The sequence below is a fragment of the Seriola dumerili genome, unplaced genomic scaffold, assembly GCF_002260705.1.
Source record: "Seriola dumerili isolate Sdu_G_001 unplaced genomic scaffold, Sdu_1.0 BDQW01000002.1, whole genome shotgun sequence".
NCBI classification, from domain to species: Eukaryota; Metazoa; Chordata; class Actinopteri; order Carangiformes; family Carangidae; genus Seriola; species Seriola dumerili.
The window spans coordinates 8,856,675-8,918,615 of NW_019174257.1; the positions used below are offsets into that span (position 1 = coordinate 8,856,675).

Genomic DNA, 61,941 nt, shown 5'->3' on the forward strand with positions numbered 1-61,941 from the left:
CACTGTTTTATTTTCTCTAGAAATCATTAACATATGGAAGAATCATTTCACAACAACCCACATTTCGATGCTTTTACACTGTTATGCAGACAACACCCAGATTTATTTTCTGCTGACTGGTGGCTGCTGACAAGTTATGGCTTGTCTCTCTGACATCAAATACGGAATGTCACGACACTTCTTCCAGCTCAAAGAGTCTGAATCTGTTATTCAAGAGCTTTGTTTTGGCATCCAAATCACAAAGGTAGTGCAATGACACTTCCTCCAACTTAGAAATATTACAAAAAAATAAACACTCTTTTATCTCAAGAGGCACTTCGAACAATCATCCATGCTTTTATTTTGTCACTTTTGGACATTTTCTGCCATAAAAGTCGAGTAATTTTGTTTTCTTAAATATTTCCGCTCTTATTAAGACAATTCCTGCTTTATTTTGATTGTCGCTGGCCTTCATTATAAAGCTTTCTGCTGCTTGTTTTGGTGCCAAGCAAGAGCAGCAAAGGAATAAATTAATACAGTGACCACATCTATTAATTCATTGATATTCTAGACCAAGACAAACAAACACACGCACTGGACACAGTGAAAAACAGAGCCACAGACCAACTGAAGTGTGTCTGTGTGTTTGTGTCAGGAACTGTGTGTTCAGTGTGCGCGTGTAATAAGTGGATCATTTGCAAATCAATCTGTGAATGTGTACTAAAACTTGTCAATGTGTAGAAGAATCTGTCAACGTGAACAATGTGTTTGTATCTTACAAATGATCCACTGGACACAATAACAGACTGGCACAGAAGTATGTTGTATGATCAAACAAATAAAGTAAAATGAATGAATGAATGAATGAATGAGTTAATTAATAATTAATCATCATCAACACGAAGAGGCTGCAGAACAAGACAACATATAACACATCTGTTCCCACATCTGTCTTCACCTACAGGTGGGCAAAACAAAGCCTGCCGACTAGTTCCTGAGAGAAGTAATGACCTGTCATGCAGTGCTTTGTGTTTTCACTTATCTATGAATCCTGTAAGAGAGAATTTCAGTTTCCATATTAACAGGAACAGAAACCTGAACTACCCAAAACTGCAAGGTTCTGACTTTTTCTTTTTCTTCTTCTTTTTTCACATAATGTTAATCTTTAAATATTCTGAGGTTTGTTGTGTTGTTTCAAATATAGAACATTTCATGGTGGACAATTAAAACAGATGAAACACTTTCTTCAGAGACCTCATTTGTTTTTGTAGTTCTGTTGAAAACGACAGACATACTTGGATCTCATTTGCCAGTTGCTCTGTTCTAGAGACTGATTACACATAAATGATGTTTATACAAGTGTACACGTTTTGGTTTTTGCTGTTTCAATAAATGATCAGGAGTAAACCACCATAGGCACAAATGTCAATATTAGCCTCAGGTTGTGATGAAAGGTTTTCCACCCAGTTTCATTTGCAGTGTCTTACAATAACCTTTCACTCTCTGTCCAATCCAAACCTATGCTTTAGCCCATGCCTATGGATAAAATCCCCTATCACTGTATGTGTGATTTCATATCATGATATCAACATATATTATAATATAAAGAATCTATCTAGAAACTGTTCATACATAAATTAACCTGATAGGAATGTCTGTTTTGGGCTTATCCATAAATAATACTTGACAGATCAAAGCACTTTTTCACATTGATGAAAAACATAAAAATCCAATATTGCCACGCAGTAAATCCACAGCACTGATTTGCAACGCTGCCTACAAAGGTCTGATTTAATCAGAGATATTAATAGGATCACTGTCACAGTGTAAACAGTATCACATGATCCCTGCCAAATTCATATCATGCTATATATCATCACATTACTGAAGCCTTGTGAGGATCAATCAGAATCTGACAGCCTATAGAGAGAAGTAAGATTCATGTTACTGTCACTCTCTTACCACAACACTGGAGTTTGGTGAAGTTTTACGGTAAAGCGTAACCACAGTCAGCTGCTGGTTTACCAGCTCCTTTGTTATGTTGGTGATGTATAACCACATAACTCATTTCACATCAGGCTATTCATGTGGTTATACGCTGATGCTCGTTGGTGTCTAGAGCTGCAACGATTGGTTGGATAATCGACTGGCCGACTGACGACTATTTTAATGACTGATTAGTTATTTTAACATTACCTTGTTCCAGATCTTCATCTGTGAGAATCTGCTGCTTGTTTTTGTCTTTTGTGAAAGTAAACTGAATATCTTTGGGTTTTGGACAATCGATTAATGAATCTGAAGACTTGATTTGAGCTTTAAGCAGTTGTGATGCTGATGTTTCACTATTTTCAGACATTTGTTTAGAAGAATTGATTAAGTAAGTAAAGTTTATTTATATACAACAAACATAAGAAACAGTAAAAAAAACTGACCTGCAGGTTACCCAAAAGCCTGTTTAAACAGAAAAGCAAACCGATCAATCTAGAAAGTAACCAACTACTCCACTAGTGCTTGGATATCGCCCACTACCACTTAATTCAACTAAACTGTCATGAGTCAGCCAACTGGATGTTCCAGGCTCCAACCAGGTTGTGAGACCAACCATCAAGGTGTGACCAAACAACAGAGTCAAGAACTGAATAAACTGAGACAAGGATCAAGAAGAGGATGTGCACCACATGCTCAAAATATCCAGCAGGTGGATTACTACAAGTGTGTGTTCAGATAGTCACAAAACATTCAATGACATGCAGGTGAGTCACCTGTATCCCAGACTGAAAAAAAAGTGTTTTAAAGCATCTTACAGCCTGTGTTGTGTTGTAAAACCAGACATCACTAACAGATCTGACAGCTGAGATGTTGGAAACTACACTACAACAGGGGAAACTGTGTAACCTCAATAACTCATTTAAGGATCAGCAGTGATGGTTCATCCACATTCAGCTGCCTAGCTGGCTTCGGCTTCCTCGTCTCCTTTGGAAACAATTGTGCTTGATCAAGACAACCATCAGAAACTATTTTCCACATGCAAGGGAAGCTCTGCCCCTCTGCTCCATCTCGCCAGCTATTCATCCTGATCTGACTCACTGCCTGCCAGTCTGGAGCTGCTGTGCACAGAGGCGCGCTGGGGCTTGTCCCCCTACCCTCCACCACAACCATCATCATTATCATCATTATTATCATCATGCAGGAGCAGCAGCAACATATTTCTAACAAGTTCCCTTTTCTGACTTTAGATAATTGATAAACAACACATAACACGTAATAAAGTATAGGCTGGCTATATCCTCAAAAAAATAAATAAATAAAATAACACAACGAATAGTTAGTTAAGTTCACGTTAAGTTCAGCATGAGAAAAGCTTTTAAAAGGTTGATGTAAACTCACCATCAGACATATTACGATATAATAATTGACAGACAGGAAATAGTCTATTATAGCACATCTGCACAGAAGTATCATTAACTAAGGCTGAATGTCAGAATGACAGGAGAGAGAAAACAAGTGCCTGACACTTCTGTGTGGAAAAAGAGACTCTGAAAGGTCACAAGAGCGACTGAAAGCCCGACACTCATCCGTGGTGATTAGAGAATAATAATAATAATTAGAGTGTAATAAGGAGACTTTGTTCTTACATCGCTCCTTAAGGTCTCCGCTGCTTCTGTGTCCACGTTCCCCTTTGGCCCAAGTCACAGTTCATTTAGGTTTAAGTTTAAATCCTCACCGAAGACCTGCGCGCCCCCGTCAGAGCGACCTGTTCATAGCTGAGCTGAGACTGAGAGCAGCTACACTGGTGAGGATTTCCCACAGAAAATCGTTTTCCCTCTCTCTCTCTTTCTCTCTCTCTCTCTCTCTCTCTCTCTCTCTCTCTCTCTCTCTCTCTCTCTCTCTCTCTCTCTCTCTCTCTCTCTATCTATCTATCTCTCTCTCTCTCTCTCTCTCTCTCTCTCTCTATCTATCTATCTCTCTCTCTCTCTCTCTCTCTCTCTCACATACACACACACACACACACACACACACACACACACACACACACACACACACACACACACACACGCCACTGTTGCCGTTTCCCTGACGTAAAGCTCAGCCGAGAGCTGAGACTCAGGGCTGGGGAAGAGGAAAGAGGAAGAGGCGGCTCTGCAACGGCCAGCCCCTTGTGATGCGTTCAGATACACCTCCGGAAATCCTACCACTAATGATGGCGATCATAGAACAATGTTCACCAAAACAAAAGTGGTGGTGGAAAGTAACTAAGTATATTTACTCAATGACTGTATTTGAGCACAGTATTATTATCTATGTATTCTTTTATTTATTATATATGATTGATTCTTCATGAATCCACTTCACTACATTTGAGATGGAAACATACTTTTTACTCCAATTTATTTATCAACCAGGGATATTTGACAATGCAGATTCAGATTTGATATAGCCTACATGCAGTAAAACATGAATTTATCTTTTTTACTTATGTTTACTTATTCATTGTTATGTATTTATTTATTTTTATGTACTTATTAGCATTTTTTTGTCCACTCATCAGACAGCAGTTACAAAAATCCAGTCGTCACAAAGTTAGCCATTTATTTTAGGTTTAGACTTCATTTTAAGGTTAAGGGTAGAATATATCATTCCATCCATCCATTTAAAGGTGCAAAAATGTTTATGTCTTTGTGAATTGTGAGTTAGTCTGCAAAGTTTGAAATGCCAACCCCATGCCACCTTTTTCTATCTACTAAAATAGGCTGTAGAGCATTATAAAGGGCAGTAACAGAGACAACTGCTCAAGAGCTTTTACATGGTGAATAAACTGTGAACCAGGATACACACAGACTGACACTGTTTTCTACGATTTGACAACAGTTAAAGAAACAAAACATACTTCTTACACACAAGTTCCATTTTAAAAATGGATTAAAGGAAATGTGCAGCAAACTTATCTTTCCTTTCACAATAGTTTTGGGGATTGCCACTCCCATTTATCAAAAGCTGCAAGTGGTGATAAGTACACTGCAGGCAACATGATGCTACATGCTTCAAAGTCGCTAACATCTCCGTCTTCTTGTGAATTTCGCTTCTTGGGGAAAAAAAACATCTGACTTCTAGAGAACTGCAGAAATGCAACTGTTAAAAGAAAAAGGGTCAGCCTAACAGTTATGTTCCAAATGTCTAACAGGCACCTGCTGTATTCAGGAGTCAACAGATCTCAGTGGTGTGCAGGACAAACAGAGGAACAAACACTTGAGTGATGCAGACTTCTGCTGACATTCAACTTCTTTCTTTCTTTTTAAAAATTTAGCTAAAAAGCTGTCTGTTTTAGTCCCGGAAAAGAAAGTGCCCATCCAGATGTGGATCCTTGGCCACATCACTTAGTCAACCTACTTTTCCAAATGCAAACAGACAGTCCAGTGAATAATCTGTTATTTGAATGGAAATTTTGTCAGTCAGGAATTCTTCATAAAGGCCTGTACTGCACAGTGAATAGTGAATGATTTTGCTGTCCTGGGTAATGTGGCCTGAAATGAGTGTTATATTTAAATGTCAGACTAATGTTTTTAATTTCCATGTTGCACCAGTTGAAAATACAGAACATTCTTTATTGCTACACTACCGCCTGGTGTCCATACGTCCCTTCACTACAGTCCTCTGTATTATTATACCCTTATATTGCAGATGGTGAACATAGAGCCAAACAGAAGTGGAGGTGAGAGAATGTGACTGTATCCATGGAGGAAAAGCAGGGTTACTGGAAAGCACAGTTGTTGTTGTTGTTGTTGTTAGTGTGTCCAGAGTGAAGGTGGACATTTACAGAATTGAGGATGAATAGGACAATATTCATGTGTGCCCGAAGCTTATCAGCGTTTCCCACAAGCTTAACATGTATTCGTGGTGTTAACAACAAACACCACTGAATGCGTCATTCTGGCAGAATTTAATTTGTTTCTACTTTCAATTGCATTTCCGAGAAAACAATAAATCCTAAAATTTAAAAAATCTATGACGGTGTGCTGTACAGATCAACTCTAAACATGGGATTCTATATATTCACAGTTGTGACTAACTCTACAAATGAACCGAAACACATCTATTAATTCCTTTTAGAGAGAAATAATCATTACATTTACAAATTGTTGTTGGTGTTTTCAGGGTCTACTCACTGTCTTTCTTCTCGCTATATCATTTTACTGTAATGATATACTGTATGGTTACCGTCACATCTGGCAAGCAGTTCATGTCAACAGCAAATGATTACATGTGAGACACATAATTAGATAAAGTGTAATATAATGACAACAGTAAATCACTGACTGTCAGAGGAAACAGAGGATGATTGCTGTGTGGCATTATGGGAGTTGATATATACAGGTGTTGGTGGGTGTGGTTGTTAGAATAAGTGAATATGAAGCTGACAAGATAATGGCTGGTTTGTGTGAATCCTAATTAAGTTCATGTGTCAGTTTACAATACCACACCTTTCATTATACGTTCTCAGTATGCTGTCATTTGACAATCCATACTACAGGAGTTTTACTTGATGGTTTTCGGAGAGGGCACAGTGTGTGTTTGTGTGTGTGTTTCTTCTGTATTCTGTACTCATTATGTTGTGGGGACCAAAATCTGCATGCACACTGGGACCCACCTCTGACTCCTTCAGGGTAAAACAATGGTTTAACTTCTGTTTTAGGGTTAGCTTTAAAAGGATGATGAGGCTAAGGTGAGCTTAGGTTTACAGTGGGCCGACAGGAAATTAATGTAGTGAGTACAAAATCCTGACATGTACAGTCATGTATAGCCATTTGTTTTATGACTGGACTCCAGTTTTGTCCTAAACCCATACTACCTGGTCATTCTAGTAGCCTATGCTCAAAACAGTCAGTTTTTTGTACCAAAAACCCTTGATTTTGGAGTATGCTATTTATGGGAATCATTCCTCCACTGAAACAAAATAAAAAACTATTAAATGAAAAATAAAAAATGTAGCTTTCTCTTTCCTGAGTTTAATGGTCAGTGGCATTTTACAGTCACAGTTTGATTGCCCTTCATTGTGATTGTACACAACTTGCATCGTTTCCTGTTAAAGTAAAACAGTAATGTTAAACTTTGTATATAGAGGCGGAAAAAAAACTGAGCTATAAAGATTACTATATGGTACTGTATGTAGTATGGAATAAAGACACAGCATTTAATTTAGGGTCAAGTTTGGAAGTATCCAGTCCATAAAAGGTACTAACATATGAAGACAGACAATGACATTCACTCTCACATTCCTGCCTATGGGTAGTTTAGAGTTTCCAGTTCATCTAACCTGCATGCCTTTGGACTATATGAGAGGAAACTGGAGCATCTGGAAGAAACCCAGGCAGACATGGGGAAAACCTGCAAAGTCCACTACAGACACAGCTGGATGGCACATTTGGATCCGGGATCCTCTAGCCTTGTGGCAACAGTGCTAACCACAAAGCCTTCTGCTGCCCAGGTTGGAATTACAACCAGGCTGTGGTTATGTTAAGATTAGGCACGGGGCAGTTATGGTTAAGGTTAGCCTCCGGGGAAATGATGCAATACAATGCCCTCACAAGTATAGTTGTACAGGTTTTCGTGAGTGCGGCCGTTAGAATGAGTTAGTGCCTGCAGCCATTAACAAACTTTATGACGTAGAAATGATGCGTCATTGTGTGCATGCATACATTTGCCCACGTAAAGGGGAGGAGATTAATTTGCAAATGGATTTCCTCGTTCTGCGTCATTATGGAGGCGCAGCACTTCACTTTCACAGCCCACTGATCTTTATAGACGTGAATTCGGCTCATTACTGCCAGCAGCCTGGCATCACTCCGTCACTGTATGCTGCAGGGAATGCTGGGGATCAGCAGCATCTTGTTTCACACACATCCTAAATCGCTTCACAGCAGCAGACAGTGGTAGTAAAGAAGACAGAAGACAAAAGTTACAAGGTTGTGGATGAGTCTTAAGAGTCTTTTTCTTGCTGCCACGTTATCTTATTTGTTATTTTTGCCAAGTGCAGTTACAGGACGTCATTGTCAGATGATTTGTTACAGCAAATATGCGGCAGTGCCAGCTGCTTTCTCTCATACCTGCAAACTGGATGAATACGTAGAAACTGATGAATGAATCGCTACTGATTTATGTTTGTTTTGTGTTTTTTTTTTTATCAAAAAGATACATTTGATAAAATGTCCATGCTCTGACAAAGGCCTTTCTGTAAACTTAGATGATAAATCTAGTGCAAAGTGAACAAATGTTTGGATCTTTTTGCTGTTTTTTTGTTTGTTTGTTGTTGTTTTTTTGCAATTTGAGGTAGTTTGTGGAAGTTTTAAAAAATCATCTTAACAAATAACAAAACACATGATGTTCTTAATGTACTTACTTTGGAACCTGATGAAAAATGACTGCAAAATACTTTTTGTTGGGAGTTATTTTTAATAGTGGAAAAACATCCAGACAGACGCTCTTACTCATACTTACAGTCGACATGACTCATAAAGACAACATGCTTTGAATTCTTGAAAAAAGACTTAAGAAAACACTAACATGCTGCCATGGTTTAAAAACCATGATCTCCGAAGTTCCTCCATGAGCCCTTATTTCCTGCCTCTCGAAATATTTCCCATTCTTCCACAGCACAGTATTAAAGTGAGACAGACATATATATTTTTTAAACTACTTCTATGTATAATACATATAAGGGGTCAGCACAAAAACACTGCCGCAGCAGCCCCACCACGGTACGCATTCAAAATGAGGGGATGACCTCATTCTATCCAATGACATCATCCCAACCTGTGTGCAACAATGACATCATCCTCTTGGTATATGCCTTATGTGAAGATGTTTTTTTGTTTTTTTTGGTCCAAATGAATAAATAAAAAAATGTAATCGGACTATTGTTATCAGCATGGAAGCCAGGAACCTCCTCTGATGTTGATCTTCCTTGTTTTTGTTTGTTGTGCTCTTTCTTGTACCATAATGATCCGATCTAATGTAATCATCTTCGATGTTCAACCTTTGAGGTAATCTTGTTTTTTTGTTCTGAGTATTTCCTTGAAATTTCCATGATATAACTTTAAATGTTCAGATGTAAAGGGAGACTTGAGCCGGAGAAGGAAGAAGACAACTGCTGCTGCTACATGTACCTGATTACAGTGAATCAGTCACAGATGTACTGTAGGCTTCAGCAACATGCTTTCAGTGTTGGTTTTAAATATCATAACCATATCACTGAATATTTGTTTGTTCAGCTGGATAGATTTATTTAAAATGTTAAAGCTAATTGTTTTAACAACATTTATTTATTTATTAAATTACTCTACTCTATTACCATCATTATCAATATCATTATTATTTCTTATGATTTCAGTTCTTACACCATCTACAACTGTCATTATTCCTGTGTCAGCCATGTTTATTTTTGCCAATCTACCCCTGTCTCCTCTTCATCCCTTCACGTTCCCCCCCCCGTCTCAGTCACCTGACTGCCCTGCACCCACCTGAGCTCACCTGTCTCTCATTCCCTAATCACCCGGTGCTCACTCCTTCGCCCACCTCACCTGTTTCTCATTTCCTATCCAGCTCACAGTGTATATACCAGCTGAATTTTTCGAGCCATTTGTCAGATCGCCTCATCATTAATTGTCTGTGTGTTGTTGTGTTCCTGCCATTCTGTAACTTGTTTTGTTCCTGTGACTATAAGCCTTAATTATCAACATATCTTAATGAAACTGCTCAACTATTCTGACCTGCCTGGTCTGTGTCTGCATTTGGGTCATCCTTCCTGTTGCCTCATAAAATGTGACAACAACAGATAAAACATGGTGAATTGGGGGTTACAAACCCACTATGGATAATTCATGAACTGAAATGATGACAATAAAGTAAAGGATTCTTTTTTCTTTTTTCTTTTAGATTCAATTAAAAAAATGTAATCTCAATTTTTATATTTTTTTACTTGTTTGTTGTTTTGTGCTTGTTTTTCTTGATGCCAAGTGATCTCAGGTTATGTGAAAGGTTCTTAAAATTAAATGTTTGTTTGTTTCTTTATTTATTTGTTTCCTTTATTTAACCAGGTAAAGCACTACTGACCTGACCAAGCAGGAATTCAAGTATTACAAAAGTGTAAGAATGCATAATATGAACCAAAACCAGATAGCACAGCCTTTATAGTCTAAACTAACTTGCAATTGCCGTCCCGAGATACATAACATCCAACAATAAAATGCTTGAAACAAAAGGACAAGACACAAACAATTTAGAAAAAAATTATAAAGTACCATAAAACAACAAGCATCAGATCATTCATGACTACATGATTCTCCCAGTCATGATCCCTTTAGTTCTTTACTTTATTTACTGTCTAGTAGAAAGATTACAATTGATAGATAACACCCATTTGGCTCTTCTAATCCACCATCCATCCACCAAGAAATAGTCCCAGGTTAAATAGTCCTGTCTGTGTACGAGCAGCAAAGTGCTGCACCTACAATGACATCAGTTCATCATTACTCCCGTATCATCACTGCTTTGGGACAGGATTTGACAGCAGAGCTACAGTGTCATCACTGCATTAGATGAGTCAAGTGTTTTACACTGTATCAACATTATAAGATGAATCTGTCTCACAAACAGGCCCCTGTGCCCTGCAGTATGAAACAGCTGCCCGCCTCACACAGTGAAGCTGCTCATGAATAATTAATCAGATTTTTCACCTCTAGAAAAAAGAAAAAAGAAAATCCCCAAGGAGGGGTTGCATACCAAGGAGATGATGTCATGCTTGCACATTGGTGGGGATGATGTCACTGAAGGGAATGATATCATCTTTTTATTTCAAATTCATGTATGGTTTTGGTTTGATGTGATTCCTCTGCAGGCTCCACATGCAGATCCAATTCCTATGATCACTGAAGGATGCAGCGTAACCTGATTTTACATCAAATTTCTATCACTTGCTAATGCTTTTCTATGAAAGAGAGGAAATGAGGTGGGAAGTAAGGGCAGATGAAGGGCCATTGTTCGAGAGGAATGAGCTATTGGCACTGGTTTCAGTTTGTCTCTTAAAGGAGCAGTTCAGAGATTTAGTATTGCACTTAACGTTTGGACATGAGATATCCTGTCTTTTAGTTCCTAGTACAGGTCAACTTCCACAAACACTAGCTCCTACACTTCCTATAATGCAACTCACTAGTGTCTTATAGTTATAGTAAACACCTATGTCATTCAACATCCACACCACCAGTTTGTAAAACAGGATTCCTGTTACAAATTTCGAGCTGCCAAGAACCATAAGCTTGAAGACACCATCAGGCTTATATTTTGAGACTCTCTAACAGAAGACGTTGTACAAGGCTCTCACAGGCTGATTAGTCCTACTGTGGCAAGTAAAGTAAGTTATGTGTAAAGTTAATGGACTGCCCCTTTAAGACTTCTCTCTAGATTTCACAGTATGTTGACTTGGCTGATAGTGTGGTTACGGATGTCCTTCTTAGTTGAAGATAAAACAAGTCCATCCCCCTATGATTTACTACCTAACAGAGCAGATATGCTACACGGTAGAATAAACCATTGAAAGTAGCTCTGTGATACAAAATGATCTCATTCATCAGGGCCAAGATGTCCACTGTCCACACTGGCTCACTGCTGTCTGAAAAGAAGGTCATCCTGTAAGTCATTGACCTTTGGGAATATTGCATGGACGAGGCCAGTGAGGAATTTAAAAAGAAAAAAAAACTGAATCTATTTTCATATTTCCTGGAATTAATTTCCCTGTCTGCCCCTGCCTGGAATTTTCTTATTGTGAGCATGCAAAATAATCTTGTGTCTACTAACTTGCCATTTAATGCATTTGGTTCTTTAATTGTGTTTTCCCGATCATGGCGAGAATTTTTGTGTCACAAAGCTTGTTGTTTTCATGTTTGTGGAAGGTCCGTGGAATGGACATCCTTATTTCCATTGGCATTATGCCCAGGGTCGCACTATGAATATCCTTGTTACTGAGAAATACAGCTCTTACAGCCACACTGAAAGACGTGTTCAGACTGAGGTGTAGAGGAAAACAGACTAACTATACCTCTTCCTTTTCCCAAAAACCTTCATGTCTCACCCTTTGTTTTTTGAATCACTGAGAATCAGCTGCTGCCTGAGTTTACATGCTTGTTTATGTCATGAATTAAGGTCGTCATCATCATATAAGCAGTAGTGTGTGCTGACAAAGTGTAAGTGTGATGTCTTTTCCAGAGCACAGCTGTATCACATGTCCCCTCGAAAGCCACAGCTGCTGAAATACAAGCAGACCCTGCATTTGTCACGAGTTCTGCTTAATGCAGCCAATATCTATAAAATAAAACAGACCAATAGTTTGTAGCCAGAGAACGATAAAACCTGCTGATGTCTGCCACTCTGACAACTGACAGAAGCTAATGATCCAAGATCAAAACAGGGTTTCGTAAGATTTTGTGAAATGATCACAAACAAAATTTTTGTGTGATGACAGCACAAACTGGTCCAACTACTGGTTTGAGAGGGAAAGCTTGTTTGAAGCTTATGTGGTAAAACCACAGCCAACACAACTGAGTGAGACTGCTCATTTTAAAATTTTGGGTAAAAATTTTATTGGCTTTTTTCCTGGACTCTTTGTCATCAATGTGAGGATGCCAAGTAAGATTCCAGGAAGTCATTGCGCTTGGCCAAGAAATAGTTACAGCAGTAGAATAGGGGTGCTGATAGGCAGATTTTTGGGTGGATTTTGTATCTTTCACACAGAGTCAGGCTAGCTGTTTCCCCCTGTTCGTTATGCTGAGATGAGCCAATTGTCTCCTAGCTCTAGCTAAACACATTTTGGACAGATTTGAGATAAGGATCCACAGACTTAGTTGTGAACAATTTTTGGACTGGACCCAGACAAAAAAACCTGATTTTGTATTTCAAGACAGAAAACGGAGGTTATCCCAGTAACATCTGTGCTATCAGAGTGCACACAGCAGCAGCATCTCTTTCCCAAGGGTGTGCAAGTGAGCCATGAAGTTTTTGCTTGAATTATATTGTACCATTTGGGCAATCATCTTGAAGAAGAAAGGATAAATACCAAAGGAAATGCCAAAAGCCAAGCTCAGATTGTGCAGTAAAGAGCCACAGCCATCATCTATGGAGTGCCTGCTTTAGGCACATAACAAAAGCTAGTTGACATTTTGCTATCAATTATCAGAGGGTAAATGTTTCTTCCAGAGTTCCAGCCAAATCAACACATTTTTCCACTGGACTATTTCAGTGTCAAATCTATGTCTATTTGAAGGTGGGAAAATCTGTATCTCTTCCTGGGAACACATCTGCGCATTTCAAGACATTTCGCTAAATTTCACATATTTTCATGAGGGGACACAGTATTTTTCCACTGTTCAGTAGCTGTCTACTGAGTTACTGGAAAACAGTGGTCCACATGAGACACAGCACCTGCCAAACACCAACTCCTGTGAGAGACGAAACAGATGAAGAAAATGTCAGGGAAGCAGAGAGAAAAAAAAAGAGTTAGGTCAAGGTGACGTGTGCAAATCGCCATTATGGCAAAACAACATTTATACTGTGCAAGCAACATTTTGCACACATTTACATTTAGGAGGGATTTTTTACAATATATTTTACTGTATTTGCAACAAAACTCAAACCCTTTCATACATATTGGCATCTCACACTTTGCTCTCTTATTTGTCAACTCAGAATTGCCCAAATTATCAGAATCACCAAGTCAAACATAACCCAGGGCCTTGACAGTACACACCCCAGAAGACCTTGTGTGTGTGGGTGTGTGTTGGTGTGTGTGTGAGCAAAAGCAGCCTAAGTGTGCGACCCCTCGGGTTAACGAGAAAACCACAGCTAATAGACTTAATGGGTTTTATTAACGGTACTCGTCAGCTGGCGCAAACAACAGCCTGGAAAACACAGAGTGCGCTGTGTTGTAGAGGTTTGTGTGTGCACAACATGTGAACAACTCACATTACCGCCAGATGTGAGTGGATACCATCTGGTAGTGACACCAGCAAGGCTTAGAGACATGTCTGAACGGTTTGTGGGTTACTTCTTAGTATCAGAGGCCAAAGCAAAGGGCCTGAGGGGTGAGATGAGCATGTCTTCATCTTATGGTCTTTGCTTTGTTTTTTTCTTGCTTCTTCATTCTCTCTCTTCTCTGTGCCTAACACACACACTGACATAAACGCACATTAGCACGCAGTCTGCAGCAGTGTGAGCACGATGATGTGATGAAATAACAGCACTGTATTGACTGTGCGCTTGTTCCCTGCTCTGCCATAACTGCATCATCAAAACATGATGGAGTCACTCATAAAACCACAATCACTGCCTCTCCCTGGGACACAATCTCTACCTTGTTTCTGCACAGACACACACACACACACACACACACACAGACACACGCACACACTCATACATTCAACTGTTCTGTCACTTATTCCACAGCAAGCAGATGATTTGCACTCGCACAGCATCACACAGCTGCCCTCTCACTTTCTCCTCCGAGAGACTAGTAAGATTATAGGGGAGTACTTCTTCCCAGGCAGAAAACAAACATGGAAAGAATTAGAGAGAAAGGCAGAGAGAGAAAAAGTGCTGAGGTGTCCCAATGCCGAGCTTGTGCGTCATCAAATTTTATTATCTACAACCAAGTGAGCCATCCCCTCCAAGCCAGCACAGTAAAGTCAGAGTGAGGGCAGTGAGTAGGGGTCTGTCATCTGCTGACAGATCGAGGCTGTGTTAGCACTGCTGTCACCTTGATTTCATTTTGTGACTTCTTTAAAAACAAATTGGGGATTTAGAAGAAATAGAGCCATTTTAACAAATTGTTCCGTCCTGCTGTTGCTTTTGATGAACCAATCCGCCAGTCAGTATTTTTTATTTTTTGTAGTATTTTGATTGAATTTTCAAATAGATCCAAAAGCTTTTGTTTCTTTGTTTTTAGATTATCATCAAAGGAACAGAAAATACGCTCTTTTTTTTTTTTTTAGCCTTCCAGTAAGGATCAATATCGCATACAGTGGCTTCATACATTCACTAAAAACACACGAGTCAGGGGCCTTCAGATACAGCTAACTATTTTTCAAATTAGCTGAGAGGGCAACGAACTGCGCCTCAAGACTTCCTTCAAGGCTCCTGATGTGAGGTTGTTACTATAGGCTACTTGCTTCAAACAAACTATCTTTCAAAATGTCGACTGAAAACGTCTGAGGGGAAAAAGTTTTTGTAGATGTTTCCACTTGTCACACTTGAATGTGGGGTGAAAAACCTGACGCCACAGAGACGGGTGAGACCTAATAATTGTTAAAATAACAGTGCTCACTTTCACGCAGTCTCTCGTCACAGGCGTATGTGCTGTTGCACTCTGTGGTACGCACACAATGTAAAGAGAGAGGTTCAATCCTCTCTTCTTTCTCACCTCAACACATTTTTTGGCCATTCGCTGCATGAAATGTTCTCGCTGGATTGTTGGTTTTCGGAAGTTTACAAAAACTATCAAACACAGGCCGCTCATTTCTGATGTTGCACGGGTGGGGGGTGGGGGGGTGGTGGTTGGGGGCTACAGACGCTGTTTGATGATCCGACAAGCACTTCATTTGAAGCAAATTGACACCTTTTGTGTGTACACAGATAAAAAGCGTATCCACTAAGGGGCAGATCAAGGCTGAATCATCCCTGGCTGATGTGTAAATCTGCCAAGAGAACTTCCTGTATTTCCAGTGTGAACATAACTGAACATGGTACCAGTCGTTGAGGTTATTGAAATGTCATCGAGATCATGGCAGAAAAAAAATCTAACAACCTCTATTAGTTTATCTGATTTGTTGTTGTCTGCTCAGAGTCACATAAAAGGAAGTAGTATTAGCGGGATGGGCGCGCCCTGTGATTGACACATTTGGAATAATGATAATAATAGTAATAATGATCAAATAGAATCTTGTTTTGATGAATAAAGGAATTAAGTTTGATGCTGAAATCAAAATGTTTCTTCTAGACTGATGAATGCTAATGTTGGCTGTGTAGCGACAGCAATACTTATATATAATATTTAAGCACAAATTCACCATTAAATTATATTAATCATCATGCATGGACTGTTAAAAAGTGGCTGGGGAATACAAACATGGGAATCTTTTTGTTTCTAAAAATGATTGCCTCTGAATCAGCCTTTCAAAAACACTGGTCCAAACCTAGTGCACTACAGAGGGCAGGACCTCTACTACAGTGAATGATTTTAGGCTCGTTTCTTAAATGTCTTGGATGAATTATGATTGATGGGGAAGTAAATGGAAGAGTTCAGAAGGTGTAGAAATGCAGCACTTTGGTGTCATATTAACACAGGAACAACATGTGGGGTTTCCAAACCACTGTGAGTCTCACATTTCTACGTAATGCGCACAAATGCCACAACCACCCACTTGTGTCTGTGCATGATATGATTTTTTTATTCAGCACCCACTCATGCTAAAGCAGCCTGCATCAGTCAAGCAGCAGGCAATAACATCCAGGCGGCTCTCACGCCTCGAGTTATCCCCCTGCTCTCTGCCTTAATGTTTCACAGCGTCCTCTGAGACGTCGGAGTGTGCGTCAGTTTGCAACCTTGAGCCATTCAAATGATTTTATTTTTCTCAATGAAAGCTCTGAGGTCATAAAGCCTGGTGGGGAAGAGTCAATTGTGTAGATTAAGGCAACGTTTCTGCTGAATGAAAGCGCTCCATCTGCTCTTTCTGTGTCAACCTCCCCTCACTGGAGCCAAAGAATCAATGATATTATTTGGTTTATTTTTCCACTGTGATGCTTTCAGAGGAAACATAGTTTGAGTTGTTTATTTCCAGCCTGAAGCCATAAATTATTGGCCTTTTATTTTTTCTTTCTAATCAAGCTGCTCATTCGTTACAGCTGCCATGGGACTAGGAGGTATAATTTCACCTTTGTGAATGAAAATCTTTGGTACTGAAAAGTGCAACAAGTCCTCCAACCTAAACAACCTGGTTAGGTGAAGGGAAAGATCTTGATATGGTTGATATAAGTTCTTTGTTAAGGTTATAGGACCTTTGTCATGATTGTTAGAATAATAAACATGTGATTAAAGCAGAACCTCGAGTCCAAGTCACTAAACCTCGAGTCTGAGTCGAGTCTCAAGTCCTCAGTGTTCGAGTCTAAGTCCAAGTCAGAGTCATCACGGTTGATTGGGAGCATCTCTTTAGGCATCAGAACTTACTGATACTGAAAGTATATACGTGAATCCACATGTAGGCAGGTGGACACACACGTCCGCCCATGTATGAAATTGAATAATGTTACAATGTTGATAAAGATGCTAATATCTTTTGGCAAATTATGACAGCCAAGTCTGAATGCAGTCAATGCTCGAGTTTGAATACAAGTCAGAGACATCAGTGCTCAAGTCCAAGTGGAGTCATGAGTCCTGAAAATCAGGACTTGAGTCCTGGACTCAAGTCAAGTACTGTAACACTGGGTTGAGGTAATCAAATTATAGTGGTAATGGTTAAAAGAAACACTTGAAACAGGAAACAAACAGCGGTCTCCCATGTTAAAGTCCAATATTTTGTCAATACATCCATCTAACCAGACTTCCTCCCTATGTAGACTTTGTCACTATGTAACAACATCACCTGACCTCCTCCTTTGCTCCCATCATAATTACAACAGCCACTATGGAAGAACCGTCTCCAAAAGTGGGATTTAAAAAGCAAAATGACAAACAGTTTATCTCATGTTTCTGAAACTTGTTTTGAAACTTGTGAAACTTGTCTTGCTTGTCCAGCCTTGTGTTTATTCCCGCCACATTAATGCAGGTTGACCTTTACAGATCCAGCATTCAGTCACAAACCTGTGTCTGCAAATGGATGTCCATGCGTTCATTTGTGTGTTTTTGTGTTCCTTAATAAAACAACGTCACAAAAAAAAGAAAACACGGCACATCACAAATCAACCTAAACAGACAGTGAGGGTGAATTAGTGTAGGGGTAAACAGGAACAGAGAGAGAGTGCTTGTTTGTGGATTGTAAATAAAGAGATAAACAATAAAGATTACGACGATAATGTCAGAAAATGGAAAAAGTGGAGAGTAAGCAACATACAAAACCAACCAGAGTGGAGAATTTCATTTCACTGGAAGTCCGTGATGTAGATATATTTCCAATAAGCAAGTCTTCCAGGAATATTCTTACTGCAACTGAAAGCATCATTATCACTAACTACAAAACAACAAGTGAAGCAAAGCAGTTTGTTGACAGACCCACAGCCCTGCAACATTTTGGTCATGATGTGCTGCTCTGCCCTGTGGATGGTTGCATGGATTCAAGCTGGTGATTCACAGGAGAGCAGACAGACTGACACACAGCGAGTGGGTTGAAATCACAAGCACAAAATGCTCATGCACAGATATCTAACTCACATGTGAGACCTGTGGAGGCTCGTGCGATGTTAGAATTCGACAAAGTCTCTTTAAGCTAAAACCTTGAACCCTGCATCACTGTGGCATTAGAGGAGATCTGCTGATTGGGGGAAAGTGCAGTCAGTCCAAGGACATGAAACGTGTTTATGTTCATCTGTGTGTTTAGCCCGGTGCATGCTGGGATAGGCTCCAGCTATGAATAGCAATAAGCAAAATGGATGGATGGAGCCACTTATTGCCAAATCCATTCTGGATTACCAGTGAAACTGACAGAACAAAGACCAGCTCCCAACTCAGTATCTGATTTCTGCAGACAGGATCGTATAAGTCAAAATCCACCTCAACACCCCACTTTCAGACACTAAAAGTAAAGTTGCTGAATATTCTGAATCATTTTCTTTCTTTCCTATACGAGATTACATATTTTCATATTCCAGAATATTTTAAGGAAATAAGGCAGTGAAATACAGCATTATTGTTTTCTTTCCCTGTATAGGTAAGATTCTGGTGGAGAACGAAGGAAGAAAATGAGAAACTTTTCTGTTAAATATATTAACAAATAAAATTAATTAAGAATTAATATCTGTCAAATAATACACAGTATGAATAAAGTTTCTGATGCCGAATGTAAAGCGCCCCTGAGGATTAGACCTCAGTGTCTTTACAGGTAACTACAGCACTGCCTCAAGTATGCACATGAATATCGACTGGAATAGCACAAGGTTAAAAAAACATTAACACTTTTAGCTCCTGTGTAAATTCAGGCCTTTGGGTTCAACAGAGCAAACAGCACAGAAGCCCCTCATCACCATGGAGACCTCTGTGGCCATAATCTCACCTTTTACCCTCCTAGTTTAAATAAACCAAATGGTCAAACAGGCAGCTAAATGCCTCCTGCTAAACGACCATGGCTGTTAGTTCTGACACAGATTGAAAAACAGGAGTCTCAACCTCTGAGAATCTAGTGCTGGACTGGTCGGTTTTTGCCTGAGGCTCGTCTGAAATGTGTCTGTGGCCACCTGATCTCTGCTCTCTGTGTTTCACTGAAGCTGCTGACACCAGTCTGAACATAAGGGCTGTGTTCACTCTCTTAAGAAGAGTTAATGCATAGAAAAATATATAGTACCCAAATTTACCATAAGAAGAGCAAGAGCAAGAGTTTTGAGACAGAAAGATATATTTGTACTATATTATATTTTGACAGATATTCGATAAAAACTGCAAACTGTGAGGGTTTAAAGGGATAGATTCATATTTTGTTTTTTGTTGAGAGTGAAATGAGAAGATGGTTCGACATTCTGGGAAATGTGCCTATGATGAGTAGATCAATCCCACAGTCACACCTGTCCATTAAATATGAAGAGCCAGCAGACAGTTAGCGTAGCTAGTTCACTGCTCCCAGCCAAAAAATGGTCAAGCACATAACCCCAAGGTGCATATATGGTGTATATATAGTGAACTTTAGAGGCAACATGTCTTCCAAATGACATGACAAAATACTGTTTCTCCATGCTCGCTAGATCGACACAGAGGAGCATTTTCTGATCTGATGCCCCAATTGGCAAAGTGACATCTTTTGTCTGTGCAAGAAAAACTGTTAGAAATCACTGTTTTTGATGCGGCAGCTCGGTGGATAAGATTTCGTTAAGTTTAGGCACAAAAACAGTTTGTTAAGGTTTAGGGAAAGATCATATTTTGGGTTCAGATGAGTACATTATTATGGTTATGTGAACCTCTTTGTTTGCAATCGTTGGTGGCCTCCGGTATTTAAGTCCCACGTTTTGATCCATCCCGTCATATTTACTACAGCCACTAAAGGGCTTTGTCACTTGAATTTGACATGTTGTTTTGGGGTTTTTGCTTGTTGAAACACCTGATGCTGTTTTTCTCTGTCATATCTCTTTGGAGGTGTTTGAAGACCTATTTTTGAACTTTGCAGAGAGCCGAGCTGCTCATTTCTCCCTGTTTCCAGTCTTATACTAAGCTAAGCTAAATGTATCCCGACTCTAGCTTCATACTTAGCATACAAACATGACAGACCTTCTCATCCCACTCTCGGAAAGACAGTGAACATCCCAAAATGTAAAACCATGTTCCTATACATGTGGATTTTTATGTGCTTCTAAGTAAGACATGCGGAAAGCCATCAAAAATGCAACCTTCACTTTTGATCTCTGACTACCGGAAAAAACAACACATCAGTGTTATGATCTCTGCTGCACTGCTTCATCAAAAGTTTATAGGAAAAAATATGGAGGTGGAGGAATAATGTAGAGAAAAGAAAAGCAGCAGAGACTTGAAATTTTATCATAACAAAGAGTTTGTGATTATTAATTACAGGAAGGGAGGCAGAAAGAAAGACAGAGAGACTGAGGGCGGGGAAACTGCTGTTTCAACATGACAGAAAAAATAGACTATAGAAAAAAACAAGGTCGAGCCTGCAGTGTTTGCCAGTCATTTCTCCTAGAAAGACAACTCCAGTGACTCAGGATTAAAACAATCAGAAAACTAACAACTCTTTAGGTGTCAGTTTAGGTGTGTGTCATTGTGTGCAGCTTGTGGCATGTCATTCATCTCACAGCTTTCATTCAGCGCCTTATGAAATGTTGTAATATTGAGAATACTTACTCAGCAGCTGTCCCACGCCCGCAGCTCTTCACAAGTATGACATGAAAAGTGAAAGTTCCAGCTCATGTCCTGAACATAGTAACAGTCTGAGAAGTGATATTTTGAAGTCCCACGGACGGACTGCTTTTTTAGCAGTGTGTCTCTAGGCATGAGTGGCTATTTCTGATACACGGTGTCAGAATACACACCAATCACCCAGGCCAGGATGTGCATGCATGTGTTTGCACCAATCTGTGTATCTACAGGTGTGTGGGCACCGCAAGCACAGATAGCATGGGGATTAGATTTTTCTGGATAAAAACCATCTCTATTTTTGGATGCATATACATGGACTGGAGGTGTATATTTGGAAGTGTGGACTTAGAGAAAATAAGAGCTTAGTAACAAGCCTGCCCTCTGTCAGTGGTCGCCTCAAACTTTCCCCTCTAGTTGAGGTACAAAGGGGTTTTCTGTGTGTGTCTGTGCGTGTGCACAAATGATATGTGATCCCATAATTCCTCTGACGCACTCTAGCCAAGAACTGCCTTTGGGTTGGGATGTTACACCATTTACAGTAGCGCCCTCCCTGACCCACACTGATCCTGACCAGGTCCAAACAAACTCTGGGATACAATCCCACTTTATCAGTGAGATGTTGAAACAACAACAACAACAAAAAAAACACTCTATAACAGGATACCATGCTGTTCCAAATACAAAAATAAACACTGTTGTTTAGGGCAGAGAGTACACTTTATTACAGAGAAAGACACAAAACATAAAGCTGCTATAATCCATATTTTCATATGAACACTGGATCAAATGATTGTGTATAATGTGAAAGCAGTCGCTCATATAATGATGAACCTACAGAGAACTATAGGTTGTAATTCACCGTCTGAGCAGCTGTCAATGCTAACGCTGGCTAGCAAAACGTACAAATACCTCATTTAATGCAAGATTATGAGTACAAAAGAAAATTAAACTTACATCACGCCATCCAGGAAGTCAACCAACTCTGCCTGCGCCTGCCGCAAAAGGTTATTATTATATTGTGCTATTGTTGATTTCCATCACAGCTGCAGTTACATGTAATCCATGATTGTAAAGTGGCAGGCCCAAAGGGGAGGTTGCTATTTTTAAACTGCCAGTAAGATAGCAAAAGTTTTCTGACAACAGCAGAGTCAGAAAGTTGACCTGCGTGACACCTGAGGTGGTTTGCAAACACCAGGCAGTCTTAAATCTTGACTGCTGTAGTATTAGAACTTCCTAGGTATAATCTTGTATTTGTATGCAAAACCTAAAATAAATGCAGATTTGAGCATATGTCTTTATTGCCACTTTTAATAAGTTTAATAACCGCAAGAAATGGCATTTTGTATCTTTAGCATTTTTCTTTGAAAGCAAAAAAGATCAGATAATCAAGATCCTGTACGGTAAACATCAGGCTTCTGTTGCCATACAGTAAGATAAAGCTCATTGTCTTGTTCTCCTCTGTAAATGAACAACAGAGCAGGGAGTGCATAAAAAATAGTAATATCAAAACTAAATGAAATGTTCCTTTTTGGCTTCCTGTGTGAAATCTGCACACCCACACAGCAAATCTTCAATGTCTTGGCATGCAAAATTCCTATTCTTGCACATACACACACACATGCACACACATACACACACATACCACAACAGTAATCTCATGCATTCCGATTGCATCACATGGGACATATAACAAAATGTTTCCCTCCATCAAGTCAGTGCATGTAGTGAAGATAGTTCAGATTGGGAAATCAGAGACTTTACTGTCTGAGGTATGTTTAACTGGACTGAAACGATGGCAAAGGAAGTGCATATTGTGTGGAAATGTATACTAAGTGGATTATCTCATTACGAAACCCATCATCTTCAGGAGTATTAGAAACATAGAAGCCTTCAGTTTATGAAAATCTAAATGCAAACCAGCTCCCTATAATGCGATTTGTTTTGGTGGTCAACAACCCAAATTGACCCTCTGTGTCTCTACCAAGATATCAGCTGCTCCCTGTGTGCCCTCTTACATCATTAGAAACCCACTAAGGAAGAGCCTTGAGAATGAAATGAGTGTATCTGCATTGGCGTTTCTGAGTCTGTAATGGCCGCATTTCAATCACTAGACAATGGCGCTGTACTTGAGTTGTCATTAGTACAGCAGAGAGCGCAGGTCATGGACAACAAAAACTCACCGGCACTTTAAAAAATACATGTTATGGACACAACTCGCCTTTTCTCGTGATAACCATAATTATATTTGGCAGCAATTAAAACAGAAGCAATGGATTTTAAATCAGGCTGCTGTCCTGCGTTTCAGTGTTGGTTCATTGTGTCTTATTTTGACCTTTGGCATTGCGGATGCTAAGGTTCTTCTTTCATTGGATCAGCTAGACCAATACTTCAGTCCGGACTGAAATGTCTCAACAAACATTGGATGGTTTGCTGTGAAATGTTAATACAGATATCTATGGCTGAATCCTATTGACTTTGGTGATCCACTGACTTTACATCTAGCACCACCAGCAAGTTAAAAGTGTCACTTATCGTTGTATTACACTGCATTAGTTTTAAACAGGTGTTGCTACTATACTTTCCGTTGTGTTCTCCGTTCTGTCAGTCACACGCAAACTCATGCACAAATCCTGGCATACAATACAAAATGGAAGAGCAGTAACACACAAAAATATTAACCATCGACAAATTGAAGTGAGCAGTATTTCTTTTAATGGCGAATCACTGGAAAAGCCATGTAAAAAAAATGTTACTTTTTATGTGCCTAATGAGTTCCCAGCCTGGAGGAGTTGCATCCTCTGGAGACATGAACATTTCCCAGGCAGTCAGCTGATTTTAAGATAACAGCAGTACATAATGTGCTTGTACAACAACTCTAAAGTTAGCTTTTTTAAAACAACATTTTTAATTATGTTGACTTGAAGTAGCAAAGCGAAGAAGAAGATATACTGACTTCTAAACATATCCAGTTTCAGAGGAACTCAGTTACACTTACAGCAGCAGGAGGTTTCAGCAGGAGGCCTTTTATCAGGTCACCACTGGAGCACTTAGGGGTTAAGTGCTTTCGTGGGTAAATTGACGGTAGTGTTTGGCAGAGTGAGTGAGTGAGTGAGTGAGTGAGTGAGAGGCATTATTCATTCAGTTTCCACCGTCACAACTTTACAGCTTCTCTAAGGCAACAGTCCTCATGCATAAAAACAATGTTCTCTTGGTTAAATACCGTCTGTCATTTTGTGAGAGCAAGGCGCGCCATTTCCAGGTGAAGCTTGAATTTATTCAAAACATGCTTCAATTTGCTTCTTCGAGAACAGCATGTCAGTCTGTAGGTTGGCTGGAAAAAAAAATCTATCTATTCGAGGAAATCAGAAAGGAAGCTAACATGCTTCTATTGCTCTCCTCCTGCGTCCTTACCAGGTCATTTATGTGCACATCGAATTTGCCAGTGCCATCAAAGATCATCAAAGTAGAATCAGGTGCTAAGAATCAAAACACATCAAATGTGCCATAGAAATAGGGAACATACAGTAGGTTTCAAAACAAAAGGTGCTTATAAAAACAGCTTCATGTGTGGTCAGAAACACTCATATAGCCTCTCCAAATGTAACATACTGAAACAATTTGATTTACTATTTCATGTATTTCCACCATTGTTATGTTCTGATACATTAAATCCACAGTTACCAGAAGTGATGACCTTGATCTTTTGTGGTAACTTCCCTCCATATGCTTGTCCACATTTAATTTACCCCAAAGGACATCTGTGGTCCCTCTGGCATCAAGATGTTTATTTGAAACTGTGTGTGCATGTAGAAGCTTGTCATGTAGATGAGACTTGTGCATAATGGTGTAGGATATCATAAAAAAAAAAATAAAAAAAATCAAACATCAGACTGTGCTAATGGTCTATATCCATCAGCCCTGAATGTCTCTCAGGAAGTACGTAAGCAGTGTCAGCAGAGCCAGTTAGAGGAGGGAAAAACTGAGGAGTGCAGCAGTAACCTTATTTTACAATGAATCACTGATCGAGGGGGTTATTTTCAATTACCCTAAATTTCCTTCTGGATAGTCAAACACTGACACTGCAGTCCTGTTCTTCCCGGATCTGGGCCCCAAGGGAAAACTTATCAACTCCCCTAACCGATCACATATGAGAGGAGTGTAGCACGAGCAGTGAACAGCAGCATTGTAAGGCACCATATTATTGTAGTCTATGTGCATTAAAATCAGTGCAGAAATTTTGCACCACCACAAGCTGAAAGTGATCATTTGGTTGAGTCACTATTTTTTTTGGATCTTGTATCATTGTGAGCAAGTTAGCATGCTGATGTTAGCATTCACTGCACCGCCCTGTCTAAGTAGCCTACAGGCTCGCAGAGCTGTGAGCATGGCTGTAGATTAAACCAGTGGTTCCTAATGTTTGTCACATGTCTATGAATTGTTGGCAGTTCTATCAGATTTCTACTCTTAACTTTTCAGATAGTTTTTAAATAACAGATGTATCATGTACTAAACAGAAAAAAATAAATCAAAATTTCAGAAAAAGTACAAATTATTTTTTCTACCCAAATCATCGTCTCACAACTCTTCTTGTTGTCTTGTGACCCTTTACAGTGAGTCTGACTCCTAGGTTGGGAACAATGACTGTATATACAGTCATTGGTTGGGAACCACTGGACTAAAATGCCTAACTGTGTGTAAAGTAGTTAAAACTACCTGCATCTCAACCAGCTACAATATTTTATATACTTATGATACTTAAGCTTTGAAGCTGCAGTAACAGACTAATGCTGTTAGAAACAGTATCAGCCACAGGGGCCATTATTCTGAAGAATAAGTACATTTACTTTGATACTTAAAGTATATTTTACTAATAAAACGTATTTATCGATATTTGAATTAAGGACTTTTACCTGTAACAGGGTTGTACTGGTACTTTTACTTAAGTTACGTTGTGAGTGACCAGTTCGTGCCATCAATAGTGTAGTTCATGTGCTGTATGCTGCTATCCTCTAGTGTTCAAAAGGAGAAACCACATCTGTGACATTTATCAGCTGTCAGCTGCCTCGTCTTTTAAACCAACCAATGCCACCTCTGTACAGCTATTAAACTGTATAAAAATGAACTTTACTGAGAAACAAAGAGACACATATAAATGATGGACGCTGCTCATCCCCTCTGTTTTCTGTTTACTATTTATTTTTGTGCACTGCACTTGATCATTATGTACATCCTGTAACGGTAAACAGAACTGAAAAGGAACACATGAACAGAATCTTTACACAATTTAGTAATACTTGAACAGCAGACAGGCAAACACATAACATACAGTAGTCTGTATCCAAATCTGATCACTTTCATACATACCACAATTTCAAACAACACACATCCATTGACTACAATATAGAGGTTAGCCTTTTAACATAGCCGTAAGATTGCAGATAGAGAATTCAGTCAGCGAGGGAGCGTATGAGGGTTATTTCACATGTAGGTCCTCAGTGTAAATAGAGCACAGAAGCACATACTACACACACTTCCTGTGTCTTGTAAGTCACCAAAGAAAGCAGTAGCCTCAAGGTCAGAGTTCAGTATTTTCAGCCAGAAACCCAGTGTCCCTTCAGGAGGAGCCACTTTGGTCATGACACAACTTTTCTCCTGTTGTTTGATCTATTCTGGGTCTCAAACCAGTTGAAGAAACAGCAATCGTCTGTATTCAGTCAGCATCCTCAAAACAGATGAACAAACCGGGAAAGAATGAACTCCAGTAAAGACACAAGACATTATGATGGCTATCAGAAAAGCATCTCATCCTTCATCTACAGCTCTGAAACAATACTGCTCAATTTGCATGTGTGAAAATGGATTTTAAACACATTTTTGAACTGATATCAAGGGTCAAACATCAGAATAAAACAGCTTTAGTGTATTTCACAGTAGAGCTCTATCAGTAACACAAAGTGGAAAGATCAAGATGTTATAGGATCGTCTTAGTTTCCTGTGAAAACCTCAAACCCTTAGAAGAAATAAAAAATTGCTTCAGTTTCCGTTTGCTAAAGAGTAAATACACATTTTTTGTTTTTTGCACATTCGTCACTGGCCTAGTCTTTACACAAGGAGACAGTGTCGTGTACGTTTCCCTAAAAGGCCGGAGGGAAACCATCATAAAGACGAACAATCACATCTGTCAAATTCACATCTGTTCTGGGTTTAAACTATTACAAACAGCACCTGCAGCACATACAGGTCCTGAAAAAACAGGTGTCGTACCTTACTTTACTGCTGATATGAAATGATATCTGTATTATTACCAAGTATCAGTGCTGTGACAGAAATGTCTCACAAATGTAAACGAAAGAAATCAGGTAATCAAAGGGAAAAAGAAGTGTTTTGATAAAAACTGTGCTGATGACAACAGATATGTGTAGGATTCGAGTGAAATGAAGCAGTGAGATACAGTAAACTAAATGAATTCACACATCAATCTGACACAGTTTACTTATTGTCTTATGATAGAATCATCCCTGTCTGTAAAATCAACCCATATCTTTTATTGCGTTATAAGGAGTTTGCATGGGGGCCTAAGATGCGCGGTGATGTAGTTTTTACGCACATTGTCGCCTCCGCTCTAGTTCGGAAAAGGTATTGCAGACTATAAAAGGCTATACACACAAAAATTGTGATATAGTCTGACAAATTACTCCCCTGTTTTTCTAGCTTGTCAGACAGTTTACAGTAGTTCACATTACCTGATGACAAGCGCAGTTCATGAATACAACAAAACGACAAAATGAAAATGAACAAAAATAAAAGCTGATAAATAGCGAACAATGGCTTTCAGCTGCTTTCCTTCAAAGCTGCACCCAGTGAAGTGTAGTCAGTTTGTGCTTTCACGGAGCTCCCTTGTAAAAATACGTTAGTGTACGAGTGAGTATGCATGAGACCTCAAGGTGCTTCATGTCTGGAACTGTACATGTGCTCATCCTAGAATATACAATCCCCAGCTCCCTGTATATACAGAAACACACAAGGCTTGATTACATCAGAAACACCAATGATAAGCGGCTCTCCTACAGTACAACATTGTTATGCTTTGTCATATAAATATTAAGTTCAATTTTAGCAGCTTTCTGTAAAAACCCATGTTTAATTCTACTTAGTTTTTCATCTTGAGTTATCTTTGCAATTTATGGCTAATGGGGATGGGAGGCGACCTGTTATCATAGTTACTGTCAAAACCAGCGACATAATTCTTTCTAAATTAGACAACTCATTATTAATTCGAACCTCCTAACACCCTATTTTGGATGATAAACACATTTGGCTTCAGTTCAATTTCACTTCAGTCAGTGAAAAACATGCAGTAACCTGACGCTGCTGCTCTTTTTCTTATTCCTAGGAACATTCAATCGCATGAAAAACTGGATTTGATATGACCGAACCGATTTTCACACAAACTACAAAGCAAATTCTATTTCACCTGCAAAATGTCTTGTGGGTAAATGACTATCTCACACTCTGAATCCCTAGTTAGAGCCGCCTGCTTGTTCAGTTCACTCCCTGATGTGTTTTTCTCTTATCTCGTGTCTCCTTCATCTCTTTTGACCTGCCTCCCCAGAATCAGACGTTTCTCTGTTTTTCTAGTCGTCCCGGTGACTCTGCTTTGATTGGTGGTTTGGTTCAGGGCTAAGGACACTCAACAAGGAAGGACAATGCTGCACCACATACATACAGTAGGTAGGTACATTAGAGCTACAGGGGGTCATTTGTTCAGTTACACTGTTAGTGTGAGCGCTGTAGTTCTGTAGTCTTGTGTCATCTTTGCAGATCAACTGGCTGTTCTGTGTTTGTGTGGAAGTACGGGTCGAAGCACAGGTATAAAGGCGGATGTTGAAGGGTGTGGCTGTAGTATGTTGACCAGAGATGGCGACACGTTTTTAGGATTAGATGACAGAATCAGCAGGGGGTAGTCTGTCACTCTTTCTCTTCAGTAGAGCGGTTTTTGTCCTTGGCTTTCAAATTCTGACCAGGCGTCATTTAGTTCCATGAAAATCATCTTGGCATATTGTTCATATGGTTGTCCAGTCGCCTGTGAGGGAGGAGAGGAACACACACACACACACACAACAGTTAAACCCAGAGGAAAATCACCTTCACACACGTTGCACTTCTGTACTTATCCACATGGGTGATTCAGAGCAGGTGTTTTGCTTCTGGCAAACATCTGGATATAAAACAGAGTCTTTGGCATAACAGGTTGGACCAGGTCAGGAAATCTTAAAGGTGAAACATGCTCTCAAAGTTAATTTCAATATCAAGCCATATGTGATTCAGTGTTCAGTTTACTCTATTCTTCACTCTCTTGTTGTATACACACACACACACACACACACACACACACACACACACACACACACGACATCAATACATTTCACACAGGTGAGAAAATCATTGTTAAAACAGATAAAAGTAAGTGACAAAAAACTGTGGTTTCATGCAAACAACTCAGAGTGTGGTCAACCAACAAGACTAAAAATTAAAACTCACAAAAACATAAAACAGTAAAGAACAAAAGCTCAGAAAAGTAAATCTATTAAATACCAAAATACTCTTCAATTAAAACTTTAAATCTCTGCACAACAAAGATGCAGTTTTCAGATTCCGTTGACACATTTGATTTCTTTCATCAATAAAAAAAAAAAAAAAAGACTCCTTTCGTCACCATGATTCATTTTCATCTGTTTTTATTCATAACTTTTATATTGTGTCTCTTTTGTATGTCTTGAATATGTCTTTAAACTGAAGCATCTTATGATATCTGATCTAAGAACATGTCATCGACTTTAGCTTGACGCTTGATTTTCAGATATGTTACTGTGGGTGTTTATGCTGCGGCGGATTTAAGTCCTTTAAATGAACAAGTTTGCATGTCTCATATTTCCTCTCAACATAAACAACATCTGTGTGTGTTTAAATGCTGGAAGTCCGTAGGTACTTGCATGCTTGTGTTTATGCATGTACTTAATGTGTGTGCGCACCCATGTACGCACATGACTAGATATGATTTTATGTGACCTAATTTGCATTTACTCAAACTGTCTTAAATAACTACTTATTTTTTTATGGGATTATACAACAGAATCATATCTGACTCAAAGCAGCCACCAAGTCTACCCTGCTTTAATGACTGAGTTCTTGGACGTGCTGTCGTCTTATAATGATTGATCAGTGGCTAATGATTGTGTGATTCGATCACCTCACCCCTGTGATTGCCTGTACTTTTTGGGTTGTACCTCTGAGCTTGCTCTGATAAAAGAGAGGATGACTAGACGAGTGGGAAGCATTGTATTTTCTTCCTGCAGGCAAACCATAGATGAGGTCATTTTACTGGCTCTTGTATGGCGCCATTTGTAAGCTTAGTGTTTTGCTCCTGAGAGAACAGTATACAGTTATATTCAGTCTCAGTGAGGGGACTCATTGTTGCTGTGCTGTCCTGTGGTGAGTCATTCTGTTTGCTTCCTGCAATTGACAGGTACAAACTGCCTCCCACACTCCAGATGATGGCGTTGATGTTCAGATCGAGCTCGGTGACTCAGTCTACATGAGGCAAGAACTTCCGCAAAACTGCTCTGGAGTCTGACTGCAAAGACTTTGTGGTTCCACTGGCAGAATGCTCCTTATCCTTCATCTCCTGACACTGATCCCGGTGGAGTCCATCATGGGAGCTCCACAGGCCATGAAAGCCCCAGCTGTACGAGTGGATGATATTAATATTTTCCTGACTATGGCATGGCAAGTAGCCAACCACATACACCCTAATTCCAGCTGTTATGTGTGCGGTCTAATGCCTTACACAGCTGGAGAAGGGTTACCTCTGATGGCCTTGCCTGCCTCTGACTGTGACACCTGTCACCTGATGCATATTCCCTTGTCTCAGTCTTACTCTCACCCTGACTGCCCGAGTCTCTCCAAAATGAGACCTCTTCATTGTTCCGGAGGACATGCAAACTGCTACAGATGTCTCAAAACCCCGAAACCTGTTCCCGTACTTCTCACTCCTCAGCCGTTCCCTTGGTGTCTCGAGAATCACGGAGAGAGACCTGTAGGAGAATCGGACTGCCTTCATACTTTTAAATGGGATCCAGCACAAACCAATAGTGAATTTAAATCTATGGATTCTGCACCCGAGCAGTGTTTGGAAGCAGCAGGCCGAACTCGCCTCAACGCTTTAGCTCACCGCACTGCTCGCTGCTCCATCTCCTCCCCTGCGGGAATGTACTGGGTATGTGGAAACCTTGCATATCCGTATCTCCCTGTGGATTACAAAGGACGCTGTGGCTTGGCATACGTTGTCCCAGCTATGAGAGTGGCTCGCTCTTTACCCCAGAAACCTCCTCTTAAACGAGCACGACGCGGAGTCTCTGACATCTTTGGAACGCATCACCAGTCGCCTTTTAAGAACGGACTCGGTCCCCTTCTCCCTTTTTACGGAGTCATGTCTGCTTTAGATCAAATTGCCGACCTGTCTCAGGCAGTAGAAGTTATAGCTAATGAAACCGGTAAGGCTCTCATGCTCATGTCGAGCGAACTCGCCTCTGTTAGACTCTTAGCTTTACAAAACAGAGCAGCTTTGGATTTTCTTTTGGCAGCTCAGGGAGGAACTTGTGCCGTCATTGGTTCTGAATGTTGCACCTTTGTGCCTGAGTATAATGCTACGATTGGTGATATAGTCACTCACCTTCGTGACACTGCTACCTCTGTTTACCAGGATCCTAGTTCTTTATTCGACCGGTTGAGCTCCAGTTTTGGATCAATGAGATATCACATCGTTGAAGTCATGATTATTTTGGTTGTTTTTGTTGTATTATTGTCATTGTTCATATCATGTGTGAAAAAGTTCCTGTTCAATATTAATTAATGTATAGACAATTAATAATCATCCCTCTGTCCGTTAAATTAACTGCAGGGACCGAAACGATTGTAGTTCCTCTTTATAAACTGTATGTCCCTCACATTTTCTGTTTCTTACTATGAGCCACTGGATCCTACGGAATTTTCTGCTGAAGTTGGAATAGTGTTGGTGATTTCACACAAGACGTTTTCTGTGTTTGAAGTGTAGTCTGTGCTACACTCACAGGCCAGTGGCTTGGTTTGAAAAAAAGATGATGTCCCATTCTTCAGCGCACCAATCAGGATTTAGCGACAGTTGAATCAAAACCTGATGACAGTTGTGGGGGTGTTTCCAGGCCAGAGTCAATCAAATCTGATAAACTACACCCTCACAGTCCTGATGAAGCACACTGGCTGATTCTTTTTAGAGTGTTAATCTCTAAATGAACAATACTTAAGAATTTTTATTTTAACTGTATCTTTGTTTGTTGCTTCCTAATGTTGCAGTGGTTCTCAAACTTTTTCACAGCAAGGACCCTAAACTGAGACAACCCCCCATTTGATAAGATTCTGGGTCACCCATCTGATGTTTTATAACAGAAAGTGTTTAAAACCTATGACCAAAATAGTCATACATCCTACCACTGTGTTACTTATGAATGGAATTATAGTGATAATAAATTTCCCAGGATCCCCCTCACAGATCCCTGGGGGTCCCCGGACCCCACTTTATGAATAACTTGTTGTAGAGAATTACTTAAACCTCTAACTGCATGAAAATATTGATTATAGCTGGTTTAAGAGTTGAAACCAGATGAGATTTCATAGTTGCTGAATAATTTGATCTAACTGTTCATTGTTCAGTTTGAATGTCCTGTTATAACAACTCATTTATTGGATGTTGTCATTCACTGTATCAACTGAAGGGTTGTCTTAATAAAAAAGAAAATTAGACGCAGGGCTAGGGAAGTCTTGTTTTTTTCTGTCTGCATACAGATAAAGATCCTCACTTTATTAAGTACACCTTTAATTCCACCTGTCATTATCTCTCTCACCTTATCTGGGTGGACGACCAGGACTGCTTTGCGGTAGACCTTCTTGACCTGTTCTGGAGTAACCAGGTCAGCCATGCCCACAGGCTTCCAGCGCGTCTCTCCCTCCCACAGCACGGTATGCATGGTGGACAGCAGGGCACGGATGTTACGCTCCTTCCCCTCGATCCAATCCAGTATCTGGGTCACAAACAGAGGATGGAGAGAAGGGAAGCCATTAGCTGCTGACGACCACATTTGGAACAATTATTAGAAGAAATACTTTCATGCTATTTTGGCTCCGGTGAAATGTTTTTTAAAGGAGTAATTAGAGGAACCAAAGTTTGGTCATGGAAGACCTACATTGGCAGCCTAATTAATTCTGGAATAAAGAGGAAGTCTTTAACAGCCAAAGGTTTTTGAGTACACTATCCTACTTTTGGGAATCACTGAATTGCTTCTATTGTTCTACACTGGGGCCTTGTGCAGTTTCTCAAAGATACTTTGAGAAACTGCAAACAGAAGAACAACAAACTGCTCATTATTTCATTTCTATGTAGATGTGACTCAGTGGCCCCTGCCTTTAGTTTCTCAGGGTCCATCTCTTTGGCCATCTCCTCCTTCCTCATCTCTGCTATAGTCCTGGGCCCTTTCTTCTCTTTGGCCCCGGCAAAGCCCTGACCCGACAGCAGGTCATCAAAGTTGGCATCCGAGGCCCTGGGCTTAGAACCTGGCAGAGGGAAAAACAAACACAAACAGAAAAATATTCAGCCACTTATCATTCTTCACAATTATAGATGCAATGTGCAATCCCCACTGAAGAATGAATGTGCCTGTAAGACCAAAATATTCATGTATTAAAGATCCAGTTATCAAAGTATTACAAGACTCTCTGCTCTCTCTATGAACATATTTTCAAAAACACATACAGCTGTTTTCTTAAACCTCTAACAGCAACAAACTAAGACTAACAGTCCTCATAATTGTTAAATTTCATGACATAAAATTATAGTATATTTTATTTTCAGCTATAATAAAAATTCTAGGGCAGATGGCACAAGATTTTCAAAGCTCATGAGCACTGAGTTATGTCCATTCAAATTCATCATGTTGCTGTATTGCCCCCTAAAGGTGAAATGCCATCAAATTTTTTTGCAAGATCAGACACACTCAATTTCAACAAGTGTCATGCATGCAGAATCATGGCAATGTATTTCAAATATGGCACCTCTGCAAGGATTTTATGAATTCACAACTTGATCTCAACAGTTGCAGACAACAGTGAAACTACTGCTCACCCATGGCAGCCTGTGCTTTACCCCCTGCACTGGGCGAGCCTCCTCCCATGGCAGAGAAGCTGACATTGTAGTTGGGTCTGTTCTGGGGCGACGTGTGAGGCATGGGGGTGTGGCTGGGGCTGGGCTTTGGCTGCGGGGCCGGGCCCTGTCCTTGGGGTTGCCATCCTCCACTGCCTCCAGCACCTGGCTGCCAAGAGGGGAAGCCGGCTCCTGCGTGAGGCTGCCACCCTCCTGCATGCTGGGGAGACGGAGGGGGTCGTGATGGGGAGCCCATGGGAGGAAAGGAAGGGGTTGTTCCCGTAGGGGTGCTGGGTTTGCTGGAGAAGCCAGAACCTCCTGAAGAAAAAGACATGCAGATTATGGCATGGAGATGTTGGCGAAAATGACAACGACTTGAGAGAAAATTTCCAGTGACTGACCTCCAAGGCTTCCCCCCAGGTTGCCTATGTCAGCGAACGGGTCCAGGGTGTTTGGCTTGGTTTGGTGGGTGGGGGTGCTGTGGACGGAGCCTGTGGGGCTGGTAGTGGCTGACCGACTTCCCATACCGAAGCTTCCTCCTGAATGAGCAAACAAAAGGTAATACAAGAGCAAAACTGGTTCCCCACATTAAAGAATTACATGAACAGTCAATGCTGCGTGTGTTTATGTATTTATATGAATGCACGCGCGCGTGCGTGCGTGCGTGCGTGCGTGCGTGCGTGCGTGCGTGCGTGCGTGTGTGTGTGGTTGGTAGTACCTGTGCTTGTGGTAGCGGGTCTGTTCCAGTCCCACCCTCCCATGGCATTTTGCTGCTGAATGTTGACAGTCGGGGTGGAGGGTGGAACGGGGGAACTCCGGCCTATTCAAGCACATAAAGGTTTGTCACACACAGAGCGCACAGTGAACGAACGACATGAACCCGCACGGCCCGAGAAACTAACAACAGGTCTGAGTCTCATGAGAGGCTTTGTTAGGGGGCTGTTGGACGTCTCAATGGATCTAGCTGTTGGTGCTTCAAACTGAATTTATTGTTGATATTGCCTCGCTTAAAAGACACTGAAAAACTGTCACACAATACTGCATAGGTCGTGTACAAGTTACTTGTAATTGTTGAATCTCCTCTATAAATGTATCAAGCCTGTGTCCAGACCTGTTTTTAGCTCCGTACTGCAGGTTCAAGTTGGGTCGGACCAACAGTATATATTAAATGTTACTGTCAGTTTTAAAATTAACTTGATACACGGATCATGCAACCTCATAATGTTGTCATTGTCACTTTATCACGCACACACCATAGACTGCATACACACGCTGCTATGTGAAGGTGTTAAAAGGCCTAAATCTGTAGCAGAATTGTCCTACTTAAAATTAAAATATTGGCTTTGGGCTGAGCTCAGGTTGATAAATGCTGTTAGATGATGAGGAACGACTCGTGCTGGAGGCGAAATATTATGTGTGTGTAGTCTCTATGCAGCAGCAGTGATACATCATGCAAACTCATAAACTGTCAAACAAGGCGATCTCTTGCAAAGCCAGTGTCTGAGTAAGCAATAAGTAGAGCAAAGCTTTAAAAAAAACTACAAAGATATTAAAAACACAGTGCAGTCTAATGAATCTTGACAAAGAAAGCCAAGTTTGGATGCCATTTGTCAAAATGCATGTTTATGCGTTAAAGTGTGGCAGATATTGTAAAACATGCCTTACCACCCTGGTTTGGGACAGACTCTTGAAATGTCTCTATTACATCCACAATGCTGTGAGACAGTGTGCAGCAGAGCAGCAGAAGCATGCCTTACCCAGGCTTTTAGGCTGCAGGGTGGGTGATGGAGAGCGAGCAGCATGCAGGAAGGGGTCTGGTTGCCCCACATTACCTGGTCCAAGGAATGAGCCCATCATGTCCTGAGGCTTAGGCATCGGACCTGTCCCAAAGGGGTCAAACGCTGAGGGAAACAACATACCCACCATTGTTATTGTCTTGTTTTAGAAAATTATTAGAAAATTATTAGAAAAAATTACATGTCAAAAGTGATTTCATTTTATTTTCTCCACTTTTGCATCACAGAATATGTAGTGCCTTTGGCCGTGGCTGTGCGAACATGAAAACCACTTTATTATCTAACATTTTTATTTCACAGCATGTCTTTATTTGTTCTAGTACTATACATTATTCTATTGTGAAAATATCCCTAAATTATGTTCTTCTTGCTTTCCATAAGGACTAATATTTTATAATAATTCATGTGAAAACACTTTTTCTTTTTACTTTTCCAACCTGTGACCCATTTTCCAGATCTCAACATTTTCCTGACCCAGGTATGAGAATTAAGTGAAGCGAATATTTGCCATACTGTATTTGTTTATATGTTTACAGTATAGATTCATTTTTTTATTTATATTTATACCATTATACTGTAGATATTTACTATATCAGCTTCACCAAAAATCTTAACATCCACTTCAGCATGTGTGGAGGTACAACAGCATATCATCTGATGAAAACCAAGAGATGCTGCTGAAAGCACCAGAAAAAAGCTAGTAACTGGACCTTAGAGTTGAGATTATTTTGTCAGACTATTTCTGAGTTCGAGAAGTGATGCTTAATCAACTCTATCAGTCTTTAGAAATCTACTGAAACCCTAAATGTATGTCAAGCCATCTACGCATACATTTTGTAAATTCACATTTGAAGTCTGTTTTAGTTTATTTTTTTAATCAAATTCAAATACATTCATAGTTGTTATCTCACCTGGTGGTGCAGGTGAGGGACATGGCGACGCAGTGTTGGGGACTACTTTATGTGGTGTTGACTGGGCAGATGAAGGCCCACTGGCTGGCTGAGATGGGGCCCCAAACAAGTCCCCTAGAAGGTCAGTGGATGCGGCTGCAGTAGACGGGGGCTGAGATGAGGGGCACGGGCGGTTGATCTCCTCCCCATCCAGGCCAAGAAGATCCACCTCTTCAGCGGGCGCAGGTGCCGCGGGCGCCGGAGCAGGGGGGTCGGGTTTCTGGGGGGCCGTGCTAGCGTTGCTTCTCTGGCTGGAGAGAGAGAGCATCTCATCGTCAGAGGGCTCACTCTCCTCGCCGTGGCCCCGACCGTCTGGACCTCCGTGGGGCCGGCTTGGCTCTGCAGGACGATGAGGCAGAAACAGAAGGAAGGAGGTAGAGAAAGAAAGAGACAGACACGTGAGAGAGAGGCATACAAAGAGGGAAAGACAGCAAGTCACAGAGATAACAAAGTAGACATGGGGCATTAACTGGGGCAGACAGAAACACAGAGCAGGTTAAGAGCAACAGGGGACAAGAGCAAAGTGGAGGAGATAATGGGCAACTATACAGGTCATCACTGCTACAAGCACCAGCTATTCTCCTAATACTGTGTGCTGCACACTCTGCAGTCAGCCAATGGGGGGGTAGCTGCTTTTCGCTAATTTAACTCGTAAATCAACACAATTAATCTTTATTTACGAGAATCCGATCAATAAAATGTGTAGTATGCTTTAAAGAAGGTACAGGATGTACAGTGAGGCTATATTAGCTATTATTCATTCAGAGCAATATTTCACTTTGGTAGAGCATTATTCATTTGTTTCCCTTTAGGCATCACGACTGGGATACTGTGTTCTGATTTTCCAGTTCTCCATATCCACAAATTGTTTTCAAAAACATTCTGCTGTAAATGTAAAAGAAAAAAAATATACTTCTGCTGTTGTAGCATATGTGTAAAGTTATTGTAACAATTTATTCATATCCCAAGAGGTGTGATATTTATGTCAAGTGTATAAGTTTCTACCAAAATGATATATCACTCTGTAACAAGTACAGGGTTAGTTTCAATTCAATCAGTACAGATCATAAATGGAAACAGCCAAGAGATTTTCCAGTAACATAAGATTCATTCATCAATAGGATCAAGATTTGAATAAAATACTCTCTGCACATTAAGGGAGAATATGATTGAATTGAAACGAGGACCTGGTTAACTGATGTCACTGCCCTGAACAGTTTCTCTAACACATCTCCTCTACTGTCTTACCCTCCAGATCCAAGCCCTCCATCTCATCTTGTAGGAGCAAAAATGAGAGTCACATTAGTTTGTTTCTGTGTCTTTATGTTTATGTATGTAAATGTCTTTTTGCATATATTTTGTGTTTTCCTACCTAATCTGTAATATTTTGCTGCTGTGCAACATTTTACACATTTCTGCATATAAATCTCTGTACAAGCATAATGAGTTTGCGAGTGTGTGTCTGTGTGTGTATGTGTCTACATGAAATAGTTCACTTGTTTCTCTGTCCTTGTGAGAACTGAGTCTGATTTTTGTGCCATTTTACAAGTAATTCTGTCCGGCCCTCATTTTGGCAAAGGGATACAAATGTAGGTTAAAGTTGTGTGAGGTGGAGTTAGCTCAGGGTTAATTTGGGATCATGATTAATTTTAAGTACGGCTAAATGGTCATCATTAGCTGTCCCAGAATAATGTAGTAGCAGCAACGGTTAACTTTACCCATTTTGAATTTATGTCATATTCAACATGGGAAACTTTACACAGAAAAAGCAAGTAAAGAAAATGTCCTAATGTGTATAACAAACTGCACAAGATACTGTAATCTGAATCTACTTGTGAAATTTTAGTAGCCAGTATGGCAGTGGATACCTATTTAAGTGTGGACAGAAAACCCTGGTATTGTCATTAAGCTTTTAAAAGAAGCTATTGAAAGAAGAAACCCTACCTAAGATGAAAATACACAAAAGCTAATGGATCACAAGTTCAGAAGTGCCATTTTAATAACTGGTTATTATCATAACAATGTCTTCTGTTGTGTTTTGAAGTGTATGAGTCTTCCCACCTCAAGCATTATATACAGTATTTAAAGGTCCCATATTGTATAAAGTGAGATTTCCATGTCTCTTTTGATTATAAAGCAGGCCTAAGCTGATATTAATACCGTGAAAGCATCAAAGTGCTCAGTCCACAGAGAAATGCACACCAGCTTGAAAGTGAGCCTTAAAACGAGCCATCAGGACTTCTGTAACTTTGTGATGTCACAACAAAGCAGTCACCGCTCTAATCCATGCCACAAGCCCCGCCCACCCCAACACACCATCTAACCTTGCAGGATTTGGGTTTATCTGAGTGTTTACCTGAAATCTGCATTATCTTTATTTGATCACTCAAAAAAACAGTCAGCCAATCAAAAGAGACTCTCAGAGCCTCCTCTCTTCTGATTGGCTCACCGACCTGTTGTTACTAGAGCTCCTGAGAGAAGCCTGAGAGAGGAGATGTAAAACTACATTAAGATGGTTTTTTGGTACTTAAAGCCACAAATATATTGTCTTAGTCTGGATATCAAAACAAAAGTGTAAAATATAGGACCTTTAATGGATTAAATGTGTGTGCCCATGTTGGGCCCCAGTGTACCCTCCCCTACAGTACCAGCAATCGCCAGTGCGTCTTGATGTTCCTGGTGGCAGGAGAAAAGCACGCTGGGGTTGAGGTCTTTACAGGGGAACTGCTCCCATGGCGGCGTCAGGTCTTTTTGCTTGTCCACCCCCTCCACCTCCACATCCAGTATCACGTGGAACAGCTGGGGATACTTCTCAGGAGAGTCACATGCATCAAGCTCTGGTCTAAGAGGAGAAATAAGGCATATGATAAAAGACAATGTATGTGTGACAGTGAGAGGTAGTGAGCGTGAAAACCGCCTGGAAGTGTCATTGGAAGTGAGGGCTAATTGTAGTTGGATCAGCTGGGTTTGTCTTTCTGCCTTGGTCATACATGTGATTAAACAGAGGAAATGTTCTTACTTGTTAAACTTCAACATGGTGGTTCCAGGAGCAATGAAGCCAGTGTGGAACTGGATCTGGAAGATCTGCGTGTTGGACACCTAACAAGAGCAGGACAAATGTAAGTTTTCACCATATTGGATTTCACTATATCAAATGTACTGCAGTTACTGAGTGAAATCTGTAGTGTCCAATTGCATCAAGTAACTATCATAAACTGTAAGCACCCTGCAGGACAGCAGTACTTGTAGACTGTGCTGTATAAATAGCATAAGAGAAAAAATGTGTTGATTTTTTATAGTTTCAGCCATCATGATAACATTTTACTTTTCAGCTTCTTAATTGCTGGGATATAGTTTTGAGAGAAGTTAGCTAAATAGTAGAGTATCAAATATGTCAACAGTCAGACAGGTTGTAAGCATGTCTTCCCACTTCAACCAGTTTATCTATAGAGATTGACAAGTGAAAGAGAAGGGGAACTTCTATGTTATTACCCAAATTGTCTGTTGTTAAGGACCAGTTTGATTTTTGGGAGCTACGTGCTAGTTTAGTTTTGACCTGATGTACAGGCTGGAGCTGGATGTACATGGATTTTTACAATGAAGAACTATAAGGCAAATTTTGGAGCAGTACAGCTTTAAACCAATATATCAGCAAACACACTGTTGGAAGTAAACTGATACGATAACTACAGGAAACAATGACCAAAACTATTACTTCACCGTTGAATGTATATGTATATAACGTCGACTGTCTGTCACTGTGTTGGAGAAAAACCACACATTTCCATAAACTAAGCATGTCAGGGAATTAATAACCTTTTGTTTCTTGTTTCCTCCTGACATTTTGTGGGTTGTGTTTGGACTGAGGATGTACAAATATTCAAATAAGTTGCAGCCACATCCCGAGACTACTCTATGGCTGATGGTTCAGTATGACCTTGCGCCAATATGGTCATGCTGGCGCTGTCATTGTGCCATTGAGATTTTGATTTATCCACTAGACAGGCTCTAAAAGGGATTCTGTAGGATTTAGCAAAGTGCAGTACCTTGGCCTGCAGACGTCCTCCGATGGTCGACCTCATGTGATAGACAGAAACCACGACATCTCCTTGTACACTTACACCCAGAGGGAACACCACCTTTCCCTCTTGGACCCTGTGCTCTCTGGGGGGGAGGCGGGCCATGCAGAGACAGTAGGAGGAAGGGAAATGGAGGATCGTGGGGACGTGATGGGAGAACAAACATGGTGGTAATTGGGTAAGAATAATTGGAGATTATGAAATAAAGGGAGAGAGAAAACATAATACAATCATCATTTGTTTCTCACTCTCACACTCAAGCTGTCACATATATCATATGCTGCATTACTTTGAGCATCAGCATCAAGTCACTACCTCATCCTCTCATACTCCTGTGCAGTGGTGAAGATCTTTGTCTCTCCGAGGAGGACGTCGCAGAAGGGCCGACAGCCGCTACGCTGCTTGTTGAAGCAGGGGACCGGACTCATGGTGAGGGCCTTGATCATCAAGGGCTTGGAGTGGGGTAGACTGGGCTTCTCTGACACCATGCTACACACATAACCTATGTACCTGCATGTGGACAAGGAGAGTCAAAACCATAACTTCTTTTACATCTTGTACATCTTTACATTTGTATTACACCTCCATTTCAATTGTTTTTTTGTTTTTTTTGATGATATGAACCAGCCAATGTTGTACACACAGTGGCGGCTCATTATAATCCACACCATCAAATGCTGTATAAAGCCAACAAGCACAAGCACGGAGCAGTTACAGAAAGGTGAAGCAGCCTGGTGGGTGCAGCCAAATCATTTTTAGGACTTTGAGCTCTGTCCAGAATGAAATTATTGCTGCTATTTCCATAAACTCTCAGTCAACCTGCACTAAAACTGTGACTCATGAGAAAGTTCTTGCATTACCATAGACTGATAAATACTATAGCTGCCGGCTGAAAGGGTAATAAAATGTCCATCCTTGGGGGTGTGCCAGCTCTGCAGGCTCAGATTGTTGTTTAGGCTGAGGAAAGTCATGACTGTTGGCTCCACCATTCAGCCTCTACGTGTTTTCTGCCTATTTTGAGTAGCAGGCCACCTGTGACAGAAAATGGTCTGGAATTATGCGATTATGCAAGAATCTGAAAAATGCATTTCCATCTAAATGGGTAGGGGTAGATAGGAGAATAAATGTGGATTATGGTGGAACCCACTGATGCCGCGAATGAGTTTCTAACCTCATCATATCAGTGTTTGCTTCTTGGGAACTGGAAAATATTCAGTCTCGATGAAGGGCATGTATACAGACAGGTGTTGAGAAGAGTAAACACCAGAAGTATCCTATCAACTTATTGACACTACATGAAATACAAACAATTCATCAAATAATTAAATAGCCATTGTTTCTGTAAAACATCTTTCATAAAGCATTGATCAAATAGTTCCACTCCCCTTTACACACATGAACAACCCACTTGACCACGATTCTTGCGTGGTACCCTCTGCTCTGATCAGACTGATATTCCACTTTCCTCTCACTTTCGGCCTGACTCTAATGTTGTTCTCCTGTCACGTCTGGCAGCTTTACTCCATGGTTTACGCAGCGATTTAACAGCAGAGGAAAGAGAAGACGATGTGTAAGAGGTGCTACAGAGAGGTCGCCGGCTAAATCTCAATGTGGCAACCTCAACAACTGCAACCCAACTTTCCTCTCTTTTCTTCCTCTCACTTCCCCTTCTTTTCTCTCTCATCCTTCTTTCTCGCACTCACACACATGTCTGGTGAATGCAAACCTGCGGTGCGAAGGCCAGAGGCCGGAACCTGGTCTCTTGGCGCTGAGCAGCTGCATGGCAGGAATTGGGTTGTTGAAGAGGTGGCAGAAGCAGAACATGGCACAGACCAAAACACCCGAAGGAGCACGACCATCCTAAAAAAAAAAACAGATCACAAGGGAGACACTTCTTAGAAATTGCTGGTCAATTACTGAATTTTAAAGCTTCACTTATATAAACTACTTTTTTGGTCTTGCATGTTAACCCCTGCACCATTTCCATTTACATCTTTGGCACTGCGGCAATGACACAGTATCAAGAGTGAACATGTTTGGATCAAGCCACTAAACACAGTGACTCTAACTTTATGAATGCCTGCAGTAGATCTGCACTTTAACTCCAGCTTAAAGACAAACACAGCTACCTGGCTCTATGAAATCTATAAATTATAAAGGTTTAAGGACATGTCTGATCATAAACTCATTTGCACAAATAAGAAACTAATAAATCTAAAAGTAGTAGTAGTTCATTCAATGTGATGTGATGTCTTATAGAGGAGAGATACATTCAATCCTGGTGACTGCAGCAAGGACTACAACCCATCATGGCTTCCAGCAAAAAACTACAAAACCCATAGTCAGCAGGGCAGTTGGGACAATGGCTGCTGCCCAGCTGAATCATATGAGCTGATTGAAGAAAGTGAAGAGAAGCAGTATATGAGAGGCAGAGGAACGACTGAAGTTCGGCAGAGAGGATCAGAGCTGTTCTTATATCAATAAGACACAGAAACAGAGTTTCGATTTGGATACCTGTTTTTTTTATTTTTTTTTTATTTTGTTGATCTTCTGGATCAAGAGAATGAAGTTGGCCCGTCTTGAGAGGGCTGAATATATTGAATTTAGGCAGAAACACAACGTCTCACTGTCTTTACTTCCTGCACCCACACCTCAAAACCAGAAGAGAAAAGCTCCCTACCTCACAGGACATCGAAATCACTCACTACTATAAATTTATTGCAGTTCATTTCAGGTAACAGGGAGACAAAAGACATTCTTGTGATCTGAGGCTGAGAAAACACAGTTTTTTTTTTAAGAAAGGAACTGTTTGTTGAAGATTATGCAAGATGGAGCAGTTTGCCAGACCACAGCCAAACCACAGTGACTTGGCAATAACACGCTCTTCCACATGCCAGTGTACAGTAATGCTGTCACTGAATGTTTCACTGAATATTTCAGTGGTGCTGTAGTGCAAGACATTTGTATTGCAAAATATTTGGAGTTTTAAGCTGTGCTTGAAATCTTCCTGACAATATCAAAGCTTTAATATATCATGACACAGTAGGTATGTATCAAAAATGCAGATGGTTGCCCAGGAAATTTAATTGAGTTTGAAATCCCAAACTGATCTCTGTCAAGCTAAACACATGCAATTTCTGGGCTTAAAAGCTTTGTTATCTATTTCAACTACTTTAACTCTTTAAAGAGATTCAAGAGCACTATCCATTCCAATTCTATGACCAACTCAAATCCACAATTCTGATGTTCAAGTCTCTTTTCAATACAAAAAACCAACCGAGCAACAGAGAGAGGAGGAGGAACTGACAGAATTGATAAGACCTTGGCAGCTCTAAGCTGTGATACTGTATCTGAAACCTAGATGGACCAATACTCCTTTATCTAGGGTTGGCAACAGTGAGAGGAGAGGAAGCTAAATGAGTTAAAAGTGGGGATTTGGGTGTTGTAGCTCTCATCTGATGTCTGAAAGTTTTGTTTTTCATAACATGATTACACCTTTTTTTTTTTTGTTTTCCACATTTTGAAAATCTCTTTTCCCCATGAGGTTTAAGCAGAGATTTTTTTAAGACCATGACTTTCTAAAGCACTTAATTTAATGTAACAGCCAAGCTGCGAAGTAACCTGTGTTGGCAATATACATGTACTTAAAACGAAATCATTGCAGTGAATTATGTTAAAGGTAACGTTTCAGTCAGTCCCATGGAAGCACATTCTTCCAACACTGTGCACAGACTCAGAAGTGGGTCACAGGACAATTAAAACACAGCTCCAAAAACTCGAGGATGTGTTGAGGGACAAAATGGGCAAATGTGATGATGATATTTAATTGTTTTCTTACCGAGCAGGTGATGACACACACATTCTTGGGATTCTGTTTAAGCCAGTTGTGCATGTTCTTACACACAGCAAACAGGTTGTGAAGGCTGGGAGCCTGGCGAGAAGGCCAGCTACACTCTGAGACCTGGAGAGGAGTTGGTGCAGGACAAAATGAGGGGGAGGAAAAATGAGAGACAGACAGAGAAAAAGGGCAAAGAAGAGGCAGAGAGTAGATGAGTTGGAAATAGAGAAAGATAGAGAGACGGGGGAGAGAAGAGATTAGAAGAAAAAGAAGAGTTGGTAAAGCAAGAAAACGATAAAAAAAAATCAGGAGGGGAGGAGAAAGGAGAGGTTAGCAACAGCACTGCAGCAGCAGAGCAATACAACACACCAGTTGACACAATGAGTCATCTGCTAGAGATACAGCGACCTCCACAAGCAGACAGGGGGCCATCTTGGCCATGTTAACGGCACAGCTTGACTCCTCAGCTTCCTCGGATGTTTCTGCCGAAGGGTGGCAGTCTTTAATCTATAGAGATCCCACATGTGCCTTCACTTGAATCCAAATCCAGCTGTGCAAAAGTGCCGCATGACACGACTCAAGGACCCCATGCTGGAGTTATGCCCATGTCATAACCATAAAGACATAATGAGACAGAATAAATGGAGGATTCAAATTGCATTTTTGAATGGTATTTAAGATGGGACTCTTGGATTCGTGACCCATAAATAAGGTTTTTTTTTATTTTATCATTATTTTTTTTTGCTGTGAATTGCTTAAAAATTACACTGTATATTTTGACCAACTGTTGGGCTGTATCGCTTCTACATTCAAACTTCTTCAAAAGGATTCATTTACAAAAATACACTCCCTGATTTAGCTATAGCACCCAAAACTACCCCAAACATCCTTCCAGCTCACAGTTCATTCACATTAACAGTTCGGTGGGGGGTCGTGGTTGCTACGGGGCTGTATAATAAAATCAAAGTGTATCATCAAAGCATGAAAGGCTGTTACTATGTGGGAACATCTGACTTAATATTAAAGTAGAACCCAGCGCATAATGACAGAAAGCTAAAATACAATTTTGAAGAAGCAGATGACATTAGACCTCAAACAGAGACATTAAAGAACCAGATATTCTTCTCAGGATTTGGTCGACCAAACCAGGTATTTTTTTTTTTTAAAAAGTCAGTAACCACAAGTGACAACAACTTCCTTCTCTCTTCTTCTGATTCGTTAAATCTAATTAGAGGCCTTCACTTTGGGTGCTTCCATAGGTTATGAGCAAATATAACAACAGCCCCACATAAAACGCTGGCAGATCAAAAATAACCAGCAAATTATAAACTTCGTCCTCATATCTCACTTTAGTGTTGTAATAATCCAGGGAGCGAAAAATGTAGCAGCCACTAACAACTAAGTACAAACTAATAAATCTGTCATGACTTCATCTGTGGCTCCATGAGGCAGTGACACACACTCACCCTGTTGGAGAATTTGGCGCCGCGGTAGTTGCGCTGTGATAGGTTGAAAACAGTGTAGTGGTCGGCATGGCGACTGTCGAGGAAGGAGCGGATGTCCTCCACGTGGTTCTGGTAGCCAATCTGTACTGACTCAGCTGGATAGGTCATTACTGAAAAACAAAACAAAAAAATATATGTACACATATTTCAGCTGCAGGATGAGACATTTTGAAGATTGTAAAGATGTTTATGTACATAGATGCTAAAACTGGCTTACACTGGCAATACCCTTTATATTCTTCTACTGTCGACTACGGGTCTGCGCAAAGGTGATTTGAAACTGAAATATGGGATGTGGGTCACACAGAAGTCCACATTCAAGCATGACTGACTGTGGCTGCACACAAAGCAGGATTGGATGGAAGCCCTCAGGTGACAAATGTACAGCTGACTATGTCCTCTAAAGGATACGCTGCTGCTCCTTACACTGGAGTGTGTAACGATGTTAGCAATCAGAGAATGAGAGAAGAGGAGGGAGGGAAAGCTATGGGTGCAGGTGTCTGTTGTTGCCTTAGAATTACACATAGGCTCCCATCCCACTATATTATTATCATATGATCAAGCACTTTAATCATCTTATGTACAAATTGAATATTTCTACATGTAAATTTAGTTGTGTCTGTGTTTTTGGATGTTGTAGACCAGTAAAAATGATGGGATATCATTTATTTCTTGTGTCATTGTTACACACACAACTCACACATGCAAAAAAGGTCGATTAGAAACAACCAAACGTGTTTACCTATGATCCGTGATGTGATGTAGGCAATGTCCAGCTCCCCTTTAGTGTACCTGCAACAAAGAAATAAAGATTAATTTCACCAGCTTTTTTCACACAGTCCTTAAAACACAAAGAAGAATAGCAATAAGAGGAAAGATTAGAAGCAAGATCATAAATACACTGATGCCCAAACAGCTTTTTTAAATTTTAGGTGCACAGTTTTTGTAAAATGTAACTGAATCCCCCTACTTTTGTATTGTATTGTAGGTATGCCATTACTTGAGTGTATCCAATATAGCAGGCCCGATTTGTGTATAGTTGTCAAACAATTTAAGGTTTCACTAAGGAGGGTCAAAAGTTGCCCTTTTCTTGAAAGATATCAAATCATTAAAAAAAAAGTATAGATCAATATATGAATGTCCAACATCCAATAGGCTGCTCCACCTCTGCCTCTCACTGTCAGTGTATCAGGCTGCATGTCACGCATATCCAAGAAATTAGACTCAATGGGCTTTAGAGCAGAAGCTTCCACGTGTCTGGCTTTTTCAGGCTGATCACATTAGGCTGAACTGTCTGGGATCAAAGGAATACCATATGTGATTTCATCAACTGAGCAGCATTGCCTTTCACTGCCAAATTTAGCTATTCCAGATTGAATTTTTTCTTTTTTTCTTTTTTTTTTAACTGAGAGCAGCTGCAGTGCACACACACACACATAGGAACAAGTAGTCCACTACTACTGCACCATGGAAGAGATGGAAAACAGTATTAATGAAACACAAAGCGGGCGAAAGGTGGTTTTTGGGGTTGAAGTGGGATTTGTTTTAATGGATTATAGATTCACAAAATTAGTTTTAACTTCTTGTAATAGGAGAGTGGATTTGAAGAGTTCTTTGCTATTTGCTTTTGGTTAAAAACATTTTCGTAAACAGCTCGGCTACCTGCTGCACTGCAATTATTATGCACACCACATTAGTAGGCTAATGTGTATGAAATTGAGTTGACTTGTTGCCAACTGTGAAAATCCCCCAAGCAGAGCTGATTTGAGCCAGTCGTCTCTGTGTGGTCTTTTTTTTGGGGGGGGGGTCCTAGACCTCGTTATGTAATGCAGTGCTACACAACTAGTCTGCTTTCAAGTGAGAGCAGTTTAAGTGTGCCTTACGATATTCTCTTTTTCTACATACAACAAACATCTAATGTTGTGCTGTCTGGTCTTGAAAGAATATAAATAGCACACAAATGTGAAACAAAACCAAACCGCAAAACCTGAGTTAAATCCATCAGAGAGAAAGGCGGGAGGAGACTGCTGTGGTGTCTCTAAGCCCTCATAATGAAGCAACTGGACCACAGTTCAGGTTTCCATTTTGATCCAATTCTGTGTGGTTATCCCAGACTGAAAACTAAACTGTAGATTTCACAGGTTGACATTAAAAGCGAACATCTGGACGGTTTACTCCCAAAGGAAGATAATAAACAGATAACCTTACTTATTTAATATTTGCTAAAGAATATATTGTTTAATGCCTTTAAAAAAAGGAGTGTGCAAAGACTGCAGTCACTTTCTCTTTTCCTTTCTCTTTTCCTTTGTTTTTGTCCCATAAATATACTATGGAGGATATTGGATATACAGTATGCTCTGTGTAAATCGGTGGTTTTACCTGCTTTCTCCTGAAATAGCTTGTGTGCTATAAGAGGAGAGAAGCAGGTCAGGTGTCAGATTTAAATGGTCATGGGCAACAGCCATGCAGTATACAGTAGAATAGGCAGTCTCCCTGACCTCTGAGGATAGAATTGCAGCCAATTAAAATGTACAGCAAGGTGTAGTACATAAACTGAAATGAGGGGAAGGACACGAGAAGTGAAAAGCTGCCACTGGGGAATTTTCTTCCTTTTTTTAATGGAAAATTGTCAGCAAATGCTGTCAACATTCAATAGATATAATGTATACATATAGAATTTAATAGAATTATAATCTTACTTACAAATAATAGAATTGAATCCTAGACTGGTTGTCTAGGTCGTCTATCTTGATTTAAAAAAATCTCAGAAGATCATATACAGTAAGCAGCAATATTCATCCAGGTATTTTAATTAACATAAAAAATGTGCATAGCAGTTGAAATAAAGCTAATTGATAAACAGTAAGAATGTCAAACAAACAAACCCTAAACCTTACCAAATAACACAATAACATGGACAACTGATGCACTACTGAAGAGTTATTTTTAAGGTTATTGCTTCTTCTGTGTACACATAAATCTGAGAGAAATGGAAGGAGTACAAAGTGCTAAATAAAATGTATGAAGGGTTTTGTGACCCAGAATCAAGTGACTTTCAGTTGAGCATTCTGTTGTCTGTTGATTTCTATATTCTGGACAATGGAGAAAGAGTGACAGAGAGACATATACAGACATCAACAGAGTGTGGTGCTAATGAGTGAGTGAGGATGGATGAAAACCAGCGAGCAAAACTATGAGACAAAGCAAAAAAGAGAGAAAGATGAATGTATGTCTGACAGGGTGGGAGGGGGAGGGCGGCAGTGGGGCAGTCTGGGTACCGACCAAGGACACTGTGCCTTTCAGAAATCCAGCCTCCATCGCTGCCGAGTTTCTCACTGACAGAGGAACACACTGTTGAGCACTGTTTCCAAAATTGGTTTGCCTACAAAACTTCTCTTCGGCCAGGTAAACAAACAAGAAGGCTGCTTTAAATAATTCAGCAACAGCCCATTGCCTTGAATACAGATGAGACAGAAGCAGAGAAGAACAAATCAAGTCTAGTCAGGGTGCTAAAAGGAGGCCTGGTTAACATCTGTGTTCGCGGTGGTTTTTGGTATGAAACAGTCTCTTTAAGCTGCTAACCTAGACAACCTTCAAGCTGCCCTGCCAAACCCCCTCTACTGTATATATAAAGCAGAATAATTTGCAATTATGGAGACATTTCTGCCAATGGGGTAAACAAGAAAATCACTTGAGAAGATTGAGAAGTAGGTAGTGAACAATGAGCTTTTTCGCTGACAGTAGCTTCGTGGTGCAGCTGGAGACAAGGTTGATGACAGTGAATCAAAAGTGAGCTCAAGGACGCCAAACTGCTCCTTGGAGCAGTTGAGGAAAACTGCAGACAAATTGTCACAGTTCATTCAGCTATGCATTCACTAACTGTCTTTGTCATTTCACACCCTGCCACTCCTACCCGCCCTGCAGTCACCTCAGCACCTTCGCGCCTTTCCAAAAATAACAATGAGAGCAGGTTTAACCAGCAAAAGGAAAAAATAGATATTTGCAGTGTTGTTTTTGTCTTGACTAGCTTTTAGTCTGATCTGATTTTTGAACTAAGCCAACAAAATCCATCTTGTTTTCTCCGAAATAGATGTGTGGAGTCTGATCCATCAAATCCAAGTTTCAGACATTTTGGCTTCTTGTCAGTTTCTAGCCGGAAAAAAAAAGACTGAATATCTTATCGAGCCATTACGCTGCAAGAGGTTTAACGAGATCAAGGGAATGGTGTTTGACTAGATTATTTATCATAGATAAGAAAAATTTGAGGATATTATGACTTTGTTGAACTGTCCTTTTTTGCAGGGTGACAGAGAGCAGCCCCCCCCCCCCCCCCCCCCCCAAGTTTCACTCTCACAGACACAACACAGGCAAACCCCTGATGCTATGATACTGAAGCTATAAAATCCTACCATCATGCTTGGAAGCGCTCTGTAGATCTATTATACTAGATAGTGAGTGATATAGTTTAGTTCAACAGATGCTTATTTATTTATTTCAGCCAGTTGCCACGGTAGCCTGCCTCCCACCACCCCATTATCCCAAACCACCCACTCAAGCATACATATACAGTCCACACAAACACACAACACCACACGCTGGGCCCTGATGAAATGAATCCTTCTGGATCAGCACTGCACTGGCCATTTGGCACAATGAGCTGCCATGAATAATTCAGCAAAAAGAGGTGCGATAGACAGCACAGAGAGGAGAGGAGAGGAGAGGAGAGGAGAGGAGAGAAGAGGAGAGGAGAGGGGTGGAGCCCAGATGAGAAACAGGAAAGGAGAACCTGGGAGCTTGCCAAGATGTGAGCAGCAGCAGAGGAGGGGAGACACAAGAGAGGAATAACCATGATCAAATTTGCTGAGTCAATAGTGAGAGGAGCTGTGTGTGTGTGTGTGTGTGTGTGTGTGTGTGTGTGTGTGTGTGTGTGTGTGTGTGTGTGTGTGTGTGTGTGTCTGACAGCACAGAGGTCCCTTTGTGCTGCCCTGTGCAGATGCCTGTGCACAAACACACTGGGACGACCGAGCCGTGCCAGACTCTGCTAACTCCCTCTCTCCTCCCTCCATCCACACAGTTCTGTTTCACTTCTAAAGCTGCTGGAGACTCACTTTAGATTGTAATCAACAACTGAGACAACATTCACTTCACCCTAACCCATTTGATATTAATTTGATTAATATATCATATATACTCATAAATTAATATCAAATATATTTTCCAATATATCACTTGTCACTTGCTGGTTCTTACTACAGGCATCTATAGAGTGTGCAATTACAACAGTTTTAGGCATTTCAGATGCAAAGAATGCATGTTGAATATTCAGTATAAAATATTTCAAAAATAAAAAAGGGTGCAAGCAGAGACGTCATCAACTCACATCATCTATGGTGTCATTCATCTTTTGATTATGTCACAAAAATACTTTAAAGGAAGTGGAGGAGGAAGAAAGTGTGGAGCCAGTTGCAGGTTTTGCAACGTGAATTTAAGGTATAAATGTTTTTCAGCATTACAGTGGTTGTCAGAGCAGCCAATTTATGATTTCTGATCTGTCATAACTTTGACTAAAACTATCTTTGGTTGCTGAAGCTCTAAACTGGCCACTGCTTTTTCTTGTCAACACACAGTATCTTTGATAGGGAGGAAGCCAGACGTCAAATCCAACCAGATCACCCTGTCACACAACTGTGGCACTGGCACTTTTAGAGCTTCTAGACCTTAACGCACTTTCCAACCTGAGCCAAACAAATTACAGGTGAAAGGAACGGTAGTTTAGAACTGCAAATGAAGCAGTTTTTCCACTTGCACCACCAGCAGATAATGAGGGTCAGCCTGTGTCCTTTGTTCTCCCAGGCCATCCTGATTAATTTGGAAAGGACAGAGTGAAAGGATGGAGATCATAAGCAGATTTTATTTATCTGAAGATAAAGGGGGATAGGGATGCAGAAGCTGAAAGAAATAGCAAAATGCAATGTAGGCGGATTAAGTTTCCAAAGTGCTGTTTCAAGATACTAATAGAAGACTCCTGTTTTAAATTAGAGCCAACTTACCACACCTTTAGGCTTTTCTGAACCTAGTTATCAGATGTTGTTTGTTCAGAAAAAAAACAACATGTAAATCCAATATTTCACTATGCGATGCCTAGTTTTCTGGTAACACAAACAAACATGGCATTGTTGTTTGCTGCCTGGCGCAGTACACAAAGGCTACGGCCTGTATAGCAAAGAAAAGAAAACTAGAGTTTGTACTGACACTACTAAAAATCCGGCTACAATTTGTGGAAATATTAGCCTTCAATGTAGGAACCGCCTCTCTCAGTCACACAGAGCACCAACATCACAAATAGGACTTGGTCATCCCGTGTTATGTCAAAAAAAAAAACATCCCAAACTATCATTCAAACCAGAAGCGATGATATGATAGCATTTAGTGAGTCAAAACAGTAAAAAAAACCTTGCTTCAGTTCGAGTATGAACACAGCAGTCACTTACGTGGCAACCTGATGCATGACCTTGGTGGAGGTGTCCTTCAGCGTGTCCTTCAGGTTGTCCTTAAAGTTGCTGAAGAACTTCCCGGCTCCTCCCTTCACCATATCCAACAGTCCTCCACCATAATTGGCATCCATATCTGGGAATGACATTAGCCAATCAGAATCCAGGGTGAAACAACACACACACCACACACACACACACACACACACACACACACACACACACACACACTGAGAATGCCAACAGATGTTGAACACTGTTGAAAACCTCCTATCTTACTTTTTCAACAGAAAAATAGCAGCTATTTTCTATGCAGACAATGTGTTTTAAAATGTTAGACCAAAGGTTATTTTAAAATATGTCATGCTTCAATTCTACGCTGGAGTTCAGAGGTTTCCATTTGACTTCAATGAGTCACTGGGCAACACAATAAGTACACGTGTGTGTAGGTGTGAAAGAATGATGAACCAGACACACAATCAAATGAATACCACCTGGAGTTGTGTACGTGTGTGTGTGTTTGTGTGTGTGTGTGTGTGTGTGTGTGTGTGTCCACATTGTAAAGAGTAGGCAAGTATTAGCAGAGATGCAAGTGTCTGAGTCAGCATCCCTCTGCTGATCTGAGATTTCCTGTCTCTCTCTCTTTCTGTCTCTCTCCTCTTCATATACCTGCACATAACCACAGGAGCATCACTTAAGATGTAACTTGGCAGTGCTGACAAACCTAAAGATGTTAAATATGATGCAGCAGAAAATCATCCACAACAGGGATTTTCGGCATTTTCCGAGTCTAGAGTCTCCTAAGCACCTGGGCTCATGAAACACTTCTCGTTCTGTTCTCCAGACCGACAATCAAACATCTCGTGCTCCTCCTTATCATCTGGAACTGGCTCTTTGAATCAGTGGTTCTCATAGTAGGGGCCTTAAGGATAAGGTGCCAAAAAAACAGTCAAGTTGGGCTTAGTTGGAAACAACCTCTGGCTCAGGTGGTGTTTCAGTTTGGTTATTTTCGAACTTAATTAATGAAGAGGTCTGTGTCAGTCCATGTAAAAGTAGAATATTTCATGTCAAACAGAGAAAAGATAAAGAGTATTTACGAGCCTTTTTGTTCCAACTTTCTTCATTCACTGTCAACAGTCTCTACTGGCATTCGAAACTTTTCGGAGAAAACACAAGCAGCCCATTATGACCATAGTATGTCTGCGGTGTAACATAGGCTATGTGCATAGCCTAGGTAGCTGCAGTTCAAGCCCTGAATACAAGACTATAAATGCAACTTAAAATAATGGAAGACATTAACCATAAACCATGTTAAAAAGGAGTCTCTCCAAATCCCCAATGACCTTATGACCTTGTATGATTCGAGATCATGCCAATACATTGGTCTTCCACCTTCATGAGGGCAATACTGGGAGGGGTGAAGTTGAGCACGGTGAGATGAGGAAGATGGTTCATTAAGACGAGATACTATGGTGTCATTAGCTGGTAGCTGGCAGCCATTTGTGTAATGTTATTGCCACTAAAGACATAACCTAAGAGGAATAGCTAATAGATTATTACAGGCCATTTTTGCTTTCTGCTGGTGGGCCGCTATGGTTTATTCTGGCTCAGGACAGGTTCCAGCATAATAAGGAATGGTTCATTCTAAAATTGTTTTCAGTAGAAATCAAACTTTTTAAACAATAATTTTCACTCTCAGCCTTGTCTTCTCCTCACTGACAATGCTGTTATCTCACTCATAATCCTCATAGTTAATTTTTTTTCTGGATATCATTTGTCGACGCAGTCTAGACTGATTTAACAGCAGACTTTCATACTTAGACACATACTTACAAAGACATTACACACACTGTCTCAGAAGAAATCTGTCTAGACAGAGCTGCTGGCTATTGAGATAAAGTTTTGCGTATATTCAGAGAGCAACTGCTTTCACTCGTTGTATCTCTTTTTCTTTCTCTCCTCACTCCATCACAAGCTGTACTTGTCAGTTCTTGATCCCTCTTCCCCTCTCTCTTTCCCTGTCTTGCTCACTTCTTCCTGTCCTCCTTCGCCATGTGTTATATTTGAGATGATTCTTCACTAAGTTCCAAATTTAGACTTTTCATCTCTGACTGCAGAGGCCTGATGTGTGCGACAGCGATTTATTTTTCTACTGAGGAATAAAGCTCCTGCTTGTTGAGCTCATGCTGAACAGCATATGATCCACAGACATTTTCAAAACTCCACTGGAACTTTGCCTGTGGCAGTCAAGATTACCAGTGTTAAATCAGGTTGAGCCAACTACATTGCAGAGAATCTTTTTACTGAACACACACTGCATTAAAAAAAAGTTTCAACAGAAAACATGTGTTGGGAACTTGGGATGTGAAGTTTTAAAGATATGGTTATGTACCAGACATGCGAAGGCCTAATGGAAGATGCTATTGAGGCTTTGCATCATGGGAACCGTAGGATCCAGTGTTTTTGTGGCTTTAGTAACACTATACAGCAGGTTAAAAATCAGGATCTCAGCCACTGCTGATACAGTTTTGACTGTTCCTGTCTCTTGTCCCAACTTAATAAAAGTACAATGGAAAAGTTTTCCCTTTAAAGGTGCTAGTTGTAAAGTTTCTCTGCCGACTAATGTGGTATTTGCTGGAAGTTGGTGCTGGTGATTGTCGCTTGACAAGAGCTTCAGCTATTGTTGTCTTTATAATACAAGAGGTTATAATATGCCCTCTCAGCAGCGCTACATCTTCAGGGCAGATCGGAGGCTACAGTGAGTAGCTATAGGAAAGTGATAAGATGGGCCAGGGCTAGCTGGTTAGCGTGCTAACTTCAGTACAAGAAAAGAGTTAACATTGGTGTTGCTTTGCACAGCTGGAGCTCTTGGTGAAGGAATGAAGTTTGAAGCTGAACTCCAAACATTCTTTCTAGACTAGTAAGTAGCTAAATGGTTGTTAATGCTAACGTTAGCTATGTAGCAATAGCAAAACTTACAAATAGCTAAGTTTAAGTGATTATTATTTATAAGCAGGTATTAGTTTAAGAAAATTGTGCATTTTTGGTTTATTCATTTAGATCTGAAAGGGCTTCACTAGCCTAAGGTCATTCATTCACTGTGAAATGAATAGCTGAAAACCACCAAAACTAAGGTTACAGGGTTTTACATGACAACACCAATAAGGCGTCACTATATAGAAGGACTAAGAAAGAATTAAAGCAAACTACACCGCTGACATTTTCACATCTGACCCTTTAAACCTTCCAACCTTTAGCAGACCGCAGGCCTCTTTTTTTTTTTCTTTACATCTTGTGAAACTGCACTGCACAGATGTACTGTAGCTTTTTGAGGTGAAATATTTGTGTGTCCTTTAGGCATTTCATCTTTATTTATCTGTGCAGCAGAGAGTGTCAACACTTGGTGAGAGAAAAAGGGAGAAGACAACATGCAGCAAAGGCTAAATTCCCCTCAGAAAACCATGCTCCATGTTTTTTTAACAACAAATTTAAAAAATAACCCTGTTAACCCTGGAGCTGGATGAATGAAATCTAAGTCATTTTATTTGTTTATTGCATCCTGGGTTTCTGCCACATACTTATAATTCAACATTTATTTAAAGGAATAGTTTGGGAAATACTTTCACTAGTTGCTGCTGCTGCTGCTGCTGCTGCTGCTGCTGCTGCTGCTGCTGCTGCTGCTGCTGCTGCTGCTGCTGTGAGCTTCATATTTAGTGTACAGACAAGAAAGTGGTATCAATGTTCTCATGTAGCTCTCAGCAGGTGAGCACATTTCCTCAAATGTAGAACTATTCCTTTACTATAGTAGCCCTACTGAGAATGTCTGTGGTGGGGAATAGATGCTGTCTTCGGGCAACACTGTAATTTCACCAGTAGGTTCTGGTCTATTTTAAATCTCCTTACTATGCAGATTTCCCAGTCAGCGAGCATGACAGGATGTATTAGGAAAACCTGGATCCTGCTCTGCCTTGAAATCAAGAGCTAAGCGAAGCTCAGCCTGGATCTGTCAATCATGTTTGATACCTGCACAGGTAGAGAGGCAGCAGTGATGATGAAGGAACAAATATTTTTCAAAGGAATCTCAAAAACAGAGAGAGCTGTTCCACAAAAACAGGGCCAGGCCAATAGCTCACCCCTCCTCACCCGCCTCCTCTCGCTCTCACTTAGTCGACCAATAGAAACAGAGGGAGAGAGAGAGGCAAAGAAAGGAGAAAGACAGTTCTAGTTATGTCCAGAGGGATCAGTGGGCTGTCTGAGTATGTCTCCCTCCTCCTACAGCCCTGAACCTTTCGCTCTCAATATCCAGCTTGGTATGAGTGACACAGATAGACACATATGCATAACAATAAAGCTTGACAGGCAAACACGCCGCACTACACTCGATCACACCGCCACTACACCGGGCCCGGCCTTGTTGTGCCCAGGACCTGAATGACTGCAGCATCAACCCAGACTTTAATCTGCTTAATTATAGATGCTGCTGATGAGACAAGGAGTGTATGATTAATCCTCTACTATACAGCTTAACTAGAGGAGTATTACACTGCTTTGAGTTGCACGAAAACTATTACAGGTTGGTAATAGTATGACACATAGAAGCTGTGAGAAAGTGTATGTGCAAGCTGACAATTAAATAGTCAAACAAAGTTTTGTATACAAAATCTGAAATTGTTCTTTTATAATCGTGAAACTACCTCTCCACGCTCACATTGATTTCAAATTACCTGGCTTAGTTTTAAAATATGGAGAACCAGACAGATATCTGGATTCGACTAGGAACTTACATTGCTTATGTGAATTATTTTTTGGATATTTTTTTGGTTTTAAGTAGATTGTGCAAGCTAAACATTATAATTTGACAAACAGAGTCAACCTATGATTCAAATCCCATCAATATATTAGCTCTCCTTGATACACGTACACTGTCCTAAATATGCAGTGTCCCAGTAAGCTCAGAAATTCCTTCACTCCCGTTGATTACATAATTGTTTTTCAGTTTTTACCATCAAATGTAAGAGGTTGGATAAATCTGCATTGATGAACTTTAGCAACAAATGAATTATTTAACACATGAAACACTGCAGTCAGGTCATGTCATGGCCTGTATAACACATTGAATCCATCATAAACTTTCATGTTTCAAGTCATGTGTCCCAGTGAGTAAGGGCAGTGTGACAGGGAGCCAGCACGCACAATACCAGGACCCTGAAACTGAAGTAAATGTTACAAAATGTAATTCAGCCGTGATTTATTTTTATTATTTACACCAGTGCTTTTGTGACACATAAAAATGCCTTCTATGCAAAAGGTCTGGTTGTATTATCAGTCAGCACACAAACAAGGTCACTGAGAGGGGAAACGCTTTCCTTATTTACAGGTGTATGTCAAATAATATTTCTCAGCATTGACAAGAAATACTGAGATACTGAGATGCAGAAATAATGGGTTATGAATCCTGATTTCTGCTTCTCTTTGGATGGTTCAGTTGCAGATGTAGCTAACACCATATCTAGTTAACACCACATTACTTCTAGGAAATGGGTACTGTCTATACCTGTAGTTCCCCACATTTTTGACTGGTAAAAATGAAGCTGTGTCTGCTTGCACCTCCTCACGGGTTGAGTATGTCTATGGGTTGTGAACTAAAGAGGTTTCTTTTTTTTCAATATTTAACTGTCAAAGATGCAAAGAGGTAAAACTTATAACTCAATAAATAATAAAAAAAAGTATAAAGTATAAAGTATCTAATTTGAGTGGCAGAACAGTATTGTTCCGCCCATTAATGAGCTTTGTCCCCTCAGATTCATCTCATAAACCCTTGGAGGAGTCTCAACCCCGATGCGGGGGACCACTGGTCTATTCAGACTTGTTTGGGGACAAATAACAGTAAAAATATGAAATCACTGACTTTTAACTCTCTATAATAAGGCTATGGAAAAGCAAATGTTTCTTTGAGTCCCATTGCCAAAATAATAAATGTGAACATTCTTTAATAACTGACCTCTTTTTGATCGTCTCCAAACAATATCAAAGATTAATTTAATTGTTTTTTTGTTTTTTTTATCATCCAAACTGTGTCTATCTCATTTTCTGTCTTCCTTGTGTTGTTTCCCATCCTGAATACGATATAAAAGAATTACATCCACGGTGTGGCTCAACCGTACCTTTGCTCCTGTACATTATATCTTTTGTCTGCCTCTATTTTATCTTGAATCTGTCTCTGCATGTCTGTATGAATCTGCCTGCTTGCTTCCCTGTTGGTCTGTTAGCTGGTCTACATGTCTCTGTGTCAGTGACCAGATGGATGTGGGAGTGTGCAAGCTGGTGAGCCAGCTACAGTGACAAACTCTGCTGATACACACACCAGGGGAGGCTCTGATACAGACTCCATCAGGTAATACAGCCGCAGAGAGCCCAGCCACTCACAGTAAGAGAGAGCACTACATTAGCAGCACAGAGAGCTCTAGGCTTTGCCAGAAAGATCAATGGTTTGTTTGAATGTGTCTCCCTCCTCCTAGAGTGCCAACCTTTACCCCTCAAATGCTGGTTTTTGTGAATGGGACAGAGACAGGCACACATGTACATCAAAAGACCAACCTGGCAGGCCAGACAGACATCTGACACTGGAGTCCCCCCCCCCCTTCTCCACCACCCTTCCCCAACCCCAATCCCCTTCCCTCATTGACCCTCCCACCCACCACCATCCAGCTTCTTTTGTTTCACAGAAATGTTCATCCCTGGAGGCTGGCTGACTCCACAGAGCACTGCAGTGAGGTGAACACAGGGCAGAGACAGGCACAAGCCTCACTCATAGTTATTGTGACTGAATTCAATAAAGCATGCAGATGCACTGTAGCATCAGTAAAGATCATGGTTTTTAGTTTTAATTGATTACATTAGGTTGATAATCCATCATTCATGGACAGTTGACTTCTAGACTGAGAATATTTTGTTCCTTAAAACTAAAGCAGGATTTATTCTATTAACTGTTCACATGTTAGATTGCCAGTACAGTTGGTGATATAAGGCCACTGATATGAAAAAGTTAATGGGCTATCAGTGTGGTTAATATAGTAGATATCTCAACATTGGCTGAACAACGAGTTTGTGTATATGCTACTGTGTCTGTGCACATTATCTAAAATATCATAGACTTTTGGACACTTTATGCATGAATGACTGGTTAGCACTTCATGTAAGAACAACAATTTTGCACAAAACCAAAGTCATTGGGACATATCTTCAATTATTCTGCAAGCAATAACCCAGTGTTCACATTTAGGTGGGGTCTGGGAACCACATGGAGCTCTGGAGGGGATTCCAGTAGGTGCATAGCGTCATTGCATACTTTCAGTATTGTTAGCCATTGTGCTGACCACTGCTACCTCTTAGGCTATAGGCCGCGTTAATAGTGTGCAGCCTAGAGTCATCACATCTTACTCCCCCACGTCAGGGTTCCCGGTGGCGGTGAGGACTCTTACCTGAGCTGTCCATGGTGCTGCAGTCCTCCTCTCGCAGCGGGGCTGCCTTCGGTCCAAGGGTGGCCGCAATGGAGCCTCCGAGTGTGCTGCTGCTGCCGCCGCCGCTGCTCCCTCTGCCGATACTGAAGCTATCCCCGCCGCTATCGACCAACTGCAAAGATTCATAGCCATCGTAACTGGTCTTTTTCTTGTAGGCCCCCAGCAAGCTCATTACCGAAGGACACAAAAAGAGGAATTAAAGACAAAAGAAGCCCCAATAAAGACGTGGGAGCTGCACCGAGGGCGCCGTCACCGCCACCACCACCACCACAGCCGCCGCTGCTACTGCCCGTGCTGCTACTACTGCTGCGGCTGCTGAGTGCACCACATGTCCGAGGAGAAGAGGACGACCGGTCTCCTCTGTTCTCTGTGGAAACAAATATTCTGGGTGGTCTCTCTCTCTCTCTCTCTCTCTCTCTCTTCTCTCTCTCTCTCTCTCTCTGTCTCCCTCTCTCTATCTGTCTCTCTTTCTATCACCTCCTCTTTTCCTCAGCTCCGCATTTTACTACGACGCTGCTGCTGCTGCTGCTGCTGTCGCTGTAGTCCCCGACTGAGTAAAAGGAAAATCCACCCCAACACACAGTCCTCTAATGTTATTGCTGCATCTATTATTCACATACTCTAATAAGTAGTAATGCCTATAAATAAGCCTGTTTTTACTAAAGTGGATCAAAAACAGGATGTTTTCACGTTAAAAAGTCAAAAAGTGTCATAGAAAACTCATTATAATTAAAATATAAACTACAATTCAGTAAATTATGGGAATATACGTGATACTAAGGTAAAAATGCCTTACCACAGACACATTTAGCCTACATTTTGGCCCTAAAAAATAGTATTAAGAAAACTTATATTTGTCTGTAGTTGTGAAGCTAAGATTCTCACGTTATGTTATTACATTTGCTCAAATGTATCTATGTAAAATGAGTAGGATCCTAGTTTTGTGAACAATGTCACAGTTCCTATTTTGGGTGGATGGCAAATGTTCCAACCTGCATTTTATTAGATGTTTTCACTGAATATCACCTTAATTCATTACAACATTTGAGGAATTTTGTAGGCTATAATAATTATTTTCTTTATCTTTTGATCTGCTGAACATTTTCTTGATTAATCGTTTTGTCTAAAATGTCAGAAAATTGTGAAGAATGACCATCACAATGCCCCAGAGTCCAACTAATATATGAAAAACCTAAAGATGTTCATAATGATATTAGACATAAGACAAATTGTAGAAACTACTCAGTGGTACCCGCAAATCTTTTGGCAAGTTTGCTTTAAAAGTGACTCAACTGATTTATAAAAGTAGCTGTCAACTGACCAAATCATTACATCTTTAAGTCAATAAAAAACTGCTGCATTTTAAAGCAAGACGGATGAATTATGGTCGTATTGTGATGGAGGATGTCCATCAATGAGTGTACATGGTCAAGAGGCACAGAAGAT

At 40.5% G+C, this 61,941-nt stretch overlaps 2 protein-coding genes across 4 annotated transcripts in view; both read right to left on the minus strand.

Annotated features, from left to right (window-relative positions):
* The window catches only part of lepr (leptin receptor), a 28,278-nt gene extending 24,464 nt beyond the window's left edge, over positions 1-3,814 (minus strand). The window contains exon 1 of the mRNA XM_022745784.1: positions 3,615-3,814. The gene's annotated coding sequence lies outside the window, so the exon portion shown is untranslated. The remainder of the gene's footprint in view (positions 1-3,614) is intronic.
* A 22,475-nt stretch (positions 3,815-26,289) lies between these two features.
* On the minus strand, positions 26,290-60,747 carry dnajc6 (DnaJ heat shock protein family (Hsp40) member C6). 3 transcript variants are annotated; one of them, XM_022738279.1, is made up of 19 exons: positions 60,457-60,747; positions 52,976-53,111; positions 47,227-47,276; positions 46,446-46,594; positions 44,980-45,102; positions 42,868-43,001; positions 41,457-41,651; positions 41,109-41,226; positions 40,082-40,161; positions 39,711-39,904; positions 38,311-38,337; positions 37,024-37,401; positions 36,149-36,217; positions 35,035-35,136; positions 34,718-34,855; positions 34,299-34,634; positions 33,582-33,730; positions 33,025-33,201; positions 26,290-29,168 (listed from the first exon to the last, which is right to left on the minus strand). In XM_022738279.1, exons 1-19 carry the CDS (start codon positions 60,665-60,667, stop codon positions 29,067-29,069), a joined length of 2,868 nt encoding a protein of 955 aa, XP_022594000.1. In that variant the 5' UTR covers positions 60,668-60,747; the 3' UTR covers positions 26,290-29,066. The 3 variants fall into 3 exon arrangements, with proteins under 3 accessions (XP_022594000.1, XP_022593830.1, XP_022593916.1); XM_022738109.1 differs by having other exon boundaries at positions 36,074-36,217; XM_022738195.1 differs by lacking the exon at positions 38,311-38,337 and having other exon boundaries at positions 36,074-36,217.
* Between the last annotated feature and the right edge of the window lie 1,194 nt (positions 60,748-61,941).

What these genes read in the sequence shown, in the direction of transcription:
- dnajc6 (XM_022738109.1), bottom strand. Translation starts at nt 60,667, where the DNA reads ATGAGCTTGCTGGGGGCCTACAAGAAAAAGACCAGTTACGATGGCTAT. An exon ending in TGTGTGTCATCACCTGCTCG is followed by an intron (nt 43,002 to 44,979) that starts GTAAGAAAACAA and finishes TTTTTTTTTTAG; the next exon opens with GATGGTCGTGCTCCTTCGGG. An exon ending in ACCCGCTACCACAAGCACAG is followed by an intron (nt 34,856 to 35,034) that starts GTACTACCAACC and finishes TTGCTCATTCAG; the next exon opens with GAGGAAGCTTCGGTATGGGA.